The 65,579-nt window shown below is 35.2% G+C and overlaps 4 protein-coding genes, 1 long non-coding RNA gene and 1 pseudogene across 7 annotated transcripts; 4 read left to right on the forward strand and 2 right to left on the reverse strand.

Annotated features, from left to right (window-relative positions):
* The first annotated feature begins 15,725 nt into the window (after positions 1 to 15,725).
* On the forward strand, positions 15,726 to 17,310 carry LOC147489491 (zinc finger (C2H2 type) family protein). Its single transcript, XM_086569859.1, has one exon. The coding sequence runs from the start codon at positions 15,924 to 15,926 to the stop codon at positions 17,088 to 17,090; it is 1,167 nt and encodes a 388-aa protein (XP_086425985.1). The 5' UTR covers positions 15,726 to 15,923; the 3' UTR covers positions 17,091 to 17,310.
* A 3,140-nt stretch (positions 17,311 to 20,450) lies between these two features.
* On the forward strand, positions 20,451 to 25,550 carry LOC147489492 (uncharacterized). Of its 3 annotated transcripts, none has more exons than XM_086569860.1 (6): positions 20,451 to 20,581; positions 21,302 to 21,651; positions 22,605 to 22,676; positions 23,071 to 23,178; positions 23,532 to 23,809; positions 24,788 to 25,550. In XM_086569860.1, the coding sequence occupies exons 2-5, from the start codon at positions 21,316 to 21,318 to the stop codon at positions 23,790 to 23,792; spliced, it is 777 nt and encodes a 258-aa protein (XP_086425986.1). In that variant the 5' UTR covers positions 20,451 to 20,581; positions 21,302 to 21,315; the 3' UTR covers positions 23,793 to 23,809; positions 24,788 to 25,550. The 3 variants fall into 3 exon arrangements, with proteins under 3 accessions (XP_086425986.1, XP_086425987.1, XP_086425988.1); XM_086569861.1 differs by having other exon boundaries at positions 24,814 to 25,550; XM_086569862.1 differs by having other exon boundaries at positions 24,835 to 25,550.
* Positions 25,551 to 25,733: 183 nt separating this feature from the next.
* On the reverse strand, positions 25,734 to 27,485 carry LOC147489493 (ER-based factor for assembly of V-ATPase). Its single transcript, XM_086569863.1, has 4 exons — positions 27,074 to 27,485; positions 26,869 to 27,007; positions 26,255 to 26,340; positions 25,734 to 26,120 (listed from the first exon to the last, which is right to left on the reverse strand). Exons 1-4 carry the CDS (start codon positions 27,347 to 27,349, stop codon positions 25,992 to 25,994), a joined length of 630 nt encoding a protein of 209 aa, XP_086425989.1. The 5' UTR covers positions 27,350 to 27,485; the 3' UTR covers positions 25,734 to 25,991.
* Positions 27,486 to 29,890: 2,405 nt separating this feature from the next.
* On the forward strand, positions 29,891 to 36,089 carry LOC147489494 (CBL-interacting serine/threonine-protein kinase 8-like; annotated as a pseudogene).
* Positions 36,090 to 40,185: 4,096 nt separating this feature from the next.
* Positions 40,186 to 41,022, forward strand: LOC147489495 (uncharacterized). Its single transcript, XR_015203064.1, has 3 exons — positions 40,186 to 40,220; positions 40,318 to 40,392; positions 40,917 to 41,022. It is a non-coding gene; the product is annotated as an uncharacterized LOC147489495 (long non-coding RNA).
* A 6,454-nt stretch (positions 41,023 to 47,476) lies between these two features.
* Positions 47,477 to 49,951, reverse strand: LOC147489496 (glycerol-3-phosphate 2-O-acyltransferase 6-like). Its single transcript, XM_086571621.1, has 2 exons — positions 49,324 to 49,951; positions 47,477 to 48,669 (listed from the first exon to the last, which is right to left on the reverse strand). The coding sequence occupies exons 1-2, from the start codon at positions 49,939 to 49,941 to the stop codon at positions 47,797 to 47,799; spliced, it is 1,491 nt and encodes a 496-aa protein (XP_086427747.1). The 5' UTR covers positions 49,942 to 49,951; the 3' UTR covers positions 47,477 to 47,796.
* Between the last annotated feature and the right edge of the window lie 15,628 nt (positions 49,952 to 65,579).

A 65,579-nucleotide genomic window follows, 5' to 3' on the forward strand; every position in this document is an offset into this window, starting at 1 on the left:
GTGAGTGGACATTGACGATAAAGTTCCTAAAAAAAGTAAGACAGAATGGAGCACAAGAATTTTCCCTGGGGCCAATAAAGGATTACAGAGCCCTACGGACATCATCAAACGAGATCAACTTTGGAATTCTCAGCTTCAGTATATCACAAGAGAAATTACAGACATCAGGTTGAGGAAATGGAGGTAGATTATTGACGAAAAAGATGTCTGACCAGCGATAAAGACATCTGATCTCTTAGTCAGCTTTTTTTTGGTAACTCTTAGTCAGCTTAGTTAATCTTCAAAAAGATTCCAAAGAACAGAATGCATGGAGGCAAAATGTGATTGAGTATTGAAGTGGTGGGTGGACACTGGACGACAATTTAAACATATTAATAAACTTCTATATATTGCAAAGTTTTTTTTTTTTTTTTTTTTTTTTTTTTAATACCTTATCTCTACCAGTGTACCAAGTCAGTCAAGTTAAGCCTAAAGTTTAAGCTTTAAAAGCAAGGCGCACTTTAGTGCCTCCAGCCTTGACCAAGGCGCGAGAGAGTAATATAAAGGCGTCTTTTTTTCGTTTTTTTTGCTTTTGTCAGTAGCGCCTTATCAATTTTTATAGTTTTTTCGTTTTTTTTTACAATTTTTGCTATACGTGACACATTTACACTCGATCCAATTGTTGTATGATATAAGAAATTGTACAAATTTAGTAAGTTTCATTGTGGAGTACACTTTAAACTTAATTTTGACTAGTTTATGTTAAGTTGTATGGATTGAGAAAAAACACAAAGATGGATTAAATTTTAAATGAAGTTTTATGGGATTCTAAAATTGAATCAAGTGTTCTATTTTATGAAAAACTCATTTGACTCAATTCTATCGGTTCATTATTTTAGTTTATTAAAGTTGAGCTAAATTGTATTGAGAGATACGAGTTTTATTTTGCTCTTTACTTATTGCTTAAGATTTTTCTTTTAAATGACTACAATGGTTTTATGTTTACAATCACATAAAATTAATTTTAAAGTTTGGCTAAGCAAATCAGTAATAATTCATGTCATATTTAATATTTATTTTATTTTTTATTTGATATATCTATTTTTTTATTACTACGCGCCTTGCGCCTAAGGCACAGGAAGGTGTTGCGCCTTAGGTGCGCTTTAACGCCTTTACTACACTGATCTCTACTACTTATAAGTGGCCCGGGCGAGTCAGCTGTTTAAGCTGTAATTCTGTTCTGCCAACTGCTGTTTTATGGACACGTGTCCCATATAGCCATCTAAGCCGGTCAAAAAAAAAAAAATCAGTTCTATTTTTTTTATTTTTTTTTTCTATTTGTTTTATGGGACAAAACTGTTTGTTCAATTCTGTGTCTGAATTATGTCTATTTTTCACTGTTTGTTTTTTGTTGGGCCCTACCACAAAAAAGTGAATAGAAAAAAAAATTAAGCAAATGTAACTTTTGCACGTGCTAATTGCTAGTATATAACTATATATATACTAACGAACTCTAGACCATTACAGACAGAACATTGTTTGTCAGAATACAGTTTGGTAGCTGACACATTTGTTGCTGATGGTTAGCACATTTTACCAACAAATGTGCCTCCCCATTAGACATCTATCCTACTGATCCACTTAAACTTACAAAATGAGAAGGAAAAACTTAAGTTTAAAACATAGTCTCTCAAACTTTCATATAGCCATGAGCAATTAGGGCTATTGTGTGCTTTGATAACCTCTGCACAATCTCCTTCCAAAAGAACTGCAGTCCACCCAGAAGCTATTGCTAGCAAAATTGCCACCTCAGATGCCACCATTTCGACTTCTTCTGCTGACCTGGCTTTGAATCTTTTGGTTCCTGCTCCTACTATCTTGCCTTCATTATCCCAAGCTATGGTACCAGCTACTACCCATCCTGTGGAGGTCTGGAAGGAGGCATCAAACCTAATGTTAATACAATCATTAGGGATGATAGGAAATAAGGAATCAAAATCAGCTTGTTCAGAGTAAAACACAGGAGGAGTAGAATTTCTATTTTATGGGTTTCCTGTTGCAAGGCTTGTGTAACACTTGTCAGCCTCCACAACACTCCTCTTGATGGTTCTTTCTCTATTAGGTCTTCTATGTTCAAACTTAACTTCATTCCTTGTTATCTAGATATTGTATAAGAAGTAGCAAGCTTTAATCCCAACTTGAGATATATCTTGATTTTTGTTATGACACCAGCTCATGAACTTAGTAACCCAAGCTTTGACATTGTTCCTTCCTTGGCTCTCCATTCTCAAACCCAAGCCTGATGAGAACCACATTGCTCTAGACCATTCACAGTCAAAGAATAGATGGCCATCAGTTTTTAAGGTCTTGAAACACAAGGGGCAGGAGAAGTCCCCCAACATGTTCCTTGCTGCTAGCCTATCCCCCATAGGTAAAGCATACATGTAAACTTTCCATAAGAACAGTTGGATATTAGCTGGCAGTTTGACTTTCCAGAGGAGCTTTGCAGTTTGGGAGTTGAAACTGGAGCTCTGCCCTACAAATTTATCCTTAGTGATATATTTGTAGGCAGACTTCACAGTGAATTTCCCAGACTTATCCTCACTCCACACCATTCTATCCTTGCCAAAGCCCAAAGGTCTAATCATAACTTCTTGGATCCTCAAGCTAGAAAAAGAGGGAATAGGGCTGTAAGCTTAGCCTCATCCCAACTAGTCCTATCTTCTTTGAATAAGTCTGCCACATGGAGGTTATTCAGACTGGAATCCTCCACTCCTAATTCCCTTAGAGTCTTAGGTTTTCCATTACATAATACCCAAGGATCATCCAAGATAGAGGTGGAGGTTCCACTATGAATCCCCCAAGTCAAACCTCCACTAATGAGGTTGAAAGTTCTGTGTATGCCTTTCCAAAAGTAGGAAGCATACCCAGGAGATTTCCAGATGTCCCCAATCCAATTTTTCTCATAAATTCTTGCTAAAGTTTTTGTCCATATAGAGCTTATGTCTGTAGCAGCTTTCTAAGAAAGCTTGGCTAGCATAGCTAAGTTCATATCCCTCATCTTTCTGAGCCCCAAGCCTCCTTCAGGTTTGGGTTTACAAATGTTATCCCACTCAATGGTGTGGACACTTTTTGAGCCTTCTGTGCTATGCCAAAAGAAATCTCTACATGTTTTGTCTATCTTATTACAAGTAAACACAGGTAGCATATAAGTGGTCATAGCATACAAAGGGGTGGCTTGTACCACAGACTGGATCAGAGTAGCCCTACCAGCCAGAGATAGCACCTTAGCCTTCCATCCTTTGATCTTATTATGAATCTTATCTACCAAGTAATCAAAGTCTTCTGCCTTTTTTTGAGTAGGGATTCCCAGATATTTATCTTTTGGATCAAACAATCTCATATTCCAGAATTTCTTAAGCTTAATTTTATTTCTAAAATTAATATTTCTACTGAAGAACATGCTAGATTTATCAAAGTTGATAAACTAATAAGAGGTAGCATAGTAATCTTGAAGGATACTCTTGAGATTATCCATCCTCAAGATTGTCTCTGGTGAACAGAATCAAATCATATGCATAGAGGAGATGAGTGATAGGAGGAGAAACTCTCCTAATCTTTATCCCATGAACTTTCTCATCTATCTGAGCTTTAGCAATCATCCTAGATAGGGCCTCAGGCATGATGATAAAAAGATATGGGGAAAAGAGATCCCCTTGTCTGAGACCTCTTTCAGGGATAATCTTATTAATAGGGCTACCATTAAGTAAGACTTGGAAGGACACAGTAGATAAACATTGTTGAATCAGACTTCTCCATTTTTTATTAAAGCCCAGCCTATCAAAAATATTATCCAACAAAGACCACTCAACCCTATCATAGGCTTTTGCCATATCCATCTTTAAAGCCACCCACCCATGATTCTTAGCTTTCATGTTTTTCATGTGGTGAAACAACTCACAAGTTAAACCAGTATTATCCCCTATATTTCTCCCTTTTATAAAATCCCCTTGGAAGGGAAAGACAATTTTATTCAAGTGGCACTTATGCCCATTGGCTAATTTTTTTGAAATTACCTTATAACAGAAGTTACAAAGATTAATAAGCCTAAAATTTGCCACAGCTTCAGGATTGCTCATTTTGGGAATAAGAGCTATAAAAGTTTCATTAAAGGTAGGATTCAACACCCCCTTGATGAAAAAATCCTTCATAGAGGCAACAATATTAGTACCCACTATGTCACAAGAATTTTGGTAAAAACAACCTTGGAAACCATCTGGCCCAGGGGCCTTAAAGCTTCCCATCTTCTTGACCACTTTCAAAATATTCTCATTGGTAGGAACAGCAGTCAGGATATTATTCTCCCTATCAGTAATGCAAGGGTGGAACAAGTTGAGAATGCTTTCATTGTCTTGAGGATGGTCAGAGCTGAAGAGATCACTAAAGTAGGTATTAATATTCTCCCCTACTTCAGTTATCCCCAAGCTCCATCCACCATCATTCTTTTTAAGCTTCTCAATCTTATTTTTCCTTCTTCTATAAATGGTTGAAAGATGGAAGAATCTAGTATTTCGCCCTTCATCTTTCAACCAATGCGTAGTGGAATTTTGTTTCCAAAAACTCTCCTCTTTAGTCAACCAATCAAACAGCTCAAATTTTAAAATCTTAGCTCTCTCATAATTGGTTGGAGAGCCCCATATCAATAAGCTCAAGATCATTAATCAGCCCATTAAATTCTAGCATGCTTTTATCAAAAATACTTCTGCTTCCTATTTTTTCATCTAAGGATGTTATAGCATTAAAGTCCCCAAACAGACACCAAAGCCCAGGAATCAAAGGGGCTACATCCTTGAGCTCCGTCCAAACTTTATGTCTATTACATGCTAAAGGTTTACCATACACAAAGGAAAAATACCAAGTTTTATTGCAATGGTAATTATTAAGTTTACCTGTCACATGATTTCGAGTTGCATCCAAAATTTCCAGGTCCACTCCTTCCTTCCAGAGAACAGCAAGCCCACCACTAAGACCCACAGCTGGGATACTGAAACAACCACTATACTTAACCATTCTGTTAATCTTACTAATCCTATCACTACCAACCTTAGTTTCAGAGAGACACACTATATCAAGATCATACATACCTACCAAGTCCTTTAGATTTTGAATTGCCATGGAGGAACTAATTCCCCAGCAATTCCAGGCGTGTATCATCTCTCCGAGGCAAATTTGTTTGAGGAGGGCGCGTGCCCCCGGAGGAGGAGGACCACCACGGACCTCCACCTTTTCGGACTCACCACTTTCACCCATTGAACTTTCATCTCCACAATATCCACTAGCAGAACTTCTTGGCTGTTTTGAGAATTCACCCTTACACTGTTGTTTGCCTTTGGAATACTTCTTTCTCACCACTGACGAATCATCTATGGTAAGAGGCTGAGGCTGAGAAATGCTGTCCTCAGATTCATACCCAGCACCCTTATTGCTTCCTTGCACCAGATCTAAAGGAGCATTTCCTATTGACACCTCCTCCTGTATGCTAGCATTATAAGCCACCCTATTCTGCTCAACTTCTTATGAGTAATCATCTTCTTCCCATTCAGTGAAAGCATCTGATGGTATCTGATCCTCCGATATATATTGTCCCGAGGCTTCTGCTGAGCCACTAGAGTCCAGAGAGTGGTTTGAAATAGATGATTCAGCAGATTCTGCAGTGTTACTTGAGATAGCTATAACAGGGGATTTTTCAGGAATAAGCAGATGCCCCAATCCTCTAGCCCTCAAAATATCAGCATCTCTTTTTGCCTTCTTAGATTGTTTTACAACCAGCCTCAAGCTGTGTCTCTCCCATTCACCATCATCCATGTTACCAAGATTTTGTTCAGTCCTTGTGAGCGATTTCCTTTTTGTTCCCACACAAAACCCTTGATCAGACCTATTACTCCGTTTAGAAACCACCTTTTTTGTTCCTCAAGAAACCAAAGTTTTAAACCCCCGACCACGTGGAGGTAGCCCAATGAAATGAAAGTTGGGTTGTCCAGCTCTAGCAGGTGTTGAGGCTTGATTAAACCCATCTAACTTGTTATTCTCAAGAAAAGGAATGATTATCTTGGAAAGGGAGGAGAAAATGTTCGGCGAGGCGTGATCATCCACAGGATTCTTCCATATTCCCAAGGAGTCATCCTTCATAGCTAGATCCCCTAGCCTTACAACTACACCTTTTAGATTCCCCATGTTCTCACTTTGGGTCGGATTAGATCCATCCACTCCAGAGGCCTTGTCCTGATCCATGTCCATATCCGAAAGATTTGAAAGCTTTGGGCCCCAAACAACTATGGCCTCCCCATTTTCCACTGTTCCATGGTCTAAAGCCAAAGTACAGCCTTGGGCCCCTTGCTCCTGGACTTGGTTCAAACATTGTATCTTTTGGTCTGAAGCATCGTAATTTGGGTCTCCTAAACCTGAACCTCCAACGATAACTGGCTCAGTGGTCAAGATTTCTAGACTATCTGTTCTGATTTCTATCAACCCAGACTCTCTCTCCTCTGTACTTTTAGCCCTGACATCAGCACCAATAGCCACATGTGTACACCCTTGGCGGTGTTGTTAGCAGCCCCGCCCCGCCCCTTGCCAGAATTTTCTCACCGGTAATCCTCTGTTCCTAGTTGGGATCTGATCCATTCTAGGTTTTTGTGGAGTACCTGAGATCGTTACTGATATCGGGCAAGAGTTTATAGCACCATTGTAAAACACATTGACTCTCAGCATGAAAGAGAAGTTATTCTTGATGTCCTTAGGAGAACCACCAAATTTCTGCAAATCCATACGGTATTTCTCACGTTGACTGCAATAATGTATATCATAGCCAATACATCCACAGAAATAACAAAAGATGTCCAATTTTTCATATTTAAAAGTTACTGGAAACACATCCTCCATTTCTGTGCGCAGCTCTATCCCTTTAAGCAATCTCTCTATCCATTCAAACTCTAACCATTCAAACTCTAACCCTAGCAACTGGTTTTTTGAACTCAGAGGAGCAACAGAGATCAACCTCCTTAACTTTGCCTAGGTTTAAACCCACTATATTGACATTTTCCTCATTAATCCGATCTCTCGAAAGTCCATAAATTTGAACCCAGAAATCCACCAAGTCAAACTTATGTTCAGCCTCCAAATTTTCTAAGTATTTTCCTTTTTTGATTGACAAAATAAATCCTTGAATTACCCAAGGACCATTCTGCCTGGCATGTTTATATTTATCCACATTTTCAAACACCATCTTGTAGAAACCCTTTGAGATCGCTTCTATTTTTGTCTTGCCCTTTGTTTGTCAGCACCTGTGTAACTCATCCGCGAGATCCTGTAGAGAAATATGTTTTCCTCCATACAACTTGCCCAGCAAGGTTGTATGCTCTATTGGGGTCTTTTCCATGTTCTTGCATCCAATCTCCACCACTCATTTTTCTTTTGAGCAAAACAGGTTCTGCATTGCAGCCTGAAGTTGTTCTATCTTTTCTCTGGTGGTCTCACCTTGCTCACCATCACTAGCATTGTCACCTTGTACAGAATCCATCTAAGAAATGTCTTACCTAAGAGAAAGGATCACTACACCAAAACAGAAAATTTGTGACGGCTATTTGGCGTCACAATTATTTTTTGTGACGCCATTTTGGCGTCTCAATTTGTGTCACTTTTTTTTGTGACGGCACTGTGGCGTCACAAATATTTGTGACGCCATTTTGGCGTCAGTAATTTGTGACAAAGACGTGGTGTCACTTTTTTTTGACGGCATTACTCGTCCACAAATATTTGTGACGGCATTCGGCATCGGTTATTTATGACACCCTTTGCAATTAGTGGCGCTGACGAAAAGGCCACAAAATATCATTTAATTGAAAAAAAAATAACTTTCATTTTTGGTTGCCTTCCTTTTTTTTTTTTTCTCCCCCTTAAATCACCTGGATAAATACAACCACAAAAACCCCAAACACCAAAATTTGACAAAGCATGTATGACAAAATGATTAACACAAAATATATATCAAAAAATCTACCAACATACCATTTCAATTAATGTAATCACTTGACTACAACTCAAGATCACATATTAAGTATTCAAGTTCATCTATAAGCAAAAAGTAATACAAAAAAATTCATCATACTTTTGTTTTGTATTCCACAAACTAGTGAACATATAGTGCCAATTGGCTCGGTCAAGGAATTGTGGCTGATATTCTTGTGCACAACAATAGAAAAAATGCTCGGAGGTTGACATAGGCACCCAGATGCTACTAGCCAGTTCCTCTAGCAATACCTGCACATACACAGTCCGAATCAATTCAAAACTTTTTTGAAAAAAAAAAAGATGGTCAAGCACTAAACTCTAGGACTTGCTATTCATAATAACTTAGATACAAACTAAAAGAACCATTGCTATGACATAATCTACCACCTCCTTATTATTGTACGCATATACCATAATGTGTCGACTCAAGAAAAGAGATAGATAACAGCGTTGTACATATAATTCCCAAGCTTTTGCTATTGTTGCACCACATAAGCTTGACCACATAGTGTTGAGAGTGAACTCATCTGCGTTGGCGGAGTTGATTGACAACACCAATAAAAAGAAAAGAAGGTTAAAGTCTAGGGGTTGTTCAGGAGGTTGAACATTTCTTGAAAGTTTTAAAAAACACAAAGATTTGGAATGTCACCTTTTCAAGATTGCGCTAAGTACACTCCATCTCTTTCTTGGCATAGTCAGAACCTTTCTCCAAACTGCTCTTGGCTGCTTTCTAGTAGATCTTGTCATACCTAGAAATAAGACCTAAGATAGTATGATGAATTCATAATTAAGTATACAACAACCTAAGATAGTTAATAATTCAACCAATAAAAATGTTACTTAAACCAAGGAAATCTAATTCAACAAAGTATCTCAAGAGCGCATAAAAATGAACGAAATAATTACTACTACAAATCTACAAGACAAGAAGAATGGGACTAACGAGTAGAGGAGATTTGCCCGAGATTTACAGCAAGAAAATGTATATTATAGCATCCAAAAGCTCCAAAACTCGTCCTGTCCTAATATTGGTCCTATCTTAATACTGACGGGGTTATCACATGGTTTTCACCCCCTAAATGAACTGAAAGAAGAAGAAGATAGATAATGAGATGGGTCTAGGGGTTTCTTACCTTATCCGTTTTGTACTCCGGATTGGGTTCGAAAGATCAAGTTAATCCCAATTAGTTGGGATGTCCATCACTCAACATTCTATGCTAATGGGGGTCTTTAAACTAAAACCAACTTAAGGCCCCTCAAAGCCCATAAGATGTTTACTTCCTAATCCAAATATACGGGGCTCTACATTTGGAGTTTATGCAAAGTGGAGCACACACTATCGAAAGAGAGCAAAATAGATTAAAGGGGTCAAGAATATAATAGGCCTAGAGAAACACATAATTTGTTCAACAGTCATAATTAAATAAGTTTTTAGACATACCCCTATCCTATATCTTACAAACTCTATATAAATTAATCATATGCTCAACCAATTAATAAGTCCTTCAATTCTAATTAAAAGAACATACTTGTGCCACTAAACTTACACATTGTTCCTACGAATTGTGCGGTGTCATTAATAAAGGCAAATAGTGAGAATTTAGAAGTTACATAGACAAAAAATGTTGTATAGGAGTGCTTCAAGTAGTCAAGTAGCCAAAAATTCACATGATTTCATGCAATCTAGTCCAGTTACTAGCTAATTACAGTGGGATCAGCTTAATGATATATACATTATAATAAATGGATACCAAACAGAACACTACATAATAAAGGATTAGCAAGTACTCAAGTTGCAAATCAGGTAACAAACAACTATCGAATATTGAGAATTGGACTCTACGAGACTACAAATCTAGAGTCGTAGTTCAGCTATGCAAACAAAGGAACCATGATTACCTACCATAGTCCTGAATCCGTACAAATGCACATGAATTGAAAATAAAGCAAGCAAAGGATAACGCAAACATTGGAAATAAATCAAACTAGATACAATTCTCAACCTACTATTGGTGAAATAGTGCTCTAGTGTAAAGTGCAATACCAACACCTTGGTACTTAACAAAATGAAGAAATGCTTGACACCATTCCTTCCAAAAAAGAGGGTTTTGATGCTTTTAAATGAGTTTTAATGGTCATTGAAGAAGCCACAATGCGTTTTCAAAGAAAAACACTAAATTGTGATGCATTTTGATCCTAAAAATTAGAGTTAAACGCTAAAAAATCATATACCTGAGCAGCCTTGTAAACGTGCATAGCATCATCTTTGCGTTCAACAAGGTATCAATCGTAACCACTTTCAACATCAACATCAACAACAACAAAAATTTTTGGAGAAATTGAGAAAGTAAACCCTATAAATTTTTGTTGATTAAACAATCGACGATTGAAAAAGTAAACCCTATAAATTTTAACTTACCTTTCAATTTTAATTGGAATACAGGAACTTCTGAACCAATTTTCATCTTGATTACTGATTTGAGAAGATATATTGGTGGTTTCACCATTGAAGCTGCAGAAACTTGAAAGAGAAGAGTGAAAACACGAAAATCAGGCATGGGTACCTAGTTACCCATTCTTGCTGGTTCGATAAGATTGAGATGAGGAGGGAGTTAGGGTTTCGGTGATAGAGAACTGAATTCAAAAGGGGGAGCTTGAGAGTGAATGAGAGATGAGATCATGGGAATTGATTTTGAGTGATGGTTTTCTTTTTTCTTCATAAGTTTATTCTCACGTTTCTGACGAGGTCTTGTCGTCACTTAATTTGATTAAATTCAGCCATTTATTTCGAGTAATTGTATGAGTTTTAGTCACGGCTTTTACCAAATAGTGACGCTACCTTGCCGTCACAAACTTACTGACGCCAAATTGGCGTCACAAATGGAAAAAACCATGGGTCACAAAATTGTTGTTATGGTGTAGTGGATATAGAGGAACCAACTAAAAGAAAGCAAAACAAAGAGGGGTGGGGTGGGGTGGGGATAGTTTATGGGTTGTTGGAGTGGCGTGGGGGTTAGATAGTAGCTTGAGACAATGAAATAACATAAGTCCTTTCCAGATAACTTTTTCGTACTGAGGCTTAGAAGAAAGAAATAAGATCTATTTCCACAACACCCTGAGAGAGAAGAGACCTACCAACTAAAACTTTAGAGTTATTACAATTTGAAATAGGGGAGGGAAGAAAGAGTTGGTTTCAGCCGCTGAAGAGCTCACTGTTCAGCCGCCACACTTACTTTTGGGCCTTGCTATCGACAATGTGATTGCGATAGAAAACTCTGAGATATATATTGCAAAGTTCAATAAGTCTGAAATAGCATAAGTAATCTATCAGTGCATCCTATATCTACTATTTAGAGCATTCCCAACACAAGTCATTATGAAAGGAAATAGGGACTTGTCACTTTTATGGAGCTAAAAACTCTTGCCCAATGCAAAAGTGACAATGAGGGTAATTTGTAACTTAGTGACAATGAGAATATCACTTGCTACAGAGATAGCTGTTGAATTGTGAATTTCGAACGAGACTTTTTATTCTGTCTCGCATCTATTTTCGATTTTTTTTTCGGACGAATGTTTCATTCCGTCCTGTGAGTTTTTTCAATTTTTTTTTGTTTTTTTTTTCTTTCAAACGAAATATTTCATTTCGTTCGACTTTTTTTTTTTTTATATTTTTTTTATTTTTTATATTCAAACTGAATGAAACATTTCATCTAAAGTTTTAAACTCATTTCTGATTTAGACAACCTTTCGTAACTTTTAACCAGAAAGATAATAAATAGAGAAAATAGTCCTACATGTGAAAACTTGATTCTTGCATTGGGAATGCTTTTATAAAATGGGTGGTAGAGCTAGCCAAATTTCCCGTCCATTGGTTCTAACCATTTCTAATTCTGTGACAAGTGTAAAGTTGGCAAAATGAGTATGAGAAGCATGTGCATATGAGCATAAGTAATATGTGGACTTTGTCGCGTTGCTTTTATGTTAGTTATTATAGTCGTCTCCCCTCCCGAAAAATATGGCTCACAGAAGAGCTGCTGGTGCAAAGAAATTGACTAAGAAATTGATTAATATGGCAACCGATAATGAGATAACATTCTCTCCTAGAATTAGAGCGCAGAAAATCAGACTGGGCATACCCAAAAATAACAAGAGGAGAAAAAAATTATATTCTTTTCAAAATTATTAAGTTTTTTTTTTTTTAGTAATGATGGTACCTAAATCCTCATTTATGTGTGATGGAAGTTATAATTATATTATTAGAAAGTAGACCTGTGCATATCCACCGGCTCTTTTATATATTTACTCAACAATCATAATTATGCATATATAAATTTTCTAACAAATCGTGATTTCTGTTTTTGTCACTAATCTATTTTAATTTTCTAACAAACTGTTTTAATCAAGTTCTTAAAACCCATTTTAATTTCTCAACAAATTGGTTTAATTAAATTATAAAAATCCGTATTTTAATTAGGAGAGGGATCCCGTTTTAATTTAAAAGTGTGATTCTCGTTTTAATTAGAAGTGTTATATTTTTTTTTTATAAAGGAGAAATTTACATTATAATAGGAGAAAGATTCTCGTTTTAATTAGAAGTGCTATAATTTCTCTTTTTAATAGGAAAGGAATTCCCGTTTTAATAGGAGTTGATGACGTGAAATTTTAATAGCGCTAGAAAAATACCCTTTGTGGGAGCTTTAATATTAAGATATAGATTGACGTTCAATTTAAATTTTGTTTAAGATGCTTTTATACAAAAGATGCCAACTATGAGAACATACAATTTTATTGACACAAATTTCAAATTTCTCTAGTTTTATGGGTTTTAGTGTGTGGCTATTATAAATTTACAAAGAACACTATCAAGTATTAAGTTTGAAGAATTTACAAAAACCCATTTACTTTGGACGGTTATAAAAATTTGCGCTCTAAATGTAAGAGAGAATGATCTCTCTTCATTCCGGGACTCGATGTGAATTGCGGTCATGGTATTCACTTTGGACTTTGGGCATATCTACTATCTACTATATACATACTAAAGTGGAGACCTCTAAAAGAGGTTTTTCTATCTCCTAGGTGACATTCTAATATGAGAGATAGTCTTTTTTCTATTTCTTTTTTTTCTAATTAATAACCTACAATGCCATGTGAAACCTTTTTTGGATAGTTTAAGTGTATTTCCACTTTCTTTATATTTTACTAAACAAAAAAATTACTAAAAAATAGGTGAAAATAGATAATTTGTAAGAGTTAGTTTCCTATTACGAATCAAACACTTTTAGTGTCTATTTTAAAACACCGACTTATTTGGAAGTTGGCTAGATCTAAAGATTTGCTAAAATTTAATATAAAATGAGTACTCATATAAAATAGTACTTGATAACTCATTCTACTATTTGTATGCATCTTCAAATATTCAATATGATTTTCCTTATAATTTTCCAAATCTACCGCTAAACTTACAATTTTCCTTTATTAGTAATAAAAATTAGAAAAAGAGAGAATAAAATAAACAAAGAGTCCATCATTCCGACCAATGTTTCACTCTACTGTACGTGTTTAAGAATTTTATGTTCTTTAGTTTGATTGCAAAATCTTATCAGTAATATTCAAAACTTTTTTGACGAAACTGATAGTATTTGGTGGATTGCTAACTCAACAGGCTGAAAGAAACACATATAAGCTCTTTGACATCTATGGACTTAAGGAGTTGGAGCATGTACCGCTTAATAGCACTTTCCTTTGTGGTGACAATTTTATTTCCATTAAATATTGTTGTGAGAGTTGCTGAACAAACAAATAATCCTAAAAAGTGTTCTTTCTATGTCATGTACAAATAATGTTTTATTTATCTATTTCCTTACTTCTATTGCCATATATTTGTCACTTTTTAGTATATATTTTTATTTATATATAAAAGAGAGAAGAAAAGAAACAAAGAGTTCATCATTCCAAGCAGTGTTTTACTTACGTTCTTTGATTGCAAAACTTCATCAATAATATTCAGACTTCTTTAACGAAATTAAACTGATCGTTTTTGGTGGATTGCTAATTGAATATGCTAAAAGAAACACATCTATGGACTTAAGGAGTTGGAGCATTACCACTCAAAATCGGCGTTTTCTTTTATGGCGACAATTTTATTTCCATTAAATACCGTTGTGGGAGTTGCTAAACAAACAAACAATCCTATAAAGTGTTCTATCTATGTCCTGTACAAATAATAAATATTTTGTTTGTCTGTTTCCCTACTTTATTACCATATATTTGTAATTTTTTTTTTAAAACTATGCAATCTGTCTTAGAAGACTTTTATTGTTGAAAACTTTTGGAGGTTAATTATCATAAGGGACTCTTAACTAGCTAGGTTGATTGTATAAGCACACTAGGACAATGTACAACTTATTTCTTATCCGCAACAAATTTCCCAAATATTAAAATGTTATTATGCGTTGCTAAGCGTTATATTGCTACTCAACAACGTTATTAGAAATACTATGACAATGGGTCTCACAAAATATGGGTGAGGAGAAGATGCCATCGATCTATTTAATTAGTTCAAATAAATAAGACTAACACCTGATGCACACATATTTATAGCATGTGGTGTCCTATTTGATGAGGAGATGTTACAGTTTGAATCAATGAGCAACCATAGAGCATTATCTGAGTATAAAAAACATGTTGGGAAGTACAAAATGTTTGAAAAAGGTCATGGAATTCATTGAAAATATGTTATTTGCGAATGTAGAAGTTTGGGAATCCTTAGTGAATCTTTACAGAATTCATGGTAACATAGAACTCGGGGATCATTGTGCCAAACTTGTATAGTAGTATTTTCAAATTACTCATGTACATAATTCACTTATATAATTTTATGTATACGTTCATAACAAATAAGCACTATCTCTAGCTATTATTATAAAAGAAGTTGATCAAATGCCCAATGAGACGTTATGAAAATACTTTAAATGTACAAATGTTATGTGTTTCTCTCATATTTTTAGAGTGTCAAATTTAAAAGGGAACTAACCGAATTATTAGTTTACCACAAACATAGCAGTTTACATGGAATTTTAGTTTTGGAATCTCTACGAGAAATTTTAATTTTTCTTTTTTATTTAAAGTGTTCTAGGCGAGTAAAATATCTAAAAGAACACTGCATGCTCGGATCCAAAATCTAGTATACAACTGTTTCAGACCAATTTAGATTTCAAATACTCTATTGGATTATAATTCTTCATTTCTAAATTTACGGTGAGTGAGAACTGAGATGAGATTAACTAGAAAAAGACTTCGGTTCCAGCGCTTAGGACCGAGGTGCGTCAAAAGCACCTCGACGCCACACATTTCGTTTTTTTTGTTTTTATTTGTTGATAATTTATATGTGAAATTATTTATGTGGACAAGAAATGTGTGGTGTCCAGGTGCTTTGGACGCACCTCGGTCCTGAGCTCTGAGTACCGAAGCTTTTCTCGATTAACTACACATCCACTCCTACTTCACAAGTTCACTGTAGCATGATGCTTGGGCGAAAAATTCGTGTACAGTACTAGACCAGCGAGAATTGACTTGTGTGTCAGTAACCCAGTAGGACACTAGGACGATATATTCACGAGTAACCATGCTATAAGTCTATAACGACAAAATGTGTTTTGAGCATGAGTAGAAATGAAGTTGCCTTCTACAATCCACCGACAACTCATAACTTTATTATGCCACGTTCCATTCTTCCCTAGCTGTGTCTTCTTTTCTTCTCTACTCTCTTCATCATTCACCCAACAAGCCCAATCCTTCTTTATCTCTCTCTCTCTCCATCTTTCATTCTTTTTCATACGCAACATGGGAATGTTTTCACAACTCAATCACATCTAAGAATGGCTGTTTTCAGATCATTCTTCTTCAACACTTTCTTCTCTTTGTTCACTCTCCTTTTCTTCCACTTAGGATGCTTTTTCATCTCTACTACCAATGAACGTACTTCATCAAAGAAAAGAAAAGTCACACCTGATTCTCACTCCATTTCTTCTACTTATCATACTAAACTCCACAAACCATTAATCTCTTCTACTTCTACTTCCTCTTCTTCTTGGTCTTACTTTAAAAAAATCTTCACTTTCAAATCCAAGAAAAGTGATAAACACTCCCACACTACAACCCCAACTCAAAGCCAAACACTTACTACTTCACCCACTTTAGACTCCACAAGATCACTCGTATCAGTACCAACACCAGCCGATACTAGAACGTCTACTCCGTCACGAAAGCGAAGGAATCTGTCCATGTCTGATATTTCCATGGATCACCAATCTTTTCCACTTAGAAATGATATATTCCCATGTCCAACATGCGGAGAGATTTTCCACAAAACTCAACTTCTCGAAAACCACCAATCGGTTAAACACGCAGTTTCTGAGCTATACGATGGAGATTCAGGAAAAAATATTGTGAAAATAATATTCAAGACTAGTTGGAATGATAAAGAAATGAAGAATCCTGTAATTCATCGAATCTTGAAAATTCATAACAGTGCGAAAATACTTGCTAAGTTTGAAGAGTATAGAGAGTTTGTGAAAAGTAAAGCAGTAAATGCAAGAAGAAGAGAAGAAAGATGCATTGCTGATGGAAATGAGTTACTAAGGTTTCACTGTTCAACGTTTATTTGTAATCTAGGACAAAATGGTAATTCTAGTCTATGTTCTCTGCAGTACTGTAGCGTATGTGGGATCATACGTTCTGGATTTTCTGGGAAAATTGATGGTATATCAACGATGTCGAGTAGTTGGAAAGCACACGTGGCGATTCCTGAAGATCTCGAGGAAGAGTTTGCTTTCATGAATGTGAAACGTGCTATGTTGGTTTGCCGAGTTGTGGCTGGTCGAATTGGTAGTGACCAGGAGCTTGTCGACACGGATGAATCGAGTTTGGACTCGGTTGTTGGTAGAGCTCATGGTGGGACTCAATTTAGATCGGAGGAAGATGAACTTTTGGTTTTTAATCCTAGAGCTGTGCTTCCTTGCTTTGCTATTGTGTACAGTGTGTGAGTGCTTTTTCTTTTTTATTTTGTAACATACTTCGGTTTTAAAAAAGAAGCAAAAATATAAGTCATACTTGTACTGAGTCTGGACTCTAGAGTGGTCACGCTCATTGGTGACAGGGGTTGTGTTGTGGTGAACGGTGATGGTCATGAATCATGAATGTGTGATTGTGCAACTGTATGTCATGTATAACATATGGAATTCGTGTAATTTTTTAATTGTTTGAGTCTTGTGAGTTGTATTAATGGATCTTGAATTGAAAGCCGAACAATGAATGCAATGGGAAAGGGAGCAGGAGTTTGAGTGAGAATAGAGCTCGTTGAGTGGAAAAAAAATCCAGTAAAATGAACCAAGTAGGATTTTAGGAGATTTCGGCCATAATGAGATTGTGGGAAGCAAATCGAAACACATCCATAGATTTTGAGAGAACGGAAATTATCCAGATATCAAACACGCCTATAGATTTGAGATGTCGCAAATAATGATTAAGCTGTGTCAAGCTCAAGTTCTTTGCTTCAGCAAAATGTGTTACTGACACTCGATAAGGGATAGGACTGTCGTTACAGTGCCTGATTCTTTAAAGTACCGCTTCTCTCGTGTACACAACCAATCGACCATAGACGTCTAGGTGCTGTGCAATTAGAAGATAGCTCAAGACATTCATAAAAATAAATGTGCTGTTTGATTTCAGAAATTAAAGATTTCCCAGGGATAAACCATATTTCTGTGAATCACAAAAATGATATTCATGACTGTAAAAGAAGAACACCAAACCCATAATCACATTCTTTTATTGAGTATGAAACTCACAGAAACCAACATAGTTCAAAATGAAAAGACACCCAATCCAGTTTCATTAAACGAGTAGAACAAGTGGAATAACTCTCATTTTTCAGGAACCTTTAATTCGCGTGAGCTAAGCACAACTTATTTCAGTACACAAAAGTAACATACTGAGCAACTACAAGTTCAGGGGCTGCGACCATAGGCTCTTAGTCTATTTTCTTTTGCTTTGGCTATTGCCTTACTGAAGGCCTCCTTATCACCCTTTTTGATAGCCCGCAATTCTAGAAAGAGGTTTTCATTAGATAGACTTTCTTGCTCCTCTAGATCACCACAACAAGACCTTGTCCACTTTTCCACTTCAGCTCCAGAAACTGATGATACACGAGTTCCTGAAGCAGAGGAGTGTGTCTCTTTGACAGTACTTGGTGATACCAAATTACCACCCCCATCATGCACATATGTTGGACTAAATATTGGAAAAACAACAGGAGGCAGATCACTAGTCTGAGTCACCAACAATGTATTCTTCTGTCGACGTACACTCGTGCCTTTCTTAGGATCTACCTCGAGTTTCCCTTGTGATACATGACCAACTCGAGTCTCTTCAATAAAACTACTATCATCAACAAGAATAGTTTCAGAATCATGATAAATTTCAGCAGCCAGATTATTTTTCAAACCATTCTGCCCATCAGCCGAAGTTGCAGCCCAATTTGAGGGAGTCTCCAAGCCATCAAGCACTTTGTCTGCGCCCAAACTAGCACCAATATTCACATGATTTTGGCTGGGTGGAGTTTTATCATTCATTATATGTTCCCTCCTGACATCTTGTTGCAATTCTGCACTAGAGTGATAAAAAAAATCCCCACCATTTTGGTTGGATAAAAAACTTTTGTTCTTCTCAGACTGCTCCTTCATTTGTTTATCCAATATTCTATTTTGCTTGCGAGCATGAGTAGAAGGACCAACATGATTTATATGAGCAGTATCATGCACCAGTTCACCACGCGTAGCGGAGCCGTTTGGATTAAGCTTTCGACAATCACTGGCATTATGACCTTGTAAAGAGCAATAAGTACAGTACCTAGGAAGTTTATCATACACCACCTCTTGCCAAAAGTCCATGTAAATTGGATCAGTGATTTTGAGTTTCGATGGCAGAGGTTTGGATAGATCGATTTCAACACAAATTCGAGCAACAAGAGGGGTAGACATGGTAAGCGTAGCCTGATCAATGGTTAGATATTTCCCTATCATCGAAGCAATAGGGATAAGCATCCCAGGGTTAAAAAGATGATAAGGAAGATCATAGAATTCAACCCAAACTGGTGCTAATGCTGAGTCTTGCGTGGGATCAAATTGATGCGACCACCTTGAAATCTTGTATCTGCAGCCTTCAATGTGAGGATTCTTGCGTGCTAAGGCTTTGACCACGTCTTCCTCATCTGCGAACTTAAGAAGGATATGCTTGGAATCTATAACATTGATTATAACTTCACTTTTTAATCCCCAAGTTTGTCTGACCGAAATCCTAATTTCATCAATGGAAGGTTTCTTGAAGAAAAATTTGATGATGAGAGTATTTTTGAGACAAGCAATGGCCTTGGTCATATCTTGAGATGCAAAAGAAATCATTGGGTATCCATCCCTTGTTTCAATCTTGTAAGAAGATTTAAAAGATTCAAGCTGTGGTTTATCTTTGCCCATGCAAGAACAAGCAACATTAGGGGAAGGAGCAACACTTGATATTGCTCCTCCATCCATTGGCAAGGCCAGTGAAGCAGCCATTCGAGGAGAAGGACCAGAAGCAAGAGCCCGAGGTCAAAGATAGGCAGTAACAGGTAGGTCGGTTTCCCTCATTTTCAATTGTGTTTAGTTTGAATGAGTTCTAAGGTATACTACAGTATTTAGATTCTCAAGTTACATACAAAATAGAATACATAATTCAGAAAATTTGCAGGCCATGAAACAAACAAGTACATCAAGTCATCTGTTACCCCAAAAAAAAAAGTCGTCTAGTTTTAAAATCAACAAGTGGCTGAAAGGGGGATAAGAAGATAATATGGACTTATGAACTGGTCTCTATATCAAACGTCAGCAAATGGCTGGAACTCGTTGTCACGCCATCAAGAAATAGTCGAGAAATCATACTCAAGTCCAACAGGCTAATGATCAAAGAAGGTCACCTTACGTGAATAAATATAGCTCACAGAGCCTTTCTCTGATGAAAATGTCACAACATGGCACATCTTCCGACTTCTTTCATTCGTTTCTATCTGGTATGACCAGCACAGGAATACTATAACGTACCCAAACTATATTCACAGATCAAAATATTGGTTTGAAACAAAGTGTTTGGAACATAGTCTATCCAGTACATCTTATATTTTATGAGTTTATATACCAAAATACTCAACTTCTACCTGTTAGACTTTATTACAACCTTCTTGTAGTTGCAATAATGCGTATTTTGATAATGAGCTGCAATAATATTAGTCATTGGTCTGTTGTTATACTATGGGTCTATAGCTCGATTATTATAAAAAAGGCCTGCAAAATATATTAGAAAAGACTCTTAATGAACAGGATATCAGTTGGTTTTCATACAAAGCTTGAGTTTTGGAGACGTACATTGCGAAAATAACTCTCCTTGGTCAGGAATTTTCTTAACAGACAGATCAGAGAGCGTGTCACGTCCTCTAGCGCATCAGGTGATCTTGTACTACTGTTATTACAAATTTTCGTTTCTTCTAATAATATCTTCAACTTTTCTGATGGTTGATTACCATTTTCATTCGTTAAATTTTAGCTAGAAGCTAGATTTTAATTCCAAATTCCACTTATTGAGAAAATTCATCGCAAACAGGTTATACAGTCATATGTGCATGATAAATGATGCAGTTGACAACTTTACATGGAACACTAAAGTCCTCTAGTTTGTTGGTACTGTAAAACATAGTCAGGTGGCTATATCTTATTATATGAAAACTCGTTACAGGGTTAAGTAGCGGTTTCCCACGAAGGTAGTCCTGTTTCACTTGTAAACTTGTTTCGCCTACATCACAGAAACGAATTCCCAGTTCCCACGAGGATCAAAACCAATTATTCTTTCATATAAGTATATTACAACAATGAATCAAAATACATTATTGTTGTTCTCAGTTCCCTCTTATCCTCAAGCATTTGTCGCTAGTTTCATATTCCCTAAGGTTGAGAAAAGTCACCGAGGTTGTTGCTTGTTTACTTTCCTAATACATCTCTAGTAATTCATATTTCACGTTCTAGCACCTAAACCCTATATCGATTCATCTTGCAGTAAAAAACCATAGACACACAGGTTGTTGCCTGTTTACTTTCCTCACACATCTCTGCGAATTAATAATTCACATTCTAGGACCTAAAGTAATACATTCCTCTCATACTTTGATCAGGTGTACAACAAGAAATGGAAGAAGAAATGAAACAGAATGATCAACTCGAGCTCACTAATCAAGAAGAAACCACAGACCTCACTGAAATAACATTTGAGAACAGAGAAACCCCCCTTCTGGAACAGGAACAGCTCATAGAGGAGACCAAGGAGGCAAGAAAAGACAATAAGGGAGAAAGTAATTTTGAGGACCAACATGCTGAGTCTGGAAAAGTAGAAGAAACAGAGAAAACAAATGAAGGTTTATCGAAGAAACCGAAGACCATACCAAAGCAAAAACACACGCTCACTCCAACAATTCTTCAGCCCTTCTCTTTGGCAACTGAAAAAAGAATGGTTAGAGACAGACAGGTTGGTTCATTGCAGCTGACAGAATCCAAATCCAAATTGTCGAAATCAGTCAGCTTAAACTTGAGGTCAGCATCAATCTTACTTGCAATAAAAGAAAGGGTTAACTAGTATTACCCCCCTACTAGATGAGCCAATTAGGATTTCCCCCAACTAGATGGGGAAATCATAATTGGCTCATCTAGTAGGGGGGTAATACTAAAAAATCCTAAAAGAAATATACACAAAGATATATGGTTCAGCTAAGTTATAATATGACATAAGTATTTATACAATGGCCCAAGAAGATATTTATTTCACGGACTTCGGTGTTTTTTTATTTTTCAAGTTTACACGACACCAAGGTTTAAAACAAGCTATATAATCAAAGCAGTTTCTGAAATACAACATTATCTACTAATTTTACCGTGTTTGGCATTTCAAGGACATATTAATATACGTGCAGCTCCTTCTATAAGTTTAAGTTTTCAACACGAAGTATGAGGAAGTGAATATACTGCTGGAATTGACAAAGAGTTAAAAATGACGCAGGGTTGACACTGAAAACTCAACTAGGTATACGCCAAGCTTAGAGCCGAGACGTGGACCAAGTGTTCATTCAAGACCTACACTTGCTAGAAATAGCACTTCCACGAAACAATCTGAGCTACTCATATGCTTAAACCACTTCCTACAATCACCTCCAATGAGAGCTGTAAATATAATTAACCAATGAACACGATTCTCTCTCTTATACTCATATAATCAGAGTCAATAATAATAAGTTAATAATGATAACCTACATGCCATATGGTACTGAATTAAAGGAAAATGTTTATTCTTCATTGTTCAATTGCCAAATTCAATGATGAGTACTGTAATTAAGTTAGAACAAACATGATTTTATGCTGCCTCGTTTACAAACGACTACAGCAACAGCAACAAAAAACCACATGCTTATCATATCTTAACTGCAGAATGGGACCAAATTAAAGGACAAGGTTCGATGGAAGGACATTGAAAGCAAAAAAGTACAAGTCAATGCCCAGGTACAATTTTAAGCATTCCAAGCACCTTATTTTGCATATGCAAACTAAAATTGCTAATGCCTATAACTGCTAGTCTGGTACTACTCCATTATGTCAAGAGATAGGTCTAATATGGCAAGGAACCCTCTATCTTTTGTGACAATCAGGATCTAAGAGAAAAGTGCTTTCACTGACATTTATACCAAGTATATTATTTTGTTAAAAGTAAAGGATGGAAGAACAGATGAACCTATAAGGCTACAAAATAACTAGCACTAGCCCTAATTCTTTGTTTAATAGATAAAACTGTCATTAATATTGATATATTTATACTTGGATTATGTGTGTTGTTGCTGTTTGATACCATTGTTATTTGCTCAAAAACAGCTTTCTAAATTTGTTATTTCAAAAACAGGATGCAGAGGAAACAGATAAGCTCAAGAAGTGTTCTACTTTTAAAGCTTCACCACTCCCAAGCTTTTACCACAGAAAGGACCCCCCTCCCAAGACTGAACTGAAGAAGGTAAAAAGAATAAATGGATTTCTTCCTGACCGGTAAAATTATAAGTCTATGATCCTGGACCAAAACTTTTACTAACACTAGTTCGTATACCCATCTTCCTTTGTGTTGTTCCAATCATTTCGTTCAGAAATCAGGTCATTTCGTTCACTAGTTGTATGGAAGCAACAATATGCTATCCTAGTATTCTAGTAAAAAAAGTTGCTATCCTCACTTTTAATATAGACACTATGCTCTCCAATCACCATACAAAAATTAAAGCCTAAGTCCAGTTGTTATTATTCTAATATATGTTCTCGTGTGTTTAAACTTCCGGTTAACATTTTTCAGTTGTTCTTTCTAAAATATATCTGTAGGTCCCAGTAACACACCCTAAATCTCCGCAACTTGGCCGGCGAAGCAAGTCCTCGTCTGAAGGTATAAATACGAACAAGGAAGAAATAAAGAAAAGTGATTCAAGGATAATAAGCATTACTGCAAAGGAGAAAATACAAAATCTGTTCAAAAGTGCTTGGAGTGCTCCAAGCTCTCAACAGAATAGGAAGCTGAAAACATTGAGCTCCATCTCACGTGGGAGTAGAATGGGCAAGGAAGTCAACATTTTGACAATAAATTGATGATGAACCTTCTTGTGGTGTGTTTCATATCATTTTAAGGTTTTCCTATCTGTTCAGTTATATAACATCAATTAAGTTTGCTATGTTATTTTGAGGGGTGGGGGAGGAGTATTAGAAACATTTGTCACCTTAAACGGCCTGAACCACAACTGACCATCAGCATAATGAACATCAACTATCATTAAGAGAAAAATCCCATTCCAAAGAAACCACTTTGTTGAAGAGAAAAACTGCACAACGCAAATCATTCTAATTGACATAGGACAGCTCCAAGTCTCTATCATTCTATTTTTCTGTTCCCTACTCAAGCACAATCAACAGATACCATGTCCCTCTAAATAGCCAATACCAATAGAAATCTACTTAGGGATGTCATCTGCGACCAATAGATAAGTATTCAGTATCTGTCTACGACACATGAGCTTTTCTCTTTGCCTTTTAATTACCAATTACTTATGTGCAATGTGATGCATATCAAGCTGCCAGGAAAGGATCAACACCACACACCTTCAAGCTAGTGCTTAGTCCAATATAGTATTAGTAACTACAGATATATAACGAAATTCAATAACTCTGTCTTTATGCTCCCATCAAGATTTATGAACATAATTTTGAAGGATGTCTATAGGTACTAGATAGTCGATGTACCATACTGCTTCCACGCCTACGTATTGAGAAAGAACAACCTTTTTTCTCATAATTTGTTTTAAACATGAGTACCATTTAAAAGTTCACAACGAGCACTTTTCGAGAATGTGAACTTCAACATTAACAAAATTGTGCATAAAAAATTTAGATCACGACATGCTAATTGTTCACAATCTCTTTCCACCAGGTTTGCATAATATTGCTTTTTTTTCTCCCTACACATAAATCTGTATCTACAACCAATGATATTTTTATTTTGTTCACAAACGAAAAAACAAAATTGTAAATAAAGTGACTGGGACAGCTTATTTTTCTTTTGTTTATTTCCTCTTTTAATTTTTATTCAGGTGGTGACTAAGGCAAGTAATGGCAGGTTTCGAATTCTAATATGCAGGCAACTGATGCTCACAAATTTTATAGAGTGGTAACTGGTCACAGCCCACATTTTGAACAGCAGTACTTGCTGCTGTGACCTAAATAATTACACTAAGTCTCACAAAAAGATACAAGTCCTATGAAACATCGGTACTGACACACGCCATGGTGGACACACCGATATTCATTTGGATACAAGAATACATGTCAAAGCAAAAAAATTGGGATTAAACTCTTTTAGCCCTAAAAGAAGTGAAAAACAAGGGAGAGAGATGAGCACTCTTATTCCTTATTTACTGACACTCGGAAGAAGAAAGGACAAGAAAGGCGCTCTCATTCACTGTTACACTGTTAGTATTCCTGTTGGTGAACGAGCTATTAGTTTCCTGAATCCAGGGAGTTCATTCCTCTGAAGGCTCTCAGGGAGAAGATTGTGGAGCATCATACCCTTCAACATCATGTAGGGCTGAAGATAAATAGAAGAAATCTTGATGACATCAGTATCGATGAACGAAATAATCATTTTACTCAATGGCTGATATTTCTTTGTTTGAAGATTTAGGACTGGTGGTGGAATACACTGTTTGGAAATTCTGTTATTTTTAATGGGACATTGATGGAGTGTCCACAGTTGTACTTTTTGCTGTTTTTCTTGGATTTGTAATGTAGGATATCCCATCCTACACATCTATTTTGTTCTCTTTCTTTGTATATATATAAATTACCTCCTACATATACCAACTTAGAATAAAAAAATTTACAAATAAAGCCTGATTGAAAGGAGAAAGATGGAGGATTATGGTTGTCAGCTACGCAGCTCTAAGTTTATCTTGACATTAATATAATCTCAACAAAAAAGATTATATGTTTTGTTCAAATTCTTCTACTTATGCAAGATATCCCAAGGGCCTTCACAAATTAAAACATAAAGAAAAATATATAAAATAAAACAGTAAAGCTTGTGGTTAGCTTATTACATTTATACAGCTGCAGTTTTCAAGAAGACCTATGAATATAGCTGACGCCAAAAATTGTCAGGCCATTTTAGAAGAGTCAGTGTATAAAGACACCATATTCCACGTGCCAGCTTGGAGTAGGAACTACAACAACACATTCACATATTTTAAAAAAATTACTGAGAAGCTTTCGGGAGACAGACCTCATAAGAACAACTTTTTATTGCTGTTTCTTCAGCACCGAAGTGGATGACGACGATGTCAAATCTTCACTGGAGGCTTTAATAATAAATAAAAGTGTCTCCACGAGCATGCTAAGAATCAATCCAAGGATGCCTCCAGCAGCATTCTAAAAGAATCAAGATAAGAATTCAATAAATCTAAGAACTCTAAGAATTATTGTAAAAAAGCTATAAAAAGTACCTAACACGTATTGCAAGGCAAAAATGGTTACTCAATGGATACAAGAGTTCAGTTAAGTACCATTGCAGCACTATGATTGAACAAAGCTCTGAATGCAGCATAGCCGATCAAATAGCCCGTAAACATCGTAACAATAACATGCATACCTGTAATAGATTAAGATTGCCTCCCTTCAGTGCATCCAAAATTAAAAAGCTGATGTAGAGATGCTATAATGATATCAAGCATGCAAGTAAAAGTGTAAAACTGAAAAACTATCTCTCCATACGGCGGAAGACTTCGCGCACTTTAACCAAATAGTGCAAAACACAGCTCCAAGAGAAATAAGACAGTGAGTATTACTTTTGCTGTTGTTGTCATTGTAGGTGGCAACCAAACATACTATTGTTTCTATTTGTTACAATTTGTAAAAGTGGGTTGGGAGGATGCAGCAGAGCTACAGTAAGAATGTCGTGTTTATGGTGAATGGCACATTGTTCTAGAACCTTCGAACCATGAATCTTCTACCATATCACCTACTATGCGACAGCAGTACCCAACATATTAATTCCTCTTCCATTTTAAACCATGGTAAGCCAGCTACTATAGTCAAAATCGCGCTATACCAATAATAATAATAGTAATAATAATCAAATATTAAAAGCAAAATCCACTGAAGGAAACGAGATTCTTACCAAACCGTAGCTGATCTGTATAAGATGAGAAAGGGTCAGAAGTAGGTTTTCTAGGAGTAATATCTTTCACAAGCTCATTATATTCTCTCCTCTCCGCCAATTCCGATAGCTTTCTCAATCTCTCTTTCAATTCTGCACTCTAAAAAAAAAAAAAAAATCATAAATAAACAAATCATTAATAAATAAATAAAACAAATTAAGTTACCTTTTCTCTCGGTTTTGGGCTCGTTAAAACAAATTCTGAATCATTAAAGAGATGAATAAGTTTAGGTCTTCTAGAAGGAGAAGAAACGGTCCAGAGATTTCTGATTAGTTTATACGGAACGTTGTTTTGAGAAGAGAGATTTAAAGCTATTTGATGGTGTTGTTGATTGAGATTTGAATCTTGAATTATTGATTTAAGAAGGAATGAACGGATTGTTTCGTTGTTTGCAATGAGTAATCCACTCGAATTTAAATTTGAATTTTCGCCTTCGCTCATTTTATTTTTATTTTTTCTGGTTTATTGAACTAAAAGAAATAAATGTTTGGCTGACGGATCTATATCGTTTGATATATATTACAGTTTTCTAGATTTACCCACCCAGAACTTACGCTAATTAGCTTTATCCCAGTTCTTTCATCTAGAGGTTTAACCCCCCTAAGAAAGACATCATCATCAGTCAACTCAATTTTTGTCAATACACGTAAAAAAAGACTTCATTGCCACTTTGTCCTTTTTTATAGTTTTCTAGCTTTTTATCCCCGTTCTTTTCATCTGTAGGGTTTTTCTAGGAACTTAGGTCAATTAGCTTTACCCCCATAGTTATTTCATTTAGAGGTTTACTCCTCCCAAGACCACAATACATCCAAGTTAACTAAGTTAGTGTTTTTGGTCAATACAAATGAAAAGACTCTAATGCCCTTTTTTAGGTATAATTACATAAATATCCTGTGACTTTGGCAAATACAAAATTCAAATTCAAATCATCTAGGACACATGTCATGATCTTGTGAACTCTATCCGACAATCATACACCACTCTAAGGGTGTGGATGTCATTTGATAAGGATTGGTATATAACAAAATATAACAAAATATATAAAATATATAATTTATTTTTTTATTTTTTATTGTATAAAATATTATATAAAATCATAAACTAATAATATAAAATTGTAATAACAGAATAATAATAATAAATGATAAATATATATATATATATATTTATACTAGTTTTTATAGTGGTAAAATAAATTATTCAAAGCAAATAAAATTTTAATTAATTTTAATTTTCGGATCGGATATTATCCGATATCCGATTCAGATATCCGAAATCGGATTCGGATAAATTTTTTAATCTTCGTCGGATTCGGATACGGGTTCGGATATCGGTATAAATTTTCGGATTCGGATTCGGATACAGCCATATCCGAATCCAAACCTATCCGTTTGCACCCCTAGATGGTAGTGATGATGTATAGCCGTCGGATATAGTTCACAAGATCGTGACATGTGTCCTAGATGATTTGAATTTGAATTTTGTATTTGCCAAAGTCACAGGATATTTATGTAATTATACCTAAAAAAGGGCATTAGAGTCTTTTCATTTCTATTGACCAAAAATACTACAGTCAAACTCAATTAACTTGGATGTGTTGTGGGTCTTGGGGGGGTAAACCTCTGAATGAAAGAACTAGGGGGTAAAGCTAATTGACCTAAGTTCTGGGGGGTAAACCTCTAGATGAAAGAACTGGGGGGATAAAACTAATTAACTTTAAGTTCCGGGGGGGGTAAAGCTAGAAAACTATTAAAATGACAAAGGGCAATGAAGTCTTTTTACATGCATTGACCAAAAGATAACAGTTGACTTGGATGTGGTGTGATCTTGGGGGAAAGCTAGAAAAACTATATATTATAGGTAGAGGCCGGATCTTCTCCGCCCGGGTGTAAATCCCACCCCACTCCACCTTATAGAGAAAACATGACATGTGGATACATACTTAACGTCCCAAAAAATAGGAAACAAACAGAGTCACTAAAATACAAGAAAGTAATGAATCGTTCTCTCCCGCCATAATCCGACTTTATCTCTCTTTCTAAAATCTCATCTTCTTTTTCTAGTTTCTAATGAAATAATATATTTCAATCTTGAACAAGACATTGTAAAAAACTCATTTAATGGCCAGTGACTGCAATATGCCTTGCCTCCCATTGAAGTTAAGCACAAAAATCATATAGCTAATTCACTTAATCGTAGTTCAAAAACACTACAAGTTGTCTCATTCAAGGTAATTAGTCTACTACATACGATCTTGATTTGTCGCACAGGTTTGCTGTAAAGTCTAAAAAGACTTCATGATTGCAATTAAAAGGGAAATCCCAATCCAGTTTCGATGAGAGAAAATAAAGCATGAACGAAGATAAAACTCTACTATGAGGATTGGATTTATCGGGATACTATAAGGATTGAGGGAAGTGTTGGTGACTCAGAAGCTGACTTGGGTATGAGTTTTTTTTGGTATTGAATATAATGTGATTGTTTAGTAATGTTTAGCATGTGAACTATTTTTCGTTTGAATTAGTAGTATTGTCAATGTGTCGTTAATGGAAACGGAGTTGTTGTTTCTTTTTGAATTGCAGTTGTGCATATTAGATGATAGTTCGGGTGTTTGGATTTGAGTTGGCATGGTTTACTTATTAGCTAACTTTGGTTCATTTAGTAATATCAACCTTGCGATGTTTTCCTTTGATCGAGTAGTTCGTGCAGTCATGTTTGTCGTTGTTGTTTCGCTTGGTAGTAGTCAACTGCTTATTGGTTTGAGTTGGTATGGTTTATCATTGGTTGTGAAAATGTAACAGCGTTATGAGCTGATTTATGTTGTGTATAGTTATTCCCGCTTGGTGTTGCGTTTAGTTATCCAGTGAAAGTAACTTGCATTTATTTTTGCAAATCACTGATTTCATTTTTTCCGTTCAAAGTTAGGTTCTTACCATCTTGATAATGAAATGAAAGTGTTTTATTGGCATATCAGACACTTATATGGAGGATGAATGGGGCCACTCCGTGGCCCAAGAAGTAGAAGACTGTGAGGAAGAAGAATTTTCTGAAGGAGAAGAGTATTTCGAGGAAGAAGAAGAAGAAGAAAAGGTGGTAGAAGAGTTTTCTGAAGAAGAATTAGAACAAGAAAAGGTGGTAGAAGAACATTCGATCTGAGGAAGAAGAAGAACAAAAAAAGGTGGTCGAAGAGTTTTCAAAAGAGGAAGAAGGAGAGTTTTCTAATAAAGTAGATACTGAGCCGGTGAAAAGCAGTGCAATTATCTCCAAGGAAAAGACCAATAAAAGAACTAAGTTCTATTGAAAGATCGCAGGTTAGCAGTGAGAGTTTTTCCCTTTTTTTTTTCTCCGTTAAGTTTCTACTTTTGGGGCTGTTAAATATGTGTCCACATGTCATGCTTTCGTTGTGAGGTGTAGGGGGCGGGATTTACACCCGGGTGGAGAAGATCTGACCTCTTATAGCTATACCCTCTATTTTTCAAGGTTTCATATAGTCTCAATTTTTTTTTGTAAACTCTATAATTACGAAAAAAAAAAAAAGGAATTCCAAATTCTTATATATATATATATTATAGCTATACCCTCACCAATCTATTTTTTTTAACACTTCACAGAGACTCTAGTTTTTTCTAAACTCTATTACTAATTACGAAAAAATAAGATATAAATAAAAAACCAATCCCATTTAAAGTTTCACAAAGTCTCCAACTTTTCCTAAACAATATAGCTAACTACGGGGGAAAAAAAATACAAAAAACTAAATTGCTAAAAACAATAGTTTCAACCAAAAACGATTTTCCTAAAACTCTTATACGACAAAGAATAGTTTCCACACTAATCTCAGGTGAAGTTTAACATAACAAAGTTTATTTCTAGAAATTGACAATGAAACTATGAAAGAACAAAGGAAAAAAATAAATTGAGTTGCTTGAACATTTACTTTATGCATTTGTTAACCACACATGTGACTAGAAAAAAAGAAAAAAGAAAAAAACTAATCATAAAATAAGTAACATTACGGGTGTACACCCAAAACAAATAAAACTGTATTGTATGCACTATATATATGGGCTTAACAAATAAAGTTGGATCAATTTGATGTGTCATCCACTATGGGATTTAGACATTTAGTCATAGTTAAGGATTTCAAAAACTACAATTCCGGCCACAATAATTCTAAATTTTATAATTTCCAATTTTAGCGGAATAACGAGATTCAATTAAAGCGGACGTTGGCTTAAATATATTATATAACTATTGATTTAGTTAAAGTGGACGTTGGGATTAAATAAATTATATACCAAACCAAAACAAATTACATGTGGAAAATTAAATTATAAAAAAAACAACATCACAAAAGATATTAAAAAACCCGGCAAACCAATAATGATAAATATTTAAAAATATATATAATACTGCATGAAACTAACATCTAAAAATAATTAACGGGAAACAGAAAACTAGATGCAAATGCATCGAACCAATCTCAAATAATATTTAACAGAAAATCGAAAATTAGATGCACATACAATTATTAAACTAATCTTAAAAAGTAATTAATAAACAATTGGAATATGTATACAACTGCATTAAACTAACCTCAAAGAATAATTAACGGGAAATCAAAACTTGGATGCAAATACATCGAACTAACATAAAAAAAATAATTGTTGGGAAATCGGAAACTGGATGCAAATGCATTGAACTAACCCTCAGAGATTAAATTAAAAGGAAATCGGAAACTGGATGCAACTGTATTGAACTAACCTAAAAAAAAAATTAACTATAAATTGGAAACATGATGCAAATGCAAGAAACTAATCTTAAAAAATAGTTAACAAGAAATCGGAAACTAGATGCAACTACACTGAACTAATTTCAAAAAATAAATTGGATGCAAAACATTGAACTAACCTCAAGAAATAATTAACGGAAAATCGGAAACTGGATACAAATTCATTGAACTAACCTCAAACAATAATTAATGAGAAATCAGAAACTAGATGTAAATGCAACCTCATCGAATAATAAACGAGAAATCGGAAGCTGAATGCAAATGTATTAAATTAATCTCAAAGAATGATTAACGGAAAATCGAAAACTGAATGCAAATGCGTTGAACTGACCTTGAAGAACAATTAACAGGAAATTGGAAATTGGAAATTGGATGCAAATGCATTGTACTAACTGCAAAGAATAATTAACAAGAAATCGAAAACTAGATGCAACTGTATTGAACTAACCTCAAAAAATAAATAACAGAAAATCAGAAACTTGATGCAAATACATTGAACTAACATCAAAATATAGTTGTGTTATATGTTGTGGGAATGTCTCGATAAGTATAGTTTTGTATTTAAAACGGTGTTTATCTTATCTTTTTTCTTATGATTGGGAACACCTTACTATTCAAGTAGCTTCAATATTAACTTCGTCTTATTAGACAATCTCACAAAATTTCAATCAAACTTCTATTATTAAACAACAAAATGAAGTTGAAGGGTTTTATCAATTGCGAGTTATTTTTTTTTAATAGAGAGTACGTGAGGTTTTCATGTTATAAGAAATTTGGATGGGTGATCAATACAATATTTGTATATAATATTTTTGCATATATAGTTGCATATATTTTTCAGAATAATTAATATGACAGGACCCGTTCATAGATAATCTTCAAAGATCCCACATAGTGAGTCAGGTATAATTTAAATAATAATTAACAGGAAATCGGGAACTGAATAATCTTTGATGATCTCATATAGTAAATCAAGCATAATTTATTTTTATGTCATGTTTGCAATTAAGGACGCTACAGATGGATCAGTAGAAAGTTGGTATTACACACCACATTGGATAATTAAAAAGAAATAAAAAACTGGATTCAAATAAATTTAATTGAGCTCAAAGAGTAATTAACGGGAAATAGGAAACTTTATGCATATACGATAAACTAAACTCAAAAAGTAATTAAGTAGAAATCGGAAATTGCTGCAACTATATTAAACTAATGTCAGATAATAACTAACGAGAAATTAGAAATTGGATATGATGCAAATCCTTGAAAATTATTTAAAGGGAAATCGGAAACGGTTTGTAAAAATGCATCAAACAAACTTCAAATAATAATTAATGGGGAATCGGAAACTGGATGCAAATGCATTGAACTAACCTCAAAAAAGAATTAACAAGAAATCAAAAACCGAATGCAACTTTATTGAACTAACCTCATAGAATAATTGGCGGAAAACCAGAAACTAGATGAAAATGCATTAAAATAACCTCAAAGAATAGTTAATGAGAAATAAAAAACTGGATGAAATTACATCGAACTAACCTCAAAACATAAATAATCAGAAATCATAAACTAGATGCAGATGTATTGAACTAACCTTAAAGAGTTATTAATGAGAAATCGAAAATTGGATGCAAATGCAATGAACTAATCTAAAAACTAATTAACAAAACATCGAAAAATGGATGCAACTGCAATGAACTAATATAACCTCAATGAATGAATAATTAACGGGAAATCATAAATTTGATACAACTGCATTGAACAAACCTCAAAAAATAATTAATGAGAAATCGAAAACTTGCTGCAAATGCATTGAACTAACCAATTAACGAAAAATCGGAAATTGGATGTAACTGCATTGAACTAACCTCAAACAATAATTAACAGAAAATTGGAAACTGGATGCAACTGCATTATACTAAAATCATAGATTAACTAATAGGTCAGGAAATCAGAAATTGGATGCAATATCCTTGATGAATATTTAACAGAAAATAAAAAACTAGATGCAAATGTATTAAAATAACCTCAAAGAATAGTTAACTAGAAATCGGAAACCAGATGTAACTGCATCGAACTACCCTCAAAGCATAAATAACCAAAAATTGGAAGCTAGATGCGAACTAATCTCGAAAAATAATTAATGAGAAATAAAAACTGGATGCAGATCTATTGAACTAACCTCAAAGAATAATTAACAAGAAATTGGAACCTGGATGCAAATGCAATGAACTAATCTCAAAGAGTAATTAACGAAACATTGAAAACTATATGCAATTACACTGAATTAACCTTAATGAATAATTAACGGGAAATTAGAAACTTGATACAACTACATTGACACTACTAAAAAAAAGGGTTTTTATCTCGGTTCTAAAATTAGTCTTATCTCGGTTCTGTTGATAAGAGAGATAATATGTCCTGTAAATGAGATAATATGTCCCATAACTTAAGTACTAACTCTGAGTATTAATCTGTTATCTCACCTCTTACTTAACCGAGATAAAATATATGGATTTTACCAATGGTGGTATGGAACTGATATAATAAGAAATTTCATTTATCTCACCATTGTGGAACTGATATAATAGGAAATTTAATTTATCTCATACTAAACTGATATAATGATATTAAACCAAATATCTCGGCACTCAAATGATATAATTGCTATTATACCAAATATCTCGGAATGAATTTTGCAAATAAAACAGAAATCCCAAAAAAATAGAAGTCCCAAAAAAATAGAAGTCCCGCTGTAGAGTACTTTCTCATGACTAGCACGAACTCACAATGGCAACTGCCGTTCTAATCCCAACTATCTCGCCTCTCCACTATCTCTTCGTGTATATTGCCCTCTCTTCACCTCGCACTAACTCAGAAACGATTTCCACTACCCATTTCGTAAATTAATTTGTTCATTGTCTAATTACCATCGTTGTTTGTCTCGACTGATACTACAATTTAGGTCAGGTATCCTAATATGAAGATTGTCAGGCATCCTAATATAGTAAGGCTCCACGAGGTAATGGGACCTTTATCTTATGACCACTTACTTTTTTGTTAAAGTTTTCTGGCGTTGTCACTTTCAATAGACTTGTTATATTTCTTTAGGTTTTGGCGAGTCGGACAAAGTTTTACATTGTTTTGGAATTCGTCACAGGGGGAGAATTATTTGATAAAATAGTAAGACTTTATGAACATGGCTATTTTATTTGTTACTGTTTTTCTTTCTTTGTTCATTTTTCGGTCTTCAGGTTCACCAAGGAAGGCTTAGTGAGAATGAATCTAGGTGGTACTTTCAACAGCTTATAGATGTTGTTGATTATTGCCATAGTAAGGGTGTGTATCACTATATCACAGAGATTGGAAGGTGTGATGCATTCTTTCTATACGACACTTGAGTTCATAATATATTGCTTCTAATTGTATTTATTTGCTTTCATCATATTGTATAGCCTGAAAACCTTCTAATTGATTCTTAAGGAAACTTGAAGATTTCTGATTTTGGATTAAGTGCGTTGCCCTAACAAGTAAGTTGCATTTCCTTTTCTTGTGCATTAGGCAGGGGTAAAGATAGTAGGACTCCTTACAGATGCAAACCGAGGCTTCACTTTTTAATTGTGCATTTTGTGGAATTAATGTTTTTATTTATATTTATATGCAGGGAGTGGGACATTTTCATACAACATGTGGAACCCCAAATTATGTCGCTCCTGAGGTACATTTATGTTTATACACAATTAAGATGTTGGAAAGATTTTATATTGTTAACTTACTGGTATATGGTTCAACATTCAATACTTGTGGAGTCAATTACGTGATAGCTCTTAAGCTGTGAAGCTTGGCCTATCAGATTCTCAGGCATCAAGGTTATAATGGTTCTGCCGCTGATATCTGGTCTTGTGGAGTCATCCTCTATGTCATAATGGCTGGATACCTCCCATTTGATATGATAGATCAACCTTCCAACCTTATACAAAAAGGTGACTTACATTCATATTTTTTTTGTTTCTGCTTACAATTATTTTCCTTTTATCGAACTGTTCACTACAAGAATACTGCTTCATGGAACTAAGTGTTGGGCTGTTCAAAAAACTTATTTGTATTGTCAGCTAGAGAAAATAAAGTAAGTTAAATGAGGAAATATGGACTAGAAATGTAAATGAATTAGTACAGAATTTCCAATTTCTCTAAATGAGAAGTGAGATGGAGTATAGATGATGTACGGAGACCTTATTATCTATTTTACTATCCATTCATGCTGATTATAATTTTCTTATTGGATCTGGTATTTTATTTTTTAATTATACATTGTTGATATGACACTTTTCAGTATTTCATGAACAGTATGAGCATCATCAATCTCCAAATTATATCATGCAAGTATGAAACCATGATTATGTTAGTTTCCAGTGACACACATAGTAATAATGTCCTTGAGCAATCACTACACCAGAATTGATGAAAAACGACACTAGCTTAGGACTGTCATGACCGTCTTTAATTTAGGACTGCAAAAACCGTCGTATATGGCATAAGGTCGTCGTATACTGATCTAACCTAAAATAGGGGACGGATTTTGGTGTAGTAAATACACGACGGTAAAGGTAGTTCTGGAACTCGTCGCTTAGGTGGTGGGCTGGCTTTTCATTTTCGTCCTCACTGCCTTTTCACTATTGCGCTCATTTTTTTCCATTCTCGCGCTCATTATTTTCACTAACACAGCGCAGAGATTCTAGTGGAAAGTGAGAGAGAAACACTAAAAAAAAAAAAAGGTGACTTCTAAAAAACCGTTCAGAGCTTCTGCAAGGAACACAAGGAGCACAAAGCAAGAGCTTGTGAGCTTCAGTGAAATTGTAAGCGCTCTCTCTCTCTTCAAAACATAAAATTTAATTAGTTAATGATTTTAAAGCTTCAAGTTTGTTTATTTTCGTCTGATTTTTGTTTGTTAAATTGATGTATTGTTCACTAAACTGAAATGGGTATCTGCAACTTGGATCAAATCAAAGTTCCTTCTCCAAATTGAGGTAAAGTTATTTCCTTTTTTCATTCTTTTTCATTTCTTATTGTTTTATTACTATGGATTCAATGGGGTTCGCTGAATCTATCATGGGTATTTGTTATTTCAATTTTTTTTGATGGGTATGAAATATTCATCTACTTTTTGGTATTTGGGTTATGTTAATTTGATTGATATTGAATTATTTGGTGCTGGTTGTTTTAGGGTTGTTAGATCTTAGTTGTTATTGTTGACAAATGTTATTATTAATTAATCTTGTTCAGTTTTTAGTTGTAAACTAGTTTTGTTGTAGAAATTATTTTCTTTTGTTAAAATTTGGTTTGGTTATTTGCTAAAAAGCTATCTTTGTGTGATTCTTGTATTGTTAATGTTTTTGTATATGTTGAAACTTACATGAAGTGTTCATTACATTCCATGGCTTAGAGAACAAGTTCGTATGAGTCATATATTCTTCTTTAGTAATTTATATAGCTTTCTCGTATTTTCTGTCATTTAGGTTCTACAAGAATTCTAACATTATGCATTTTCATCCCACCAGTTAGAAAAGGACGAGATGTCCACTTTGAAAAGGCTTGCCGAAGGCCCGTCTTTCAAAGCTATGTCATATAATCAGTATAGCATAAATGGGTATACATTTTGCACAGCAAAGTCTGAAATTTCTAAGACAACACAAAACAACGGGGTTATTATGAATGCTATGACAAGCTTTAGAGCAAGTGCAAAAGATAAGAACTATGTTGATGGGGACATGACCTATTATGGTGTTGTAAACTTGATTCTTGAGTTGGATTATACTGAAGCAAACAGTAATCTGTTGTGATTGGGTATGAACAAGAGATAGAATAAATGGATGTTCGAAAGGGCAACATCATTTTGTTATGGTCCATTTGTTTGTTTGTACTTCATGTGTCGCATTCCTTGTTTGAATGCAGCTCCTCTTTTGTATGTACTAGTTTGTACTTGTTCTTTTTTTGTGTGGACTTGTTTTTCTTTAGGTGCAACTTCATGTTTGTATGGAATGGTTGAAGGTTTAATAGATGAAAGTGTATATGTTATGAGTATTTTTAAGCATATTTTTATCATCTATTTTCCCCTTTCAAGTTAGTCATTGATGTTTTGCATAAGATTTCAAAGATAATGTACGCCTTCCAAGTCTCAACATTCGGAGGGTGGGGATGGATCCGGACAAAGTGAGCATGGTGATGATGGTAATTAATGTATTGTTAACTTAATGGAAATTATATGATGTGTATTTTTTTTTTTTTCTAAGGTATCTTTTTTTCTTTGTTATGGCAATTGTTGAAAAGAAGTGTGTTCTATTTGATGAAGATGGAAGACCGTTGGAGGCAAATCTGCAGAATTCTCTAGTTCCCTTGGTGAAATCAATCGTGACCATGCTTCAATTGTATTCCAGACGTGGAAAGTGGTACCCGACTAAAAGAAAAACCTCATATTGTGTATATAACATAGATTTTTTCTTCTAATATTTCAGAAAGAAAAGAATCCTAACACTCCGGCCTGTTACTAGAACAGTCTTGTATGTGGCTTTACATACCAATGACAACGGCACTTGCCCCATTGAAGAGCATTGCGTTGAAGTGGTAAGAATCTTAATAAGTGGTAAATTTTTTATGTTAATAAAAAGTTGTTTTCTATTAGAATGAACGTTTTCCATAGCTCTGTTTCACCCTTACGCTAGTATTAACTGTATGCATTGCATTTTTTGTCTGCACTACTTGGTACAACTTGCTTCTGACGTAATAATGTAAACTTGTATCTTTGCTTCATTTGCAGGTCTAAGTGAACGAGTAGCAGATATTAAAACGCGCATTCATGCGATGAAGTGTCTTACCTCCTTTTCTGAGGCCGTCGGCCCAGGCTTCATTTTTTAGAGTGCGTATATTTGACTCGTCGTGTTTTTACCTGTTTTTTTTTATTAATGGTCATTTGTGGAAGTTGTCTTATGTTATGTTTTCCTCAACAAGTTATGTACGTCATCCTCATGTGAAGTTTTCATTGTCCTTCACTGTTTTTTCTCCCAAATAATTCTAACATGCTTTATATACACTGTTATAGTTGTATAAAATCATGAAAGAACACAAGAATCCGAAGGTTCTTAGTGAGGGGATTACCTAGATATACGGTTTCGGCAGTTGAAGACTTTGGTATTTCACTTATAAAGCTTAAGGTGGTTGTAATTTCTTTCCTACCACATTTTAGTGACATTCATTTTTGGCTGTGTATCTTTATGTTGTCATGTTAATCAAGCTTTTCTGGATTTTCTCTGCAGGATTTAATTGAGTTAAAAGACACCGGATTGCAATCCAATGAATGCTACCATCGAATCGACTATCAAGCTTATTGGGGCAGATTACACAAGTTTATTGGTCCGGGTGAGTTTTCGGTTTATTAATTGTTTTAATTTGTTTTGTGTGAGTTTGATGATCTAAAGTAGTGGTAGGACTTCCAATATATTTTCTCTGCGGACATTAAAGGATTTCTTCTCGATGTTAAGCCCGCACTTCTCGGTGCACTTGATCTTGAGTATGAGAAAAATCCTTTTGAGGTATGCCGTTCTATCCACACATTTTTTCTCAAGAGCACCGCTTCTAGTATTTAATATCATTTGCAATAGGGTACATCTGCAGCACCAAGGAAAACTGTGAAAGCATCGAATCCACCTTGTCTATGTCCACCGGTGGATTGGATGGCCGTCCCACGTGAAGATATTAGTTGGAAGATAACACCTACTTTTCTCAAGAACTTGTCTAGCCCCGATTGGAAGGTGTGTTGGGGTTTTGTTCATTCTGCATTAACTTAATTATTTGGATATTGTTAAGTACCCAATGATCGGGTGTTTGGTGGTGGTGTTCAATCATCGTTTCAACTGCTTTGTAGTACTAAGCTTGCTTGTTTTTCTGATGTTCAAGATCCGTTTGGAGTCTATCATCGATTCAGTGAATAAAATTTTAGAAGAAGCTAACAAGCGCATTCAACCGACCGAACTGGTATGGTTTTCATTTATTTCCTCAGTATATCAATTATGCACATATTTAACTTTATTCATGCATTTGACTGCTATTATCTAATTTTGATTGCTTATTAATAGCTTATCTTTTCACTTGGCCTCCCAGTTGAGTTATTTGGTGATCTTAGAGGTCGCCTTTATGACAAGAATAAAAAAATTTGGTTATGGCAACTTTGGTTGTTGGTGGAGTTGCATCTGCAATGGGACCGATGGTTGAAAAGTCTAGCAAGGTTTACAAGTTTGCTTTCAATTTAAATGTGTCTACTCATTTATCTATTTGTGACTTGGAGGAGCGAGTAATTTGAGGATTGGTTTCTTGCAGGGAATATTATCAGATGTCTTGAAATGCCTTAGTGACAATAAAAAGCACATGAGATAATGCACTATAAATACCTTAGATTCCCTCGTGGTTAATGCGTTCAAGATCTTGTGTCATCCACAGGCTTTATTCAATATCAAGGATTCAAACAAGGTATTATGTTAATGTGTTATAAATCTTTATAATGTTTGTTTAGCGGTACCCCTTCAAAACTGTATTGGTCAACCAAATCATGATCTTAATTGCACAGGACGATAGGGAGAGAATGGTTGTTCGGAGGTTTAAATTTGAAGAACCGCGGTTGGAGCAGATTCAAGATCTGTAGGTTTATTTTCATTGTTTGTCAGAATAACTTATTTATTTTGTAGTTTGTTTCAGTCTTGTGGTATGAGCTTGCTCTCCGAAATTCTTAATATTGTTTAATTATTGTTAATGGTGTTATATCAAACCAAAATTTCCAAAAACTGTAGTTGATTGCATAGCAGAAGTTCCATGAGGCGCAAAGAATGTATAATGTATTTCCCTACCAAATAGGGTACCTAGATAAGAATGTTTATTATTGGGAGGTGATCATTAGAACTTTTTGGAGAACTTATCCAAAAAAATATATAATTTTTTGGAGAGAGATATTATGTGTTTGGAGCATCATAATTATGTGAAAATCACCCAAGCAAATATTCTTATGCTGTTGGGGGCAGCCTTTTAGCTCCTTTTTTATAAATCTGCCTTTGAAGCCGTTAATTTCGTGAATTTGGAGTCATTACTGTTTCGATGTAATATTTTCATACGATTTTTTTGTAGATTTCTCTGCCACTGCTTTGTTTACAAAATTTTGCATGTCGATTTCAGGTTGGGAAAGCTTATTTTGAGCTGGTAGATTATTTAGAAGCTGATCATGCTTTTATTCTTGCACGCTGTGCATCCCCTTATAGTTTAGATGGAATGGATATATACTTTCGGCAGTTTCTTTATGTAAGCTTCTCTTTTGTTTAACTTTGTTTAGCGAAAGGCAAAATATATCTTAATCTTATATTCAAGAGGTATGTTCTGTTCAAATAACAGGTTAAGATCCTTCCTAATGGACTTTTCTAATTTAGTTTGCTAAGATGGTTAGTTTGTGTTACCAGTTGGAGGTTCTGGAGTCTGGACCTGCTTTATTAATGTCTGTTTTTTTTTTGGTTTCAGTTTTGGCTTTCTTTTTTCTTTTCAACCTTACAACCTTACTCGCCTAAGCCCTTAAATCCCCATATTCCGGCTGATTTTATTTGACTATCATACATACTAATTATGTTGTCAATAATGGTCATTTTATTTTGCTTTATGGTATCTGGTTTTTATTCCATCATGTAATTACCTATTCTTCTTTACTGAAACCCTCCTTATTGTTTGGCAGCATTTAAAGGAAGAGATGAAGTTGAGCTACTTGGCTCAGGAGTTGATTTCAACTGATCGCTTGGCTCCTCAATCTTGGTATTAACCTTAATCTATGTTGTTTTCTTCACTTTCAGAACCTGACACTGGATATCCAAGTCATAGCTAGCTTGATTAGTGGGCTGGGAATGTTTGTTCATCCACTTATGGCTTTTATATCTTTTGTGATTGCACCTTTTCGATGGACCCTAGCGATTTCTATTTCTAAATGTTGCATCCTTCCATGAATTAAAATGCTTGAAATGAACTAAAGCTTTTGGACTCTAATTTTCTGCTTTCTTATTTTAACTTCACATGCATTTCGTGGTCCTTATGAATTGGTCATACATGTGTGCTATAGGAAATTGTTATAGTTTGCAGAAGGACCACGAAACTGCTCTGAAAAACTTCTAACGTGCTGTGCAACTGAATTCAAGATTTTCATATGCCACACCCTTTGTGGCCACACAGTCCTTTGTTTTCCATTTATTTTTTTTGGGTACTATATTTTTTTTTTCCTTTTCATGACTTTTGACTATTTCTTATCCTGAGAGTGCAAATGCTAAAAGAGTCACATGATTGATGGTTGACAGTTGACACTCTCAAGGTTCAGTTAGGGTTTATATAATGGCCTAAAGGTGAACATTATTATTATACATGTAAGTGTAATTAGAAGGAGTGGTGGTCCTTTTAATTGAAATAATGGAAATATATGCTTGAAGATTTCATTTGGAATCTTGAGAAGTATTAGATTTTGCTTCTACACTGGAGTCAGGGAGGTGTGTGTCTCCCCCTCCCCCCTTTCACAGTCATCAGATTACATATTGTATCTAGCTACCTCTTTGCTGCAAAGACATCTAAAATTCTAAATAAGCTTTATTTGTGACAGGGACCTTTACCATTTACACATTTGTGAGTGCTTTTACTGTTGTGTTTGTGGCGCTGTGGGTACTCGAGACTAAGGGTAGAACTCTGGAGGAGATTCAATGGTCCTTTAGATAAGTTTCGCCTAGGAAGATTTTGAATCTCAATATTTATTCTACATTCCGCTTGCGAATGCCCGTCCAAAAGCAAATTGTAACATTATCGATATGGTGGAATCATGTTTTCATAACTTGCAGAAGAGTTGGCTTTACCCTCATGAAAGGTTGTGGCGTTGTGCGACTCAATGAAAGACCAAATTGCATAAAGGTGATGAAGATAGGAATTTCAAAGCACAAATTGTTTTTTTTTTCCCCATTATGTTCTTATTATGCCTTGTGTACTTTAAAATCTTAGTTATTTATTGGCAATCAACAATTTGAAAACATTGTAAATTTTGGAAAACCAATGTATAATATATCAAATTTTGAAATGTGTTGTTTTAGTATGTTTATGTAATTGATTTTATGATATGAGAATCATGTAGTATTAGTAGCTGTGTTGGGAAAAAATAGGTTCTACCAAAAAATTTAATTATTTAAAAAAAATTACTTTAAACAAATACGACGGAGAATACTATCGTTACTTGACTTCCATAAGAAATTTAAGACAAAAATTTGCGACGGTTCGATACATTCTAGATTTGAAAAGATATAGGCCCAGCAAAAAGGCAATTTGCGACGGTTTTGAATGTCCTATTATTAACGACGGCTTTAAGTGTCTTACACCCGTCGCATTTCTAATTCGCTTTACCACGCATTTTACTGTCGTTAATATTAACGACAGGGCTATTTGCGACGAACTCTAGGACAATATTTTCCGTCGCAAATCTCGATTTAGGACGGCAATTGCCGTCGTTTTTGGCCTTTTCTGGTGTAGTGAATCTAATAATTTTGTTCAGGTAGGGGCATCCACTAAAGATGCACTTCAAGTTGAGTCCTTGGTTGCCAAGCATTCCGCTCCAGAGCGTGGAGATATTCTTATTGATATCAATGACCAATTCCCTCGGTATTTCCTGTCAGATATATTTTCAAAGGAAAGATTGACTGAAGACTCCTCTAGCATAAGTCCATTGTATAGTGATAGAACTGGATTGAGCATGAACTTGGAAAACCATGATCCTAAACATTGGTCATTCTTTCAGAAGTTAGCACAGGATAAGTTTGTTTGAAATGATGTTTCTCTTATGGATCAGGACTATCTTGGATATTCGTCTCCACTTACTAAAGTTGACGAAGGGAGTCCTAGAGCGTGAAAATTTTCACAGCTGACGACCGATGTGAATAGGTCTTTGGATTCTCAAATTTTTTTTGAGTAGGAAATTCAACAGGAACCATCTGTAAGGAGGAAATTCAGTAGGAACTATCTGTCTCAATTCTTGAATATGTAGAGAAAGGTTAAAAAAATATCTTATTATAGTTCGAAGAATAGTAGTTGATACAATATTTGAGTTTCTATAAATAAATGAATGATCACTAGTACTCTTTACAAGTTAAGATCATGTTCGACATTGTTCTTTCTTATCTTAATGAAATAAGTTCTTCAAAGAATTTACTTATGTTAGGTTGCTTTTGTTAATTGGTGTTGATGTTTATGAATATGAAAGGGAATATATGTGGTGGTTTGGGACATATTTTTATTTGCTGATTAATTGTCTAGCAAAAAATGACAAAGGGTGGGATAAAAGGTTGTCTAACAATCTCTTTTTAACAAAGGGTGAGATAAAAGGTTGTCTAACAATCTCTCTTTCCAAAAGATTTTATCACGGTTATTTTTTAATAATATCTCGGTTTCAATAAAAAAATATCTCAGTTTTCTTCTATACTAATTGGTTTCAATCAACAATTTATCTCGGTTTTATTCTATATAATATCGGTTTTATTTAGAAAATCGAGATAATATATTTAGATAAGATGTCAAACTTCTGAGATAATTTAATAGTTTATTATCTCAGTTTTATAGAACTTTATTATCTCAGTGGGTTTTACCTCAGTTGTTTTTTCCTAGAAGACCGAAGTAAAAACTCGAACATCTCACCTTTTAACTGAGCTTATAAACAATTTTTTTAGTAGTGTGAATTAACCTCAAAGAATAATTAATGGGAAATCGGAAACTAGATGCAACTATTGAACTAATCTCAAATAATAATTAACGTAAAATCGAAAACTTGATGCAAATGCATTGAACTAACCCCGAAACATAGTTGTATTATATGTAGGGAGAATATAATGTCTCGACAAGTATAGTTTTGTATTTTAAGTAGTGTTTATTATAATTTTTTTATTATGATTGAGAATGTTTTGCTATTCAAGTAGTTTCAATATCATCTTCGCCACATTGGACATTCTCACAAAATTTCAATCAATCTTCTATTATTAAACCTAACAACAAAAATAAGTTGATGAACTTTATCAAGGTTTGGTGCTTTCTTTTTATAGAGAGTGGAGCAAGAAATTTGAATGAGTGATTAATATAATTTTCCTATCTCATAACTCTGCATAGTTGCTAATATTTTTTAGAATAATTTAATATAACGACACCCGTTCGTAGGACGGGTTCGAAAGCTAGTATATATCTATAGACAAAACATTTAAAGTTTCGGTGATCGATATGTTGTGCTGTTTCTCGAAATGTCGGCATGGTGCCTTTTTGTACTTTTTGTTCCGTGATGAGTGAACTTGTGATTCTACTTCCTAGCAGTAGTTGCAATCGAAATGTCAAAGCACTAAAATATCGAACAGAGCTCAAGATTGTGGGAAGGAGAATGAAATGAAGAAGAATTACAAGAGGCTTGCGCGCAGAGTTGTGAGTTGTGACAAACACTTTTTGGTACGTCAATAAAAAAAAATTCAACAGGTGAATTTTCGAGGATAGCTACAGGCAAAATTTGGTGAGATTATTTTTGAGAACATTTTTTAAAAACTAGAATTACTAAGAAAAATTCACCAGTGATGAAAGTGAAAAAGACGCATCAAACAAAAGTAGATTGATACAATAAAGGGTCACACTGTAAAAAAAAAAAATTGATTTGCATTCAGCCGGGGGTGTGTCTCGAACTCTCGATGCAAATAAGCAATACGTGTTTAGAATAATATACTTCTTTCTTATTTCTCACACTTTAGATGTAACTAACGATCTGCCTTATCCTACCATGTCGATGCCATCCCCATTTAGTCACTGCAAATATATATCCAACAGTGTGAGGTTTGATTCCGGACAATTGCTTCTCAAGAGGTCACCAATTTTTGGATTACTCCTACTAAAACATATTTAATTGTGGAGTTCCCACAGAAAGGCTTCAACGTTAGGATTTAGTGAATCAATTACTTATGTCCTATATCTCAAACAATTAACTTCCTAAATGATAGAGTGCATATCTAGTGCCACTCTCACTCCATATGCTAGGCGCCTTTCTAGATACTTGATGCGCACAATCTCTCCCCATGGAATATGCACCTTTCAGTGGGCCCCCACGGGTTATTACATTAGAGGCCACGACAAGCTTATAAGCATGAGATGAAGACTATTCTAACTTAAGAAATGTCTAGCCCAATGTATGGAGGCGATATGATTCTGGAAAAGGTATGTGCCTTGCTAATGAGGTAGAAGAGCCTAGAACGAATTATATTCATGGTTTGAGTTTTGAGATTTCTTTGCTTAGGTGTACTTGGTTATTTACATTAACATAAATAGTAGGGTGTTTATCAGCAAGTTATTTTGTGGTGATGATTTATGTATATAGGGCGATTAGAGGTCATCTTTGCATTTCTTGATTACTACACATATTTCTCTAGTGTAAGAGTATTTGTTGGTGGTAGTATCCAAGGCTCAAAATATCGAATTCGGTGAATATTTCGGTGTACCCAAAAATCGATATATATATTAGAAATATCAGAGATATCTCTTTTTTTGTTGACCAGTCAAAATTTTGTTTTGTATGTCGATATATCAAAAATATCGCCGATTATATCAGAAATATCGTTGATTATATCAGAAATATCGTCAATATATCGGTCAAAGTCAACAATATTTGGTCAAAGTCAACAATATCGATCAAAATCAACAATTTATATTGGATATATCGTACATATTAGTCGTATATATCGTCATATCAAAAATTCTGATATATATCGAGAAAAAAAGGATTCAATATTTGGTAGATATATATCAAATATATCAATGTCGGTGTACCAAAAAAACGATATATATCGGTGATATTTTGGGCCTTGGTAGTATCACCTCCCAAAATTTTCAAATTTGCTTCCAATACCCAAAATTTCGCAGAAATCCAACTCTAGGTGGAAGCAAATTCGGTCGCATCACCTGTCTAGCCGCATTCTTATTCACAAATTTGGGATTTCGGATGCGGATGCGGATGCGGAGCGACAATGGTAATGTCGTGCGCTATTGCAAATGTTGTCCTAATTTTTTTTTTTTGACTTTGACCAAAGACACCGCCAAGAGATCATTGCGTCGCCATTGCTAATGTCGTCGCGAGTTTTTTTTAACTTTTCAATTTAGTGTGATAGTGGGAATGTTGCGTGAGTTTTTTTTTTTCAACTTTGGGCGACAATGGTAATGTTGCGCGACAGTATCAATGTCATGCAAGGTAGCCCTATTCAAAATTTGCGAATGATATTTACGACCAGTTAGAGTTGGCCAAAATTTGTGACCAATTTCTTTAAATTTTGCCTTCAAATTTGAAAGAAATACTACCACCACCTAGAGATGCTCTAAGCATGGCTCATTATTCTGAACGGAATATCAGAATTCCACCCAATATTTCGGTTTTTCAAAAAACCATAAAAAACAATATAGAGTTGAAATATTAATAATTTCAAAATTTGTTGAAATTCCGAATATAATATGGGTCGAAATATGGTAAATTTCGGTTTTTGGATTTGTCGGAATTCCGAAATCCCGAACTATGAGTGTAAGTGATTACTTTTCATCCAAAAAAAATACTCGCTAAATAAAAAAGGAAAATTAATAATAACAATAAATTATAAAAAAAAAAAATATAGAAGCAAAATTATAATTATGTAAAGCTATTGAGAACAAGAGAAGATCGAATAATATGAGAGGAGAAGAAGTGATTCTTATTGATTTGTGGAGAATGCGGGAGTACAATCCTTTATATGTATAGAGGAGTTACTTCCCGACCAAACCGAACTAACTTTCTTACACCATAAAGGAAATCTTTGAGGAGGTGCCATCTTTACATCATAAAGGAAATCTTTTATCCGGGGTGAATCCTAATCCACATAAGTCCCAAGACTTATCTAACCAATTACAAAATATGATTTCTATAACATATGTCACTTAAAACAAGTTATTAGATAATTATTACTCTTGAAAAACAAATCAATTAGGTGTGGTATGTATCTGAACATATTGATTATTTGGCCTTTTCTTTCTTGGATGGAACTTGGCCATCTGTTCCAGCAAGCATCATATATTTGTCTTTCCTAGTCAAGCTGGTGCATTCGAAACCTAAACCGTCTGCCAACACCTTTTGTATGTAGTTTGCAACTTCAATTGATGTTTTTCCTCCTGTGCATGTAAGATCAATTGGTAGTTGATTTAAGAATGTCATCTCATAAGTTGGTCTAGGATTCATGAACATAAAATAAGGATCAAAACATTTATGACCGCGAACTGTGGTTCCGTAGAATAAACTTTGCTTCGTATTAATAGCAACTGGAACAATCCTGTCAGTGAGTTCGCCAAAGAGTGGACTGAATCTTAGAAGAAATGGTTCTCTGCAAGTCGTTCCCTCGGGACACATCACCATATCGCCTTCTTCTAGTAATTTTTTGATACTTGCAGCATCTTTAACTCTGTCTCTTGTCAGTTTCAGAGATTTGATTGGAGAGATTATCTCAGTGAACTTACTAATGCTGTATGAAACAGAACTGAGATCTCTCTTTACAGCAATCGAAACCATAACAGCATCCACCACAGATTTATGATTGCAAACAAATAGTACGCCGTTTTTTTCTTTGTTCGCTAGGGGAGGAGGACTTCCTTTCACAACAATTTTAACACCAAGAATCTGTAATATGTAGCCTGAAATACTCATTGGAAACAGAAGGAGGAGGTGAACTCTAAATAGGGCGAGGATGAAACCAATTGGCATCCACAAGAATGTTAGGAGTGCCATTAGAGGCGTTGGTCTCTGAACTAGTCGTCCTTCATGAAATATTATAGTCTTTAGAAGATTGTTTCTTGGCAATGGCTTGCATTTCGTTCTTGGTACCCTGTATCCTTCCTGCAAGTACACAAAAATAACACAATCCATGTTGGTCCTTATTGATGTTAATTACCCACTTAATATCTGGTCTACCAAGAAAATGATATACATCTGCATCCGATCATGGATATGTTTACGAGAATGAGCCCCTAAAGAATTTCCAGTAAGTACGTACTAGCATGTGTCCTGTGCTACGCATCAGTTCGCCAAGTTGTAAAGAACTAAAATGAAAATTGTTAAAAAAACTAAAGAGACAATTTTTTGTGAATCTCTCACTAAGAAAAGAGAAACAATTTTCTAAAAATGTGGAAGATATACAATTCCTATACATAAATTTTAGCTTTTAAATTAAGAAGACTATCCTAAAATTATTGAAAAAAGAGGTGGTTCAATTTTAATAGAGATTAGGGAGCCAATTATAATTAATAAATAGGAGAGATGTAATTTAAATAAACGTAAGGAGGTGGTTCTAAAATCTTAAAATTGAGAGATTATAAGTACACTATTCGGTTGAGAAGTGTGGTTCCTACAAACCCGGCTATCATATATTCGGTTGAGAAGTGTGGTTCCTACAAACCCGACTATCATATAGTGTAGAGATAGCAAAAGTGAAAAATGGGTAGTATATACACTAATACACCCGTGTTATGGGATCCAAACTTAGAAACATACCTTGCAAATTGACATGAAATCAAAATCGGTCTCTCTGTCACCTAATCCCACGTCTGGTAGATTCTCACCGAACTCTCGCTCGACAGCCTCTTTCTTTCGCTTCCCAACAAAAACACCTGGTTTCTTGACAAACCCCGTCGCTCTACCTGATCTAGACATCTCTATTTCAGTGCCAATGACTTTTTCCACACCTAAATAATTAACTAAAAAGGGTTCCACCATAATCATTGGACTGGCAGTTACCACATATCGCTTTCCAAAAGAATTAAACACTCTCCAACTATCCGGATTAACATCTTCTGCATAGAATCTAGGTAACACGGATCTTGACACAACTCCAATATCACTTACCTTCAAACCAGCAAAAGAAATGAAAATCAAAATGCTCGAAGCAAGAGCCTCCGAAATACATAAGTATATGAAGTACACAACAGGTACTGATGCTAGAAGAACTAGTCCTCTTAGAATGCTACCAGCTTCAATTGCAACAAGCATGTAATAAGGAAAAGCACTTGAAGATATAAGAAGAGTTCCATCCAGGTCTGAGGCTACTACTTGATTCGACCTCCCTTCTGAACTACACTTTGAAATTTGTTCAAAATGATGCTTAGAACCCATGACTAGTGCGTTTTAGAGGGACTAGCGGTGCACAACAAGATTTGCAAAGATGGGATTTATATAGATTTAGTTACTAACCGTTTGAAAGTGATCGAGGCTTATTACAAGTTTTCCGCCATTGCATCACTTAAATTTTTTTAGGTGATTTTTCATTCCCTGTTAATTTATGTTAGGAACAGGTCTGTCTCCTCACTACCTACATTTAGGCAAAATCTAGGTGATGAATCTAAATGAGTCAATCTGTAACTTATAATTATAACGTAGAGAAATGTAGTTAGGATGTGCAGCCTTTGATATATATATATATAGTCGTTGCAAATTTGCAAGGTTTTCGTGGTTACAATTTGGACTTGAGCAGCGGTTATTCAGCTAGTGGCTTTCTAGGTGGTTCCACCAGCAAAATCTCTAGCATTGGAGATTTTGGTTGTGCAACCATTAACCAAGTCTTCGAATCACCCCTGTTTTAATTCCAATTATTTAATGCAAGTGAGGCTTATACTTCGTAACCTTATTATAACCCCTAATCCAATAAGGGTTAACGAGTATTAACCCCCACTAGATGAGCCAATTAGGATTTCCTCCCAGATGGGAAATTAGGGTCTTCCTCCAAATACACATAAAAAAAACACGGTCAATCTGAGAAATCCTAATTGGCTCATGTAGTCGGGGTAATACTAGTTAACCCATCCAATAATCCACCTGGGTACTATCAAGACAAACTCGAAGCCTTTATCAAGTAATGGTGTTTCCGTCAATCTTTATTGCTCTCCTGATCTAATAGATTTTCATATTCTATACGATATACCCCTTTGATTCTTAACTCCAAGCGTATCAGAGGAGGATGCAACAAGGGTGATGTATTTAAGAGAATAAACTGATTAGTATACAGGGTCTTTTTAAGTTCTAACCTCAACTTACTCTTCAAGAACATGGATTGATGGTTTGAAATGTCATGTTTACTCGTTTGATTTCATACTTCGGTATTGACAGTTACATGGTATGGTCTATTAGCAAGTAGAAGTCGCATACGTAAATATGGACGAGGGAGGATATATTTACGTTTTTTGACAACGGCATTATTCTATCCAACCTAACGAAGTCATACACTAATGACCAGTTGCCCATAATTGTACTGCAACCAGGCAAGAGGCAAGTTTAGGGGTGGAACTCGGGCGGATTGGATTGGGTTGGGTTGAGGCATAACCTTAGTCACACAAACCGCCAAGTAAGGGTACCGATCTCGCTCCTAATCCGTGCTCTTGCGGATTTATACCCAAATTGCCCAAAAACCGCGCTTTGCAAAAACTAAATCTGCGCTTTCGATTTTTTAGTCCACGCTCTCCACTTTTTTTGGTCATTTCTACATCTGTATTGCTTTACAGTAATAGTGTATTGTTTCAATACTCTAACAAATTGCAATCTGGGATTCATGTTTGAACCAATTCAAAGATTTTTTTTAATTAGAAATTCGAAGTTGCATCCAATTTTCAAATTTGGCATTGCAAATGCCACCTTCAAAGTTTTAACTAATATGGATGATAAATTCATTAGAAAAGGGAATAGAATTGAAATAGAAAGAATCGGCAGTTGGTCTTCATTAGCAAAGGGAATTTGAAGTTGCAAAGAGAAGAAGTACAGATATTGAACAGAACTTATGAGGGTTCTCCAAGAATGAAAAGGAGAAAAATAATGTATTTTGAGGTTTTTTCAAATGGAGCACACCTCTGTTCACACGTGGCCCAAGAAATTGATTGTTATTTGTACCAAGAGCACCTGACACATCACTGTATTTTGAGGTTTTTCAAAATAAAGCAAGAGAAATAAAAAGGATAAAAAAGTAGTGTAGTAACACAGAAGTAAATCGTGTATGTATAGTGTATATATACACTTGTAATATGTATATCTACACACACTCTCGCAACGCTCTAAAAGTGGGAGCTTCTCAAGTTAGCTGCTTTAACGCTCTCGCTCCTGCTCCCGTTCTTGCTCTCGCTCTACGATCTGGTGACTAAGGGCATAACCCGAGCCCAACCCGAGTTACAAATGTTTTAACCTCGAGTCCGGGACCAAGCCCTAGTCGGTCCTTAAATTTTTAACCCAAGCCCTAGCCCAACCAATTCGGGTTAGGTCGGGTTATGTCGGTTTGGTCAAACTTCTCGGTTTTTTTTTTTTGGAATTATGAGATAAAAAACACTAAAATTAAAACCTTCTAATGAAATCAAAGAGATTTGATTGTTTGACAGAGAAACTAACCTTGTTGATTACATTATTCTATGTAAAATAGAGATTCTCAAACTTATTTTTACAAAAATAGAATGTTTGAAAGATATACGCATGACATATATGCGGACATATATGCACACAGGTTCGGGTCGGGTTTTTTGGTTTTTTGATATTTTAACCCGAACCTAGCCTAAAATCGAGTCGGGTTTTCATTTTACAAAACCAAGCCCGAACCATGGATCTGATATGTTAGCCTAGGACCAACAAAAGTCGGGTTTTAGTCCATCGGGCTTGGGCTAACCCGACCCAAGTTCCACCCCTATGCAAGTTCAGGCAACCATAGTTTGGGATTTTGAACAGAGTATCAGAATTCCTCTGAATATTTCAATGTACGGATCGAAAAATACAAATTGTGAATTTGTCGTGTCTCGGTTTTCCAGACAATTGAATATTCAGATAAAAGAGCTTGATCCAAATATTCAACCGTCTAATAAACCAAGACGTGAGCAGGTTTGACTCATACGAGTCCAAACTATAACTAAAATATAAAAACCCCCCTTTGAACATCGCGTTCAAAGAAATTTCGACAGAGTTTCCTCTGTATTTCTAACATTTCATAAATTTACAACCTGCTCTAACCTAAAAAAATCAAATAACACACTTCCATTTATCATATTAAGACCTCAACCGTAAACCCAACTACTAAAGATATTGATTCGTGGCACTGACTACTTAACCATCTCGACAAATGCCACTTAAATCAAGTAGGTGCAGCGCCCCGAAACAAATCTCATACCCCAGATCGGTCTTTCACAATTGACGCTAATCCCTGTCCTAGTTTCTAACTAATGGATTCATTATTAAAGACAATAAAGAAATACTAAATTATTACAAAACAACTTAAATGAATAAATTTATAAACAAGAAAGAGCTAAAAGAACCGCCTTAGCCAATCCGAGTGCGCTTCACGTTAAATTGTTCTTAATTTACCCGTATGCCTTTTCTTGTCTTATGGGAGCACCTGTGAAGATACTCCAACGCTCAACGTTGGATACGTAGTCAATATATAATAATCCACTTGAAATGAAATTGAAACAAAAGACGAGGTTAACACATACCTTTAGCTGCTTAATACCACTTACCGTTTTCTTATTAAATTCTCGTAAGTGCATTGATTAACATACTCTCAAGAAAAACATTAGCATTCAATATAATTCCATATATCCATGCATAACACGTCCAATATAATTTAGCCATAGTTTATCAATAATAAAACAGATTAAACACTCGACTTCTTTGTACAAGGGGTAGGGGTTTTCCTATGGAAGCGGCCGAGCCGGGTGGCTGCCTACGTACCCTTTTAAGGGATCAAGCCAATCGTAGTTCTCCTAATGAGGTGTAAGGTTCTATGGGAATGGATTAAGCCATTTCCGATGAGGAAGGCGGTATGGGTTCCTCACTCATGTTCTAATTAGGTGACGTCCCCTAATTAACCGATTCTCAACCTTGAATCAGTATTCTACCGGGTATGTCCCTTCACTTCTACTAATTCAAGTTTTTCCCGAACCCTCAGTCCCCCGAACAAAATCTCAATACCAATAAAAGAATATTAATCCATACTATCCTAACTAAATATAGTTACGCAAGTAAATCAAACAATACATTACGCGTGGCCTAGCCTTGGCCCTAGCGATATAGCATATAAGGGACTTGGATGCTGCCTAAAATGGACTAACACAGCCTGGTGATGGCCTAGTGCGGCCCGGTGATATGGCTCGACGCGACCTTGCTGCGGCCTTGTTGCGGTCTGACAACGGCCTGGCACGGCCTGATAGTTTGTTCGATCTTAATAACTTATATATATATCTAAACTATATAAAATCTTAATCTGTTACAAACACCGGATACACAGAGTGTCGTGCTACTTATCGAACTTCACATAAACTCGAAATTTAGACAAAACAATGAATCGTGCCTCAAACTACCAACTCCCAGTTTCAAGGTTTGGACAAACAATCTTTCCAAATAAATTTAAGTAATAAAAGATGAATCCACTCACTTAGTTTACTATTAAACAATGACTTCCATTGCTAAAACGATTTAAATGAATCCACATCACATTCTCATAATTGATCTGAATAGTAGTAATCTAACAGCCTAAGAATCGACAATTCAGTAATAATTTTCCAAATCAAAACACGAAATTCTACTGAATAGAATCAGCTCTACCCCACTCACATTGAGATCGATCTCATGACAACTAATCAAATCAAAGATCAATCTAAACACAATTCAAATAAACATATCTAAATTATAGTTTTAAAACATCGAACCTGAGTTGAAGAAATGAAAAAAATTGAATCGATGAAGAAGAAGTTTGTTTCCTTCACTTAGTTTATCAAAAAAACTCGACGCCTCACAGAATTCCCAAGTTGCCGCCGCTAGTACCCCCCTTTTTGTTTTTCCATTGCATGCAACTCTCTTTAATCATAAGATACTAAAATAACTAAGTTAATCCCTTACCTGAACTTACCTTCGATATACCTAACCTGGTGGCGCTCAAAGTGATGGCCAGAGGTCCCCTATTCCAGAGAGGGAGAGAGAGAGAGTCATCCCCAAAAATCTTCAAAAATCGATAACCAACGCATTTTTTTTTCCCTAAGCAGGAGGTGTTTTCCGCTTCTCCCTCCATAAGCTCCGTGTCGCTCTAACAAAACGGGCCCAAACATATCTAGCCCACTCCCTAATCTCCTAGGTCCACTATACTTAACAGGCCCACTAACATAAAAGGTGGCCCAATAATATAGAGCAAGCCCAATAATTATCTAACAGCCCAACAGAATAACAAGCCCACTACAATAACCAGGCCCAATATAAAAATAACCATCAATGAAAAACCCCATATCAATTAATCAATCCCGCCAAATGATAAATGTTCAACCTCGCCATATACGTAATTACCTAGAGTGGCACTGAACTAACACGCAAAATGACCGGTTTACCCGTAGGTAAAATTCCGGGTCATTACAGAATTTTGCTTGAAATATTTTGGTATTTCAATTTTTTGGTACTCTCGGAATTCCAGAAATTCCGAAATCTGAACTATGATTGCAAATACAATAATATATCTCCTATATTTCAGAAACAAAGTAAAAAATAATTCAATGTTCTCTCTGTTAGGAGAATTCACTAGGAAATATCATCTCAACCCAGTTACTCTCTATCCCAAATTATTTTAACTTGGAGTTCACACCAAAAAAGTCACCCACCCAAAAATATTGGTAGTTATTACAATAAACACAATAGCGCAAAGACTACTAATTTATCCTTAAACAATCAATAACAAACAATAAATATGAAAGTAAATGCAAAGAGACAAATATTTAAGATGGTTCGGTAAATACTACATACGTCCATAGAAGAGCTGAGCTTCCACTATAGTAAAGATTGGAGAGTTTACAAAAGTTACAAGAATCAAGAACAAACAACCTCACTCAAACCCTAGCTAGCTCAATAAAGCTCCCACAATTCTCTTGAAAATAAATCTCTCAAAGTTATCTCAACCTTAACCATAAGTTTATTTTATAGGTGGAGAGAAAATTTCGTGAGAAAATGGATTTTGTAACGCCCGTATTTGTAATATATATTTATTTATTTATTAATTAATTATTTTTTTTTTAAATTTGTTGGATTGGATTTGGGATATGTGAGCCTGATTTCTGGGCCTGAGTCTGTGTTGGGCTTAGGTTTCAAACCCAAGAATATATATTCATATTTTTTTCAGAGAATAGGGTTTTTGGATAAAAATAAAATAAAATGGAGGTGGAGATAAAAAACTCACTTGCTAGAGAGTTAGAGCGCAACGATTCGGACTATGAGGGATTCATGGAGCTTTTAATTAATGTGAGTAGTTATTTTCTTTTTCTATTTCACGTGTGTACAGAAATAGCTTTACTGTCAAAGGCTTTCGCTTTGTATTTTTCTATGTTTATTTCTTCTGTAGTTATTCTGCAGTACTGTCGAATAGTTAAAAATGGTTCATTGTTCTATATTGATTTGCTGAACGAAACTGTTGAAACTCTGAACTTTGAACTGCTGAAACTCGGATATGGGTGTTAATAGCGGCGCGAGCCAAACCTCCTATTGGATATTATTTTGAACTGTCCAAGCTTGATTGGGCTCGTTAATGGTGGCGCAAGCCCAGGAGAAAGAAATTATCCTGCATAGTTTTTAACTCTTTTTGTTGTGGTTTTAAATTCCTATTGTTGTGAAGTGTTGGGTATATTGTATTGATTGTGGGTTGTTGGTTTGATGTTTGGGTGATGTTGGGGGCTGTTAGAGCTTGAAAGGGCGTTAATGGCGGCCCAGAGAAATCTCCCAGTAGATTAGATTAGGCGAACTCTTATTGTTGTGATTTGAATTGGTTGGTTTGATGTGGGTTGTTGATGGTTGTTTGGGTGCTGGAGAGTGTGTGGTTGAAGCTTTGAACAAGCACATTAATGGAGGTCGAAAATTTCCAGATCTAGTTTAGAGGGAGTGGATGGAGTTAAGGGTTTTAGTTTTACCTTTTATTAAAGTCATAGGGTTTTTCAATAGGATTAAAACCGATATGATGAGGAAGGGAGAAGTGGTGGCCGGAAATTTAGGCTGGTGGTGGAGGAGAGGCTGCTGGAGCTGGTGAGGAAGACGACCTGTTGGTCGGTTGGGCTTGGGCCTAAACATTAGTTAGTTGTTGGGCCGAAACTGAGTTAGATTGTTTGGTTGGGCCGAAATTTATTTAGTTTGTTTTGGGGTTAGGTTTATTTTAGTGGTTTGTGGGCCGAACCAATTAAAGTTTTGGGGCCAATTTAATTTAATTTCTGTTTTTGGTTTGGGCCAGTTTCTATGTTTATTTTGGGCCGACCCATTTGACTTAAAATGGGTCAAGGTGAGTCTTTAAGTGTTTAGACTTTTGGGCTTTGGTTTTGGGGCTTGTCTTGTTTAATTGGATTAAGACAATGGGTTGAACTGTTTTAAACATGGGTTTGGGTTATGACCTGTTTGGATGATTACCGGTTTAGGACTATTGACTGTTGGGCTTGACCTATGGACCAGTCATCCCTTTGACTATTGACCGTTGACCGTTGACCTATGACTGTTGATTGTTTATTGTGTTATATTCTTTTTATATATTTAATTTTATGGACTAATCCTATGGTAGAATGTTGGGAAAGCCTGTATAAACTTGTTTGTCATTATCTAAGAAAGATTTGACGTTGATAATGTGTATTTATGGACACGTAATGAGAGTGAAATTTTAGGAGATATAATATTACTAAAACGTTATAAAAAGGTTATGCGGTACGTTGGGAGAAATTGTGACATTATGTGGTATGTTGGAATTGTTGTTATGTTAAATGATATCATATGTTAGGATATCTATTAAATGCAATATCTTTGAGAAATAAATGTAAACGCTCCATCATTATGTCTGTGAGATGCTATTATGAGGTAGTATAATTTTTTTGGATATTTCCCACGGGATTGTGGCTTAGTGCAATAATTAATTGGCACGTGAAAGAATGAAAGGTGTTATGAGATGTATTGAGGTATTTCTAAATATTGTGGCTTAGTGCAATAATGTATTTGATATACACGTGATATAGTGAAATGGTTATGAGATACAAATGTATGACACCTGGATAAATTACGTAACGAAAATCCTGGAACCTAGCCACCATAACTCATGTGATTGGCCCATGTGAAGGGCGTATGTGATTTGATTGGCCCTACTGGCATTTCAGTGAATCTGAATGGCCTTTCTGGCGTAGCCAAATAGTGGCTTGATTATTCCGTTTGCAAAATTAGAACGAGGCGCGCGATATTTTATGCCGAATAGTGGCAGTACTCATATAATGGTTTTTGTGTGAGGGTTACCTGGTATGCGATATCCCGCTTAGGGTAGCTATGCATGGAGTGGTTTATTATGTGAGGGGATGCATGTAGATGTACATGTTCGGCGTTGGGAAGCGATTGTGGTAGCCAGGGAAACTAGGTAAAACATAGAGAAGACGTGATTCTAGAGACACTTGAAGAAACTCCAAACAATAATTGTGATGATATAACAAATGTACGTTAAAGCTCTAATAAATGATTTATTGCAATTTATGTTGCATTCACAATGGTTCTGCAGAAGGGTGGGTTGAATTGATTATTTATACAGGTGTGACCCACTCTGTGATTTTGCTTACACCAGTGTAAGTATAGAGTAAGTTTTAATTTTGTTCTATTATTATTAGATGTAATTGATCTAGTACGGTTTGAAGTTAAGGCGCCTCAGTGGAGGAACTAAATGCCTTATTATTATTGAATTGGAAGCTAAGGTGCCTCAGTGGAGGAACTACTTGCCTTAATTATTGTAATTTAGGAATGTTGTTTTGTTCGTTGGAAGTTAAGGCGCCTTGGTGGAGGAACTAACTGTCTTATGGACTGTGTACATATATGTATAAGTATATTTTGTATTTTAGGGCTACTCACATCAGCATTGTTTATAATGCTGACCCGATTTGCATGTTTGCTTATCAGGTGTGTTCATAAAATGAACATAGTTGATAAGTCTTGACAGGATTAGTGTTGAAGAAGGTTGATTGCAGTTTGTGGTTCGCGTAATGTCTCATTTCAGGATATGTTTGTTTTCTCTTGAGGTGTAATAGATTTTCAGTTGATACAATGCTTTTGTATTTTCAGTTGTAATTATAATTAAAGAGTTGTTGAAAAGAGATTTGTAATTTAATCATATTTGTGAATTTTTGTAACGAAGAAGACTTTTGTTTATTTAAAATTTTTATTGGTTTCAAATTATTAGAATAATTAAATAGATGATGGGTTTTGAAAGTGGAGAGTGCATCACACTTCGAAAATTGAAGAGTCGGGAACAAATATTGTTTTTTCCGATTTTGTCGAAAATCGGGGTGTGACAGTTTGGTATCAGAGCATTTGGTTAGCTTAGACTTAAGTGAGTCTAAGTGATTCTCGGATCGTGGTTTATGGGTAGTGTTTAGGAAGTATTATTTTCAAAACTATTTCTACTAGTCGTTTTATTTTTACAAAGAAAAACAAAAAAGAAACATAAATAAAGCGAGTCAATATTTTTCTTGATTTGTTTGTATGTGTAATGTACATATTTATATTAGTTACTTTTGTGGAGTGCATATGAAATGATTTTTTATTTTCCTTATCATATGAGGAGTAGTTACATTTATTATATGTTAATTATTAACGAATTTGATCAAAATGATGTGTGCTGCTATAATGTTGTTTTATTGTTGGTGTTCATTTTCACATGGATTATGGATTAAGTGCGATAACATGTCTGTGAACTTTGTATTTGAGTGTTATGTTATTATTCAAGAAACAAGGAGATATTTTAATATATATTGAATGAGCTGCATTAACTGATGACTTTATGACGTACTAAGTGAGGAACTAATTGCCTCTGTGTTGGAGGAACTATCTCGCCTTACTCGTACAATTTTAATGGACGAATAATGTTTTAAAGTATAAGAGATTAATTTGTTAGATGTGATTAGTTAGAAATAGAAAGAAAAATAAAATAAAATATATGTGTATTCCTTTTGAGATGTGTATACTTGCGTATATACGCTTTCTTATATTATTGTATATAGATGAACTATTACCGTGTGTATATGATGATAATATTATTCCACCAACATGACATGTGTAAAGTTGTTTTCCTAATGTCACGTTATTCATGATCAATTAAAATAATTGTGATAATTGTTATTCTTAAACTATATTGGAATTTCTGTAGAGGATGTCTTAATATAATGATGATCTTACTTCAACCGCAAACAAATTTTTATTTTGTCTTATAAGTGTTTCGTGTCTATAAATTATGACATGATTGATTAATATTGTTAAATTAGTTTCACATTGATTTTTGCATGTTCGAGTATTCTTAAACTTATGTCTTGATTTATTATTCAGAAGTATAAATTGAGGTTCATACCAGTATAACTTGTTGTTGGAGCTATATTAGAAGTGGGTTTATATTATCCTATTTTTTTTTTTAAAATTTGTGTTATACGGTAGCCAGTCTTATTTTAATTGTCATTGTATATAGAGATTAAGTTTTGAACCTATTCAATGTTTAAAATAATTAGTAATAATAATAATAACTATGAACGTCGAGTATTTCTTCTTAATTATTTTGTTTCAGTCTATGTAATTTTGATAGATGAATATGAAAAATTATTATTTTTAGAATACGTGTTATATTTGATCCAGTTGCATTCCTGAATTGGGATTCGATAGTTGTTATAAATTTAATATTTCTGATTTATATAGTTTTAAATTATTCATTTTTGCTTGATTGAATAAGAGTATTATATGTGTTGATTGTTTATCTTTCTCTTATGTTGATGAATTATAATTACATAAACTTGAGTTAGAGTTCCTTAATATTTTGTTTAACAATGCAAAGAAATAACATATAAAAGGATTTCTGATAGCATGACTAAAGTAAATATAAAGTTTATTGTTTGAGGTTGTTACTATCATGTGACATTTCAATAAATTTCACATGCATAATAATTAGTGTAATTCATCCGTTCTCTATAACTTTTGCCGACTAATTAATTTTATTCTTGTGTGATTAAAATGTGTTAGTGTGTCGAAGTTTTCTTCTACTTTTAGTCTCATGGTTTATTATAATTAGTTGTCATGGATGGAACTATAACTCATATGCATTTTGTTGTTTCAATTTTTCTTATGAAATACGTAGTATGTCCGTTGCTTAGATTGTCATCCATGATAATAAGAGAAACTTGATTTGTTTGTTTAGTAAGAAAAAAAAAATAGTTTATTAGTGAAAGAAAATAAATTTTGATATATGTTTGCTTATCGGGTGTGTTCATAAAATGAACATAGTTGATAAGTCTTGACATGATTAGTGTTGAAGAAGGTTGATTGGTGCTTGTGGTTTGCGTAGCGTCTCATTTCAGGATATGTTTGTTTTCCCTTGAGGTGTAATAGATTTTCAGTTGCTACAATGTTTTTGTATTTTCAGTTGTAATTATAATTAAAGAGTTGTTGAAAGGAGATTTGTAACTTAATCATATTTGTGAATTTTTGTAACGAAGAGGACTTTTGTTTATTTAAAAATTTATTGGTTTTAAATTATTAGAATAATTAAATAGATGATGGGTTTTGGAAATGGAGAGTGCATCACACCTCGAAAATCGAAGAGTCGGGAACAAATATTGTTTTTTCTGATTTTGTCGAAAATCAGGGTGTGACAGATTTGGTTATTGAAATTTCAACAAATTGTCAAATTTTCAGAATATTTCGTCAAGACGAATTTCGGTTGGTTCGCCTGGGCCATCCAAACTTCTTAAGGTTAGTTACATCAGGCCGACTTTGAAACAGGAAGGAAGAAATGTGCATGGATCTCGGTTGGTTATCCTGGGCCGTCCAAACTTCTTTAAGTTCGTCAAATCAGGCTGACTTCGATGCAAGAAATAAAAACTACACAAAGGTGGGACGGTGCTGATGGGCCGTCAAAGAGTGAAAAAAAAAAAAATAGTTTAATCTAGCCAACCATGTTTCACAATGTTAGTTCCTCATTGCCATCACTGGAGCAAAGCTCGACGGTTCCACAAACCCAACAATCTCATATTTGGAACCTGTCGAGATTCTACAAGCATATCATATCTCAATTGTAACAATTCCATCCAAATCCAATTCACTAATGAAACACTCAGCTCATCCAACATGGTCTTCAAGCAAGAAAACCCGACAAAGTTGAACACTTTAACTTCATCTTCACAACCCCTACCGGTCATGACATAGACATGTCTTCATGGTACTCTATGAATAACACAATATCTATTTCACCACTTCCTAATGATGTTTGCCAAGATTAGCCATAAACCTCCAAGCAACTCCCATTGCATGGGATATATTCGGGTGCATGCAAACTATGTACCCCCTAGGGGCTCGTTGGAAACCATGCAAGCTCTTTCTCAGCTTGAGCACCATATTCTCGATCTCTATCCTTTCGTAAGAAGCTCAAACGTTGTCGCGTGTAAATCTCCTCAACATGGTCACAATAGATGTGTGCAATTTTCATATCTAATTGCTTAAGATTTAAACATTCCTCTACAACAATACTGAACACTGATTGAAAAGTATTTGGGGAGAATATCATTGTTATATATCTCTTGGAACCATTATGTTCCTTTTTGACTCGATATACCCATTTGCTTTGTAGAGTCATGTCATTGGGTACTTTGGCCAACTCCCAAGTGACATTGGAGATGAGGGACTTCGTCTTGTCATGCATAACAAGTTCCCACTTGCTAGCATCACTAACCTCCAATGCCACACCATAATCAGTAAGTAAATAGGTGGAGGAAGGATACTTCATGCTTGGTACGGGTTGCCTGGATAAATTCCTTAGTGCACGAGGTGGAGATGAACTTGGTGGCATAGTTTTCCCATCTGAGTCATTACTACTATCATCATCTGACTATGGAACTACCATAACACCTCAACTTATACTAAAGCCTTCTAACTCAACATACTCAATGCCACTCTCTGTAACCGGCTCCATGGGTTAAGTTATGCTTCATTTCTGTCCTTTTACAAAACTATCTCATTGAACACGACATCGCTACTTCGAATAACTTTCCGGTTTTGGTCATCCCAAAAACGATAACCAAAATCATCGTTGCCATATCTAATGAAGATACACTTGACATCAAGCTTACTCATTGTTTGGTCACTAGTGTGCACATATGACACACACCCAAACACTCTCAAATGGGAAAGGTTCACATCCTTCCCACTCCACGCTTCCTCTGGAATCCTAAAATTGACGGTCCTCGATTGATCAGGTCAGTTGTTGTGCTAACGCTCTCTGCCCAGAATTGGTCAGGCAAGCCTGCTAGTGTACGCATACACCTAGCCATATCTGTCAGAGTTTTAATCATCAACTTTGCAACCCCATTCTCCTTAGGTGTCCTTTACAAAGTCTTTTTCATCATCTTGATGCCACTGTCAGCATAGTGCTCCTCAAACCCTAAATCAACATACTCTCCACTATTATCGGATCTCTGCTTCTTCACTTTGAAGCATGTCTCATTCTCAACCATGGTATTCCACGTCTTGAACACTTCCAATACCTTGAACTTGTGTCTCAAGAAATAGGCCTACACTTTCCTAGTATGGTCATCAATGAAAGTGCAAAGTATGACTTTGCGCCAAAGGAAAAGACATTAGATGGCCCCTAGACATTCGTATGAATCAACAAACTCAAGCTTCCTAGCTTTGAGAGTTTGACCTATCTCCTGAAAACTCACCTTTCTCTGTTTTTCAAACATGCAATTCTCTTAGAAGTTAAAGTCTGTCGAATCTAATGGGAGTTTACCAATGGAGTGAAGGACTTGCATTCCTTTCTCACTCATGTGACCAAGTCTGTGGTGCAAAACATTCGGATCCTCATTGCCATTTTCCACGACATTCGATCCACACCTGTGTGTGGTCATGTAGAGAGTACCATCCTTGTCGCCTTTAGCGATTGTTAGAGAACCCTTAGAGAATTTCCAAGTATCCCTCGTGAATTAAGATTGTAACAAATCCTTCAATAGCTAATTGCCTAACTGAAATCAAAATTTTCCTTAAATCCGAAATGTGTCGAACATCCCTCATTAACCATGTCCTATCTTTCAACTTGACACGGACATCAATTTTGCCAACAATGGCATAAGATTGGTCATCACCAAGAAAGACCTTTCCAAGGTCACCTTCGGTGTAGTTCTTAAAGAACTCTCGATTTGAGGCCACATAGAATGATGCGCCAGAATCTAAAACCCAAGACTCCTTGTTGTTATCCATCGAGTATATCAAAGCATCATCTTCCACTTCAACTACATTAGCTTATTGATTCTTCTTGTAGTTGTAATTCTTTGGTGCTTGACATTGGTTACTATAAATGCCAGGCAAACCACAATTATAACATACAATGATACTATCATCTCTAGGCTCATATTTAGGGGCATGACATTTTGATCTACCCCATCTATTTCTCAGTCTACCACGACCCTTGTGCAAGTGCATCCCTTCACTCTTGGTACTCAAAGTCGAACCCGATGTCGAGGCTCCATCCGAACTCCTTTGAATTCCCTCCGCTAGTATCATAATAACTACATCGTCGAATTTCAACTTATTCATTCCCACCGAGCCACTTATAGCCGCACATATATCCTTCCAACTAGGGATCATTTGTCATATTATTACCAACGCTCTCACTTCATCACTAAATGTAATCTCAACCGACTCCAATTGGTCTTTCACTTGGTTGAATTCATTTAAGTGGTCCTTGAAGGAATCATTCTCTGACATTCTCATGGAGAAGAGCTTAGTAATCAAATAGACCATGTTCGTGGCCGAAAGTTGCTCATACATGCACATGAGTGCTTTCATGAGAGATGTCGCCGTCTTCTCATGCTTAATATTGAAGGTCATTGACTTTGAGAGACTCAATCGAATTGTTGCCAATGATTTTCTATCAAGAAAATCTCATTAGCTTTGTGGAATCTCTTTGGGCTTCTCACTTATCAAAGTTTCTATCAAATCCTTTTGATAGAGTATGTCCTCCATTTGCATCTTCCAACAGCCGAAGTTTGTACCTTCAAACTTCTCTATCTTGTAGTTTTCTCTATCGGTCGTCATGACTTCCACTTGAACCAAACAACGATGGAGAATCTCTCTAAGGAATTTCTACAAACACCGAGCTTGCAACACAAGTTTGGTGCAACATGAAAGGTGTAATATTTTCCTCAAACACCTTGTATACTATGATTCAGCCTAATGCTCTGATACTACTTGTTGGGAGAATTTACTAGGAAGTATCACCATAACCTAGTTACTCTCTATTCCAAATGACTTCAACTTGGAGATCACACCAAGAAAGTCACCCACCCAAGAATCTTGGTAGTTATCACAACAAACACAATAGAGTAAACAATACTAATTTATCCTTAAACAATCAATAACAAGCAATAAATATGGAAGTAAATGCAAAAAGATACAAAGATTTAAAGTGGTTCGGTAAATGTTACCTACGTCCACACAAGTGTCGATCTTCGACTATAGAAAAGATTGAAGAGTTACAAGGATAAAAAGCAAGTAAACTCACTCAAACCCTAGCTCAATAGAGGTCCCACAATTCCCTTGGAAATGAATCTCTCAAAGTTATCTCAACCCTAACCATACGTTTCTTTATATAGGCGGGGAGAAAGTTTTGTGAGAAAATAGATTTGGTTATTGAAATTTTGACAAACTGTCAAAATTTAAGAATATTTCGTCAAAACGAATTTCGGTTGGTTCACCTGGGCCATCCAAACTTCTTAAGG

This window comes from Coptis chinensis, chromosome 7, assembly GCF_015680905.1.
Source record: "Coptis chinensis isolate HL-2020 chromosome 7, ASM1568090v1, whole genome shotgun sequence".
NCBI lineage: Eukaryota > Viridiplantae > Streptophyta > Magnoliopsida > Ranunculales > Ranunculaceae > Coptis > Coptis chinensis.

What these genes read in the sequence shown, in the direction of transcription:
- LOC147489491 (XM_086569859.1), top strand. Translation starts at nt 15,924, where the DNA reads ATGGCTGTTTTCAGATCATTCTTCTTCAACACTTTCTTCTCTTTGTTC.
- LOC147489496 (XM_086571621.1), bottom strand. Translation starts at nt 49,941, where the DNA reads ATGGGTTCTAAGCATCATTTTGAACAAATTTCAAAGTGTAGTTCAGAA. An exon ending in ATTTCATGTCAATTTGCAAG is followed by an intron (nt 48,670 to 49,323) that starts GTATGTTTCTAA and finishes GTGTACTTGCAG; the next exon opens with GAAGGATACAGGGTACCAAG.
- LOC147489493 (XM_086569863.1), bottom strand. Translation starts at nt 27,349, where the DNA reads ATGAGCGAAGGCGAAAATTCAAATTTAAATTCGAGTGGATTACTCATT. An exon ending in GCCCAAAACCGAGAGAAAAG is followed by an intron (nt 27,008 to 27,073) that starts GTAACTTAATTT and finishes TTTTTTTTTTAG; the next exon opens with AGTGCAGAATTGAAAGAGAG. An exon ending in TCAATCATAGTGCTGCAATG is followed by an intron (nt 26,121 to 26,254) that starts GTACTTAACTGA and finishes TGATTCTTTTAG; the next exon opens with AATGCTGCTGGAGGCATCCT.
- LOC147489492 (XM_086569860.1), top strand. Translation starts at nt 21,316, where the DNA reads ATGGAAGAAGAAATGAAACAGAATGATCAACTCGAGCTCACTAATCAA. An exon ending in AAGTACAAGTCAATGCCCAG is followed by an intron (nt 22,677 to 23,070) that starts GTACAATTTTAA and finishes TTTCAAAAACAG; the next exon opens with GATGCAGAGGAAACAGATAA. An exon ending in CCAAGACTGAACTGAAGAAG is followed by an intron (nt 23,179 to 23,531) that starts GTAAAAAGAATA and finishes ATATATCTGTAG; the next exon opens with GTCCCAGTAACACACCCTAA.